This window comes from Ruditapes philippinarum, unplaced genomic scaffold (assembly GCF_026571515.1).
Source record: "Ruditapes philippinarum isolate M1 unplaced genomic scaffold, ASM2657151v2 ctg6070_1_1_1_1, whole genome shotgun sequence".
Taxonomy (NCBI): domain Eukaryota; kingdom Metazoa; phylum Mollusca; class Bivalvia; order Venerida; family Veneridae; genus Ruditapes; species Ruditapes philippinarum.
The window spans coordinates 1-55,348 of record NW_026860329.1 but is presented as its reverse complement, the minus strand read 5'-3'; the positions used below and the strand labels follow the sequence as shown (position 1 = coordinate 55,348).

Sequence of the window (55,348 nt, the reverse complement as noted above, 5' to 3'; positions counted from 1 at the left end):
CACGACACACCATACATCCATGGTTTATTCATTTATATGAAATAAAAAGAACAATCCTTTCATGAATACGAGGTTACAGAGCGGTCACTACTACCAACACCTCTATTTTTATAACATAAAAAAAGACAAAGTTTGAGCCACCACAGTGACCTTGACCTAACTCGTAGAAACCATGAGTCTTGTTTGCATACACCACATATATATGATCATTTCATATGTAAAAGAAAACCCTTTCATGCATACTGAAGTTTCAGAGCGGACACGACCACCACAATCTATATTTATATAATATAAAAATTGACAAAGTTTGAACCTCCACACTGACTAGTGGTAGAAACCCCAATCTTGTTCACGACACACCATACATCTATGGTTATTTTATATCTGAAAGAAACACTTGAACCCTTCCATGCATACTGACGTTTCAGAGCGGACACGACAACCTCATTCCATATTTATGTAACATAAAAAAGTGTGAACCTCCTCAATGACCTTGACCTGAGATGTAGAAACCTGACTCTTGTTTGCGACACACCATACGTCTATTGTTAATATATGAAAAAAATTAAAATCCTTTCATACATACTGAAGTTTCAGAGCCGAAAGTACCTCCACCTTCTTTATTTATATAACATAAAAAATGACAAAGTTTGAACCCCCACAGTGACCTTAACCTAAGTCTTAGGAACCTCAGTTTTGTTCGAGACACACCATACATTTATGGTTTATTCATATGTGAAAGAAAAAAAAACCCGAGTCCAGTTCGCGACACACCATATATCTATGCTTATTTTATATGTAAAAGAAAATTAAAATCCTTTCATGCATACTGAAGTTTCAGAGCGGACACGACCACCAACTTCTATATTTATATAACAAAAACATGACAAAGTTTGAACCCCCACAGTGACCTTGACCTTAGTCGTAGGAACCCGAGTCTTGTTCGCGACACACCATACATCTATTGTTATTTTACATATGAAAGGAAAATTAACATCCTTTCATGCATACTGAAGTTTCAGGGCGGACACGACCACCACTGTCGTTACGGAATGACGGACTGACAGACTGAGTGACAGACTGACAGACAGACAGACGGACGGTTCGATATTAATTTGCCACCCTTCGGGGCATAAAAACTTAGTTTGTCACACAGTATACTAAGATCAACACTAACACATTTTGTTTTAAAAAGAAAAATATATCATGATTTAGAATTGTTAAGAAATAGATATAAAATGGTTGTGCTATAAATTGTAAGATACTTAACTATGCCAATAATAACTGACGCAGGTATGACCGTATACCAGGTCGGATGAAACCCGGTTGCCGTGTAGATAATATACGTGCACATCGACCATGTCATTATCCACTTAGTAGATATTCTTCCCATGCTTATCGGGGCTATAAATAGGCTTGTAAGCACCATGACACTGAACAGTAATGCAAGACCTGTAGTTCCCAGACCTTCTTCTTTATTTAATGTACTTTGTAAATTTGTAAATGAATGAAATGCACTGAAGTGTAACATAAATGTAAAACTTACAATGAATAAATTCTTTATTATTATTGTTTGAGACATCTTATTTGAAACCACAATTCTATCGTCCGATGTGTTCTTTTCCACTTCACTTTTCAGGTCCAAATTTTCCACATTTATCTCCATATCGAAATTTACTTATAGGGAGACAAGGGCAAAATGTTCATTTCTTCGTTTGGAATATTTCATTCTTTATTCTTTTAATGTCCTCAAAAATACGCTACTCAGTCACAGGAACAAAACTTTTTTCCTAATAAAGAGTAAAATAAAGGTGTTTTTCTAACATGATCCACGTTGGTCAGGTAGGCGCGTTCATTTTCCCCAATAGTTGTCAACATGAACTCTGAAAACATTAAAGAATATGTCAAATGAACGGCTTAGACTTGTTTTAATCATATATCAAAATATATGTTATTGTAACTCCCAGGGTTTGTTCAAGCCACATGACTTCTTTTAAAACTACTCCGTCTAAATTTCGTTCAACATATTTAGATAAATTTACACTTAAAACCGAAAATATCTAAGATTTATACAGACATTCGTAATAAATGTCATTTTATGGTGAATTGAATAGATAAGATCATTTTAATATTCTAGTCATGTATTTCCCTGAAAAACCTTTTAACACTCCATTGCATAAATATAATCTTCTACATGTTTACACTACCATTGATTATATTTACTTGATTATACACCCAGTCAGTGCGTTGTAAACATTTAAACTAAAATATTGTTAGTTTACAAGGTGTGTGAGCGTATGTCACGTGACCTTAGTAAGTTTACATATAAGGATGTAACATACACTTAGTGAAACCGTCGGGGTTTTCCAGCGATTATCATGCGACTAATCGCATTCTGACCGTCGCATCAGTTCTTTACGGGAAATGATAAAGATTTAACAGATGTAAGAGTTGTTACCGGTTATGAAGGTGCGACCTGAAGGCTGCAATTAACACATGTATCATTTTTGATATAATACCAATAAGTCGAATGAATGGTTTTCCTTCAGCATTTGACTTATAATAATGTCATATTTTACAAACGAAAAGAATAAATTGACCAGTTTCATGCCTTTTATTATTGCTCGGATTTTAAATCGTGGCAAAGATAATTAATTGAGATGAGGCAAACGAATTCATTCTTTAGTTTTGTTTTGCAATAATGTCATGCTAGCATTGCAACGAGAAACATTCAAATCGAGCCAGAATATCGCAAAATACGATTTAAAAATACGAGGGTTTTGTTAATTGTCACTTGCATATTTATATGTTTTAGCTAGCCAAGCTGATCCAAAACCACAACGGTCTTACCCTGTAAGGTTTACCCCTGTAACGTTTACCATACATTTTAGCTCGAATTAACTTGTCTAAATGGGCACAGGACTGGTGTAAACTATTAATAATCATGTTAAAAGATAATAATTATGCAAAAGACGTAATGACACATTGCTTCTTCTTTGACAAATACATAAAGTTAAAAGTTTAGAATAAAATTATTATGCATGTATTAAAGTGAATCAAGCTATATCTGATGGAATATTTTATCAAAATTATGTTGTTTTTATACCCTTATTGTTTTTTCTTGAAAGATGTCATAGAGTCTCTATGTAATCTTATATACATACTGTACGCAAACGAAATAAAAAAGATTCCAGAACAAAATATCCCGCTGCTATTTTAATAGGTTGGGTGATGAAAACATGCATGTCCCACTCTTTTTTGTATATACTGATAAATTTCTTAAACTCTAGGTATTCAGTAATAATTTGAATCACAATTTAAACAGTACTTTAATAATCCACAAACAGCAAATATATAGCTTTATACATTTTAAAGGTACATTATTCCTCATTTATGCATTTATTAATTGTTGAGACCCGTCCATCATGTATGAATATTTTGATAACAGATTTTGAGCATGTGAGATAACAATTGACGAAAATAGAACTGAACGTGAATTAATGTGACATCTTACAATAACCCTCCTATTTTATTATTGTCAACCATCTAAATATATAACCAATTGTTCAATTTGTGACTATTCCATCACATGTTATTACATATAACGATACGCCATTGACTTTTTTAGTTTTTTCTTCTTTTAAATGAAAATAAAATACGTCTATATATGAGCCGCGTCACGAAAAACCCAACATAATGCGTTTGCGACCAGCATGGATCCATACCAGCCTGCGCATCCGCGCAGTCTGATCAGAATCCATGCTGTTCGCTTACAAACCTTATTTCAAATAGAGAAACTAATAGCAAACAGCATGGATCCTGATCAGACTGCGCAACGCATTACGTTGGTTTTTTCGTAACGCTGCTCATATAGTTCAGATCAAATAAATTACAGTTTTGATATCTTTATTTGATACATGAGATTTTGATGTAATATAGCATTATTGAAATAAAATAAAATTACTTGTTTTCATTAGGCAATAACTTATTACTGCGAATCCGGCTGTTCATTCAGTTCAGAAGCTGTGTTATAAAACATGCAATTTAACAAACAGAAGAATATAAATATAAGATATTTAGACACTCTAGAGTCTCAATGCATATGTAAGAGTCCGACTGTGGACAATATTGCAGGATCAGGACTCAATATTCAACATTTGAAGACAATTTATTCTAGAAGTGGGGAAGATGATTTGAGAGATGTATTTATTGAAAAGAACTCTGCAGGTCAACCTGGGGTTACAAATTAAAAATAAAAACTTTAGATGAAGTTGTGTCTAAACTAGGGATTTTTTTCAGTGCGGAGAAAGTGGATGGGTTAATGTCAGTTTCATAGACAGTTTGTGAATATTTAGACATAAAATACCAAATCATAATATACAAATTATTACCTAGTAAGGATATTGTATTTTTACAAGATCATATTTATGCATGAAGGCTCTACCTTTTAGCAAAATATCTGCATTGTAATGGTAATTTTACATAAATCTTAAATTTGTCATTTTTCCACATATTCCAAATGAGCCTTAAACCGTGAAAAATAATATGTTTTTGTAATAAACAGCTTATATACCATATTTATTTCTTATTTACTAATTTTGTATGTCACATTAAAAAAATATTTACTGTGAAAGGACTGTGATTTTCGACTTAATCATTTTTTTTCAATTAAAGTTATTCTTTTCATTATAGCCATAGTTTCCTGTTTTTATAGTTCAATATTTGTCTTTTTTATGAAAAAAGTGCAAACAGGTGATCATAATTATGTACTATGCTAAAAATGATTTTTGTTAATGATGATTTATAGCGATATTGAAAAATACTCATTTTTGTCGCAGGTAATTCGATATGAATGCAGAATGTTCTAATTCAACTTTCGATGCATAAGTTTATTTTGCAGGAATATTAAATTGAAAGAAACGATTTATGTAGAAATGTAACGCGTAGTCCAGTTAAAATATTGATAATCATTTTGTATTCCTAACTATATTACCAAACACGCATTTATATACAAGTATGTTGCATACGATTATCTTTGTTCTAGATCAACAAATCTTTAAATGCAAGTATATATGTTTTTTAACATGTGTTTCACGTAGTCCAGTTAAAAATATTGAATCATATTTTATTCCTAACTATATTACCAAACATGCTTTTAAATACAAGTATGTTGCATACGATTATCTTTGTTCTAGATCAAGAAATCTTTAAATGCTAGTATATATGTTTTTTAGCATGTGTTTCACATCCTATTTCGTGGATTCGTCAGTGAAGAACCGGAGTGTATGTTAAGCCCATGGTAACTCCGTCTTTCATGTAACGTTTCCTTTCTTTGAACAGCCGGTTCGATGGGTAGATACATGGTAACTGCGTCTTTCATGCAATACTCCTTTTTATGTCGATTTGTCAATGAAGTGTAGATACATACTAATGCGTCTTTCATTACTTACTTCCATCATTTATTTGGTGATGAATAGGTAAAGGTTATATACACTGAATGTTATGACCTTAATAGAGAAATATAAAATTCTTGATTCATTGATACCTCGATTATGATATTTAGGGAAAAATGGACGGTCTTCGCCTTTAACAGCATGAATAGTTCTGATAAAAGACGTATATCGCTTAAGTCAAGTCCACACAAATGTTCAACATAAAATGAGACTGCGAAATTAGCAAACAGATATTTATGCGGTGTCACTTTTCGACACGTTAAGCCTCCACCCCCGCCTCTTCTAAAAGAATGAAATATTTACAAAAAGTTGTCAGAAAGTAAAACCTGAATTAGTTCACGTAGTATGGGCAACGTGTTTAACAGAAGTAATTGAAACTGTGCTTCGCAGAGAATTAAATACATTTAAATTCTTTATCTTTACTGTATGTTTACTACAATCTACAATCTTTAAGGTTCGAACTACCGCAAGCATGACTATATAACTTCAGCACAAACTGACACAATACTATACTATGAAATTCATTGTTTTAGTATTATTATATACTACATGCAGTGAGTTAAGGAAAAAACGGAAATTGACCATAAATTCTAAACGAGGATTTTCAGAGAGTACATGTATAGACAATTTAACGTAACAAATTTGTGATAAAAGATGTAAAATGTCAAATCAATCTAAGCAATGGTGATTCCTTATGATTATGTTACGAAGGTGAGAAGATTATACAGACTAACCTGATTTTAACCCTTGAGTTTCGAAAGCTCTACAAACTGAGAAAACCGGCCGTTTACACATATTTCATTTTTCTTCTAAATACATAAACAGTCTTTGCGTTTGGGTGGGGTTATATGAAAGCATATTAACTGTTTAGAACTATTCACTTTCAAGGGTAGAAAATGAGTAAGCAGCCAAATAGGAGTGACTAATATGCAGAATGGAATTGATATCTGACTGTCTTACTGTCATTATGAAATGCTTATAGGCCTAACCCGTGTTAAGCTTATTTATAAAATCACTTATCACAAAATCCAAATTGTGTTTCAACCCACACACAACATGGTTTATAAATATGGACTATCCATGATTTGAAATAGGATTTCACAAGCGGTCTCAATATCAAAGTATCAAATGCACTTCTAGTGGCAAAGAAAAGTAATAAACGCTGCTATAATTCAATGGTTTATAACATTCAGTTTGAAATCAGATCTTCTGGAACCGTATCCTATTCCGTTATTGCGTGTTGTTCGCTTCTTCCTCTCCTCTGTCTATGTTTCACATCGAGATAAATTACTGTTGGTTGCTAAAGACGTAAGTAATACACCAATCAGTATGTACATCTTAACGTTTGAGCACAGCCAGTTACTGTATCCGAAGGATATTGCCCATCCTATTGAGTTGAGAAGACGAAAGCTAGATAGAGCAATGTCCCTGTTCTCGACAAAATAAAGGTTATGAAGAGCTGAAAAATAGAGATGCTTTGGATAGTATTTATAAAGATATTTGATATGTTATATGGCTCAGTATAAACGTCATATATAATTAGTAAATAAGAATATTTTTGATTCCGGGGATACGAAGAGAATTTTACAGTTACAGCTTCGAAAAAAGCGCAACAGGCAGACTAAACTATTGTCACCGATAGTTCTTACGGTAAAAGTTTTTACCTGGAGATAAGCTTGGCCATCCCCACATATGCCATGTTCCGGATTACATCTTTTGTCTATATGACGAATCAATAACACACCATATTTGCTTTTTTATTATAATAATTTTAATAAATAAAACTTTATAAATTGGCAGTAGCGGTGTAAATAGATAATTTAAAGATAATAAGTCTAATGTTTAGGGGGGAAAAATAACTAGAGATATTTATGTTCCAATGAGTTTCATCGAGAGTGAAATAAAGTTTGTTTACCAAACATTTGAATATTCACCCATTGTTTGTTTTTATTAACCTGTCAACTGAATACTGACTATATGGCCAATGCACAAAAAATATTACTCTTCGATAGATTTTCGGAAACTTCAATGAGATGAATGCAGTAATACGTGATTTAATTTGTGTCCTCGAAATAATGATACTGAGCGTTAAAGCGCAATAGGATTAAATACTATAATTCTAAATGTCCTACGTGTTGTAAACCTCGTAGGTGCATGTTCTTTTTGTTGTTTTTTGTTTTTGTTTTTTTTGTTTTGTTTTTGCTTTCTTATGTGTAGATGTGACGACGACTTAAACATTAAAATATATGACTTTTCAAAACATTAATTAATTCACATACACTAACTACACTGACAGATCCGAAGTGGGATCAGATATTTATATGAGTGCTTTAATGTATTCATAATTGACATGTCAACAAAATCTGACTATACAAATGATAAAGTGACAAGCAGTGCATGATAAATAGTAAACGGACACGACGTTTTCAGTAAAAGCTAAAAATATCGTCTGTCAATGCAAGTGTAATGAGTTTATGTGTTTTTGAGATTTAGCATAATACACGGCAAATACAATTTGTGGTTATAATTGTCGTTATTATTATCTTACGGTTTTTATGCATATGGCGAATGCATTCAAAAGTGCAAATGCAAATAAACGAGAATGTTTGCTACACATCTACGTAATAATATTTGGGATAAAGGGAATTCTGATGTAGGAGTATCTTCTTATTTTAATCAAAGTAAAACATCTCTCATATTGCTTTTCTTCGCATCTTTACAATTCCTGTGAAATGAGTTAGATCTGTATGCCTTGGCCACTAATTACGTTTTTGTTAACGTTGATCTATCGTACATTATTTATAAACGTGGTGTGAATCGATCAAATTATTTTGTGTATGATATATTTGAAAGGATGGAATTATGTAAAATTTTAACTGTACAATTACAAGTAATAATTTCATTGATGTATTAGTTATACTGATTAATCACTATTCGTATTTAAACTCGCATTTTACACTCATAGATAATAAAGACTGCTTAAAGTTTACTTTTTAAATAATAATAAAATGATTTTTTAAGCATAAAATAAGTCAGTGTAAAAAATATATATGGATGACAATTCATTTTTACACATAATACTTTGATTTTCTTTTTCGGTTACGCAGTTTCCCATATAAAATTGTATCGTTGTCATGATATGAGAAAAAAATTTTAAAGACAGCCCAACATGTGCAGCAGTGGTAACTGTATGCTTTTGTACTTGACTACTATCCCTAACAAATACCTGTTATAACTGGTTCAATTGCTGCTCCTGATATGCCCGCAATAGCAGCAAGCACATGTACTATAAATGACTGATTCGGCAATGGATGCCACAACAACAATGTTATATAAAATGAGGCTTGTGCCACTGAACCTGTCACAAAGAAAAAATTAAGGCATTCTTACTGTAATGCTATCCCGCCAAAAACGTAAAAAATCGGTTATTTCCGGAAGATTCTGTTTACAAATTCTTAGGCATTAGATTATTTACAATCATTCATCATTAATCGCTTGTTTCTAAATTCCGCCTATAAACTGTTTCAAAAACAGAAAAGGTCGAGTTGCATTTGTATACCAAATATCATGATGCTGTGATGTTACAAAAGATTTTTACCATTGACCATTAATATCAAAAGTTTAACTTGGTCGGTAAACAGAAAGTGGATGAGCAACAGACCTGAAATCGATAACCGCTGTATGGGACTAGCAGTTAATGATGTTTGCCAAATATCAAGAGGCTGTGATAAGCAGTTACTGAGAAAACTATTACAAATATTTCTTATCATTGACCATTAATGTCTTAAATTTAACTAAGTCGGTAAACAGGAAGTGGATGAGCAACAGACCTGAAATCGATAACCACTGTATGGGACTAGCAGTTAATGATGTTTGCCAAATATCAAGAGGCTGTGATAAGCAGTTACTGAGAAAACTGGTACAAATATTTCTTATCATTGACCATTAATGTCTAAAATTTAACTAAGTCGGTAAACAGGAAGTGGATGAGCAACAGACCTGAAATCGATAACCACTGTATGGGACTAGCAGTTAATGATGTTTGCCAAATATCAAGAGGCTGTGATAAGCAGTTACTGAGAAAAATGTTACAAATATTTCTTATCATTGACCATTAATGTCTAAAATTTAACTAAGTCGGTAAACAGGAAGTGGATGAGCTACAGACCTGAAATCAAATCCCTGGATATGGGACTACTAGTTAATAGTGTATGCAAAATACAATAGGCTGTGATAAGAAGTTGCTGAGGAAACTGTTTTTTTTTAATCACCGTCCGCCACCCGAAATTGCACCTGTGCAACCCGGCCAAAAATCATTGAATACCGATATTACGATATTGGCAGATGTTAGAATTCTTTGACGGGAAAGCATTAGAGTAAGACTACCTTAAATTGGAATAAATATATTCTAATATCAAAGAAATACCAAAATACCCTGTCAATGTGAGAATGCTTAATCAAGACAATTAATTGTACGTATCAAATGATCCTTTTACCTAAAAGTAAAACATCCTGTCAACTAAGAATTATACAAAGATCATGTATCCAAATTGTTTATGATTTTTATCATAAATATAATGCTCAAAATGAAGATTTATCAATATTGTAAGTTTAAAAAAGCATTATTTGTAAAGATATTACAGAATAGAATTTACATTTCAATGTCAATAAAGGGAGGTAATTAGAAATTAATCTTCTATAAAGTCTAAGTCAATTATTTCAATAAGAAATGAATACATATATTTTAATGATTGCATTTAATGTTGACAAATATTTGCAGTAATTATTTTACATATTCGTCGATGTTAGAAACTGTTTTAGAAGCATACATATATAAAATTTCACTTCAGTGTCGTACCAACCTTAATTACAACAAACAGGATCTCTAAAAGGATAATTAGGCAAATGAATGACAAAAATATTAAATTTATCCTATTCACTCAATTCATGCTCGGATGACATGTTTAAAAGTCCTAGTATGGCTTTCTATATAATTATATATATTTTGGGATTGAAGTGTAATTATATATGTAAACGTTGAACAAAATATATACGCCAACCGAGTAGTTTTAAAACAAGTCATGTAACTAGTAGAAAAAACACTTGGAATTACTATAATAGATATTGTTGATATATTGAATTGAAATAAGTCTTAGTTATTCAATTTACAAAAGGAGAAAAGTTGTATAGTTCTGCAAATTTCTTTTAATGGTACACTTACCAAAGGTAAATATTGCGATATGACCAATGTATTGATTTATTTTTCCATATACAACACTGAATATAGACTGGCTCACTCCTAATGTTATCATAACAAATCCTACATTTTGTATCCCATATGGACAACTAATGTATGCCTGAAATATAGGACAAGCATAACACATATAATTACATAATTTAGCTAACAAGAACATCAACAACAACAAAGTTTTAATTTAATCTTCATATACTTATTTTTATTTATTCTGGCAATAATTAGTATTGTGATCATTTCTTTTAAAGCAATTGTATCAGTTTTGAAACATATGAAGAATTAGTACTTATGAGAAATATTCACCAATATTGAGTTTGTCCATTTGATATATTCATTTCCCTAAAATGCAAGTAGGAAGTTTAATGTAACTGAGATCTTGTTTATAATTCTTATTGAAATCAGAAATACAAATGATATATTTAAACTTATACCCACTAGAACAAGTTATATAGTTGACTGCTTAACAGAAACAGATAAGAAACAACCGGAAGTTCACACAATTGAAACCATGGTATTTACGCTTGACAAAAAAAAACAAAAAAAACCTGATAAATACAGATAAAAAGTGATAAGATATATATCAAACAAATATATCACATTTGTTATTCAAATAAGCTTGGATCCTTTGCCAAAACATTGTATTGCAGTAAGAAAGTGAATAAAGAAAATTTCCACTCAAGCAAGAAATAGCTCCCCTATTTTGTATAAAAACACTAAGATTAAGCACGTTTTACATACACTTGTAAAATCTCCAATAAGGAATCCACTTGCTAGACCGCTAAATATTGAAGAACAAAATAGTAATTGTTGGTCTCTGGATCGGAACATGTGTGTTGCCACCATTCGACTTTGTCTACAAGCACTATGCGATTTTCCGCTGTCAGTGCTTATGTTGGTCAAAAAGACGATCATCAACAATATTGCAAAGGCGGTTATTCCTGAACAAAATCCTGTAAATGTGTACACCTACAATGATAAAGCATACGTTGTGATTCATAACTTTAGAGACACTAGTCACTGAAAGAGAAAGTGGGCCAAACAAAAAGCAGTCATAAAGAATCACTGGACAGTGATTTAAGGAATTGCGTGGATCAGAAAAATTCTAATAGGGCATGTGTAATGATCTAACTGAAAGAACAATAACGTAAAGACCACCAGAAACAAATAGCTATGTTTATAAAAATGTTTAGTTTGACTATAAGTAAACTTTAGTGTGGAGATACGTATAACGTTTAAACTGTTAGATAACAGTTTATTATGACACTATCATTTAATGATAAAAACGTAAATAAATTTTCCAATAAATGAGGTAAATTCTCGACCTGACAAAACAGCTTTAATGATGGGGAATTAACAGCAGTAATGCATCCTTACTAAAAGTAACATAGCATGGTGTAAGCCTATGTGAATATCATCAGACTAGGTAATACATTGTTATCGTTTCAAAGATTACATTGTAACGATGAATGTCTAAGTGTTTGAAATCAACTATATATATAACCTGCGTTTGTGAAGGCGGAACAATAGCTGAAATGTTATATTTTCTGAAAGGACAATATGAAGGTCCACAATGAATGTCTTTACTCTCCAACGTCTCGTTAGTACTGTCCTGTCTGAATACCATAGATGAAAAAAGGTTTCCCCATATGTTACCTAAAATGGCAATAAGCGATTTTATAGGTTAATTTGCTTTATTTCTTTATCAGTTTTATTTTATTGCTTGTACAATTTCACCGTAAATATTTCAGTAACATAGGAATGCAAAAATTGTACAGGAATTGTGCAATAATAAACAGACCATCATATTTTACAGTAAATTAAATTTGATGTGTATTTGTAATAATGAGACTCATTGCATATACATAATTTATTAAGTAGGACCGTCTAGAGGGAAGATAACAACTGGAAATTCGGAAGTTGCAAACTTAATGGTATTAAGGTGATATTAAGAAATAGAAGATTATGCAATATATATCACAACGATGAACACAATCTTTCAAATTTCCAAAGCAATGACAATCATTACTGTAACCCAACGAATATTCGCGACCAATTAATATTCGCTTTATTCGCGGATGGCCACGAAGCGCGAATATTTGTTTGCGCGAATATGTCCGCACGATTTCGCGAATAAATTGGAGAGACATTTTTATTTTAGACGTTGTTCATGCAAAGCTACTTGACCGGATATATTTGAATTTTACGGGCACCTGTTAGGAAGTAATGAATTGTTATGAATATTGCCATAAAGCAATAAAAACACAAACTAAGTAAACTACTACTATTTTATAAATATCAAAAGAACTCTATGTCAATATAGCAATAAAAAAAAACATCCACATTTTAATACAATTTATGAAATACTTGTAGGCCTTTTGTCAATCACGTTCCGTATAGGGTACTATACGGAGCATGTGTCAGATTTAATTTTCTTTGAATAAATCGTTTGACAAAAGTGGGGCAACTATCGAGCATCACAAAAGGCTATTTATTTTTTTTTGGATCCTATAAAATAAGTGTTTGAGTGAATTGATAAGACAAAGGTGGTATAAACCTATCGAGCATCACAAAATGGTATTGGGTGTACATAATTACAGTGAAATACAAGATGGTTTCATACTAGTATCGATTTTTACCCGTCAAACTTAACAGCCTGTATAGCTCAGTTGGTTAGATTGCGGACTCATATAACATAATTTTCTCGGCGTGGGTTCGATCCCTGATTGGAGATTTTGTGATAAAATTTTCAAATACAGCTTCGTTTGCCGGTTTAATCATTTTTTTCTTTTCTGGTGTGCTTTCCAGATCATGATCAGGCAAAAACGATGCCGAAACATCCCTGCATTCTGAGGGTTTATTTCTTATCAACCACCCTTTTAACGACATGTTTAGAAATGAAGACGAACGATGCGAACATGTACATATATAGAGAAAATGTTTTGCTGAATTGTGATCACAATTCACTTACCAATACAAAATAAGGATAGCGTATTGTTAATCCCATTTAAGACACCGATAATGACCTCAATTATTGAAGATTAATATTCGGCTAATGGATTTTACAGCCCAATCGGACTTTCCAATACGCGAATATTTTTTATTCGGAAATCAAGAAAACGCGAAAATTAATATTCGCGAATATGTCCGACCTCGACAAAACGCGAAAATTTGTATTCGCGAATAAAAATTGGGTTACAGTATTTGAAAATATCTTTTGGTTACCTATTTGATAGTGAATGGCGTCATTATCACGTTATTAGTTATATTGGAGATCCTCTTAACCAGTAGATATTTACAAATAATTATCATAGTTTAAGGCATATTTTATTTGAATGAAAATTGGAAAGGTATTGGTTCATTTCCCCAAGTTTTTATCCGATATGTTTTACAACTTGAATTAAGAGTTTTTACACGTTGCTTCGAGTACTTAGTTATTCGTCTTTTTCATAATATAATGTTGATGTACTTACTTGTATATATTGCAGCAAAAACAATACCAAAAAAGAAGGTCACTCTATCCTGATCCACAGTGCCAGTAATTTGGGCGTAACCCTTAGCAATGTCAATAACATACGCTGGCATTGCCAACCAAAAATGAGCGGCACCTACAAATAATATGCGTTTATACAAACGTTTGCTCTTTAAATAAAAAAAATGAAAAAAAGGCATTTTCATAATAGCGATTAGCATGTATAAATAATTACTTTATTTACTAGGTACTAGTGTCTGTGTTTAATATGTTAATGTCCTGGCTTATGCCATCATCGCAATGCTATAACTATACATGTGCATTATTCAAAGTTGAAATTGAAATTCATGTAATTTCATTTTCTGTATTTATTTACTTTCAATCGCTCATTTATAATCTGTTATATCTTGAACGAACACAGACTGTTTCTTTGCGATCTAATTTGTACAATAAATGAGATAATTCACACGGCGTTTCAAACAAATTTTTAAAATGACAAATGCCACCAGAAGAGTTTTAGTTATAAACCACCTATTATATGTTAAATATGGTGGTAAATATTGACGTGGTTCGAACCCCAGCAGAGACCTTTAAGTAAGACAAAGAAACCTGGGTTTTGTTCACAACACATTGTCCATCTATGGTGACTATGTTTTTAAATAAAAATTGAAACTTTCATGTATATTAAAGTTACAGAGCGGGCACATCAACCACCATTTATATGTATATAACATAAATATTGAAAAAGTTTAAACCCTAGCAGTGACATTGAACTAAGGCGTAGGAACACGGGTCTTAAGGCCAACACATTATAAATTTTTGATAATTTCATATGTTGAAAAATATATAATCCTTTCATGCATATAACTTTCAGAGCAGACACGACAGTCTCTGCCTATATGAATATTAACATCAAAGTTGACGACGTTTGAACCCCCAGATCGACCTTAACCTTAATCGTAGAAACCCCAGTCTTGTTCCCAACAAACCATATATCTATGGTTATTTCATATGTGAAAGCAAAATAAATATCCTTTCATGAATACCGAAGTTTCAGAGCGGTCATAACCACCACCATCTATATTTATATAATAAAAATTGACAAAGTTTGAACGCCAAGAGTGACCTTGACCTTAGTCGTAGAACCCCGAGCCTTGTTCGCCACACATTATACATCTGTGGTTATTTCATATATGAAAGGAAAATTACAATCCTTTCATGCATGTTCAAGTTTCAGAGCGGACATTACCACAACCTTCTAAAATTATATAACAAAAAATGACAAAGATGGAACCCCAAAAGTGACCTTGATTTTAGTCGTAGAAACCGCAGTCTTGTTCGCGACACACCATACATCTATGATTATTTCATATGTGAAAGAAAAAGTACAATACAGAATTTACAGAGCAGACACAACCACCACCTTCTATATTTTTATAACATAAAAACGACCAAGTTTGAACCACCACGGTGACCTTGGCCTAACTCGTAGAAACCCCGAGTCTTGTTTGCGACACACCATATATCTATGGTTATTTCATATATAAAAGAAAATTAAAATCCTTTCAAAAATACTGAAGTGTCAGAGCGAACACAGTCACCACCATCTATATTTATATAGTATAAAAATTGACAAAGTTTGAACCTCCACAGTTACCTTGACATTAGTGGTAGGAACCCCAGTTTTTTTCGCGACACACGATACATCTATGGTTATTTCTAATGTGAAAGAAAAATTACAATCCTTTCATGCATATTGAAGTTTCAGAGCGAACACGATCACCACCTTCTATATTTATATAACATAAAAATGACAAAGTTTAACCCCCACGTTGACATAACTCGTAGAAACCCGAGTCGTATTCGCGACACACCATATATATATATGGTTATTTCATATATGAAAGAAAGTTAAAATCCTACATGCATGTTGAAGTTCCAGAGCGACATTACCACCACCTTCTATGGTTACATTACAAAAAATGACAAAGTTTGAACCCCAACAGTGACCTTGACCTTAGTCGTAGAAACCTCAGTCTTGTTCGCGACACACCATACATCTATAGTTAATTCATATATGAAAGAAATAGTACAATCCTTTCATGAATACGAAAGTTACAGAGCGGACACAACTACCACCTTCTTTATTTTTATAACATAACAAACGACAAAGTTTGAACCACCACAGTGACCTTGACCTAACTCGTAGAAACCCCGAGTCTTGTTTGGACACACCACATATCTATGGTTATTGCATATGTGAAAGAAACACTTGAATCCTTCCATGCATTCTGAAGTTTCAGAGCGGACACGACCACAACTTCTATATTTATATAATATAAAAAATGACTAAGTTTGAACCTCCACAGTGACATTGACATTAGTGGTAGAAACCTGAATCTTGTTCACGACACACCGTACATCTATGGTTATTACATATGTGAAAGAAAAATTACAATCCTTCCATGCATACTGAAGTTTCAGAGCGGACACGACCACCAACTTCTATATTTATACAACAAAGAAATGACAAAGTTTGAACTCACAGTAACATTGACCTTAGTCGTAGGACCCCGAGTCTTGTTCGCGACACACAATACATATATTGTTATTCCATACATGAAAGAAAAATTAACATTTTTTCATGCATACTGAAGTTTCAGAGCGGACACGACCACCACTGTCTATAACGGAATGACGGACTGACAGACTGAGTGACTGACAGACAGACGGACGGTTCGATTTTAATTTTCCACCCTTCGGGGGCATAAAAAACTTAGTGTATCACAAGTATTCTAAGATCAACACTAACATATTTTGTTTTTTAAAAGAAAAATATATCATGATTTAGGAATAGATATAAAATGGTTGTGCTATAAAATTGTAAGATACTTAACTATGCCAATAATAACTGACGCAGGTATGACCGTATACCAGGTCGGATAAAACCCGGTTGCCGTGTAGATTATATACGTGCACATCGACCATGTCATTATCCACTTAGTAGATATTCTTCCCATGCTTATCGGGGCTAAAAATAGACTTGTAAGCACCATAACACCGAACAGTAATGCAAGACCTGTAGTTCCAAGACCGTCTTCTTTATTTAATGTACTTTGTAAATTTGCAAATGAATGATATGCACTGAATTGTAACATACATGCAAAACTTACAATGAATAAATTCTTTAATATTATTGCATGAGACATCTTATTTGAAACCACAATTTTATCGTCCGATGTGTTCTTTTCCTCTTCACTTTTAAGGTCCAAATTTTCCACATTTATCTCCATATCGAAATTTACTTAAAGGGAGACACAGGCAAAATTTTCATTTCCTCGTTTTGAATATTTCAGTCTTTATTCTTTAAATGTCCTCACAATAAATACACTTCTCAGTCACAGGAACAAAACTTTTCTCCTTATAAAGAATAAAAAAGTGTTTTCCAAACTTGATCCACGTTGGTCAGTTAGGAGCGTTAAAATTTCCCAATAGTTGCCAACATGAAGTCTGAAAACATTAAAGAACAAGTCAAATGAACGGCTTAGACTTGTTTAAATCATATATCAAAATATCTGTTATAACTCCCAGGGTTTGTTCAGTCACATTACTTCTTTTAAAACTACTCCGTCTAATTTTCGTTCAACATAATTATTTAGATATATTTACACTTAAAACCGAAAATATCTAAGATTTATACAGAAATTCGTAATAAATGTCATTTTAGCGTGAATTGAACAGATAAGATCATTTTAATATTCTTGTCATGAATTTCCCTGAATATACTTTTAACACTCCATTGCATAAATATAATCTTCTACATGTTTACACTACCATTGATTATATTTACTTGGCTATACACCCAGTCAGTGCGTTGTAAACATTTAAAGAAGCAAGCCTCCAGATTCACACCAATTTTCATGAAAATTTTGAAAATGTATTTGAATGTGTAATCTTGTGGAAACAATTTATACATCAGCAATGGCACGTTCAATTCACGCACATTACCAAACAGTGGTCAAAATATGCATAAATAGCCTTTACTGCATTAGTAACGCAGTAGAATTATAATTGTAAGTACTGAAAAATCAGTCATTAATCGCTTATAATATGGAAAATATTACTTGAATCTTGAAACTTTTTACTTTTCCTTATATCTTAGTACATTAGTCTTAAGTTTAATTTTATTACAATATTTTGACTCATCTTGAGGCATGTAGCTTTAAACCAAAATATTGTTACAAATGTAATATGTAAAATTAAAAGATAATGATGATGATGATGATGATGAAATAACAGTCGATGTACAGATTTTGTCGTAGACTAGGAACTTATAAAAGAAGACGCTTCGATGTTTCCATGAAGCCCTGCAAATGTGTGAACAGGCTCTGATTTAAGTTTATATTTAAAGATCCTGTATGTTATGTAAGTAATTTACAAATAAATATCAGACAGGTTTGATTTGATGGTAAATGCGATAATTTTACAAAAAATAAATTAAAATTGGTAAATACTATAAAACAAAATGATGAAATATCTCCGAAGCTGACTTGGTCTTTCTAATTATAACGCAATGGTACGTCATCAGTAACACATGATCTGTCACCTGACCCATCCTTTAAGTAGAACAAAACAAACATGGATACCAAAGACAGCAGCTCATCAAGTACAGAATGTCATTTTTATAATTGCGCATTTTGTTTTCCGCTTCAAATATTAACCTGACCTGTAGTATAAACGTGAGAGACACATGTTCTTCCTCTCCGCTATGTTAGTTTAAAAGGTGTGTGAGCGTATGTCACGTGACCTCCATTAATTTACATATAAGGATGTAACATACACTTAGTGAAACCGTCGGGGGTTTCCGACGATAATCATGCGACTAATCGCATTCTGACCGTCGTATCAGTTCTTTACGGGAAATGATAAAGATTTAACAGCTGTAAGAGTTGTTACCGGTTATGAAGGTGCGATCCAAAGGCTATAATTAACACATGTATCATTTTTAATATAACACCAATATGTCGAATAAATCGTTTTCCTTCAGTATATGACTCCTTATAATGTCATATTTTACAAAAAAAAGAATAAATTGATCAGTTTCATTTCTTTTTATTATTGCTTGGGTTTTAAATCGTAGCAAAGATAATTCATAGAGATGAGGCAAAAAAAAAATTCTTTATTTTTGTTTTGCAATAATGTCATGCTAGCATTATGACATAGTCAAGATATGACAAAATAATGGTGGAAACATATTCGTTAAGTAATAAGTATCGGATTGCTTATTATCTATAATTCGATTATTTTATTTAATCTAAAAGTTGTCCCATGATTGTCATTTTTTTTTTAAGATACAAAGATACAAAACAACAGAAGGACAAACCTAGAACAATCAAATCAGGTAAAAAGAAATGTTTTGTGTAGTACTTTCACCTGAGAACAGTACATGTATCGAACATTTTTAACATTAAAGTGACTCCACTGAGGTATTTTGACATGACGGGAATAGATTTTTTTTTTTGAGATTTTTGCTCCATTTGACGTAGGTCTATACCAATACATGTGTGCAAAATTTCAGATCAGATTGTTTGCTTACTCCGGTTTTTAAGGGAAAAAACTAATTGTAAGAAGTGACCTGTTATTGAATGCGTTGCACCGAGACAAAAATCGAGCTTGAATATCGCAAAATACGATTTAAAAAATTGATACGAGTGTTTTTGTTAATTGTCACTTTTTTGTTTTAGCTGGCCAACCTGATCCATGTGATAAATTCAAATTTTACGTATTTAGGCTTTTGGACCTCATTTGAGTTCCATTAAAATTTTACATTGTAATCATATTGCAACTTGCGCGCTGGTGGAGAAGAAACTAAGTCTAGATATTCATAACAGGGGCTGACTATACTGGTCTACTTTAATTTTTTCCTGACGTAGGCAGGCCTTGATATCTCCCTGGAGTCGGGTAGACTGAAGACTCTCCCCTGGTATCGGATGAGAGCACGTCACGATCGACCAAGCCGACCAGTCAATAATAAGAAATATTTGGTTCTCAGCAAGTAAATTTATTTAAGATGCGAATTACAGTTAATAGAATATGAGAAATACTTAACAAATATTTGACTATTTAACAGTGTCTTACCTTTCTCAGCTGTCAGACCTCGACGAAAATGACAACGTGTGAAAATTTAATTAAAGTTCATCCAAACATTTACTATTGAAAAATTTACTTAATCGGCAAATATAATGCAAGAAACCAGGTGAAATGATCAAAAATAATTATTTAATTCTAAAAGTAAACAGAATGAGGCTGCTCTCTAGGAAACCTGGATCGCAACTGAAGTTAACCGTTGAATTTGACCCGGGCATGCATAGAGGATCCTTTTGACCCGATACTGGGCAGCGCCGTGAGTAACACTGACCCTGGTGAAAAAGGGGTGCGTAGAAATTTATGATCCATACAATAAGCTATGACCTGACACGGAGCATGCGCATTTGCCAAGAAAATGGATACACGAAAACAGCTGAGCGGAGAAATCTGGAATATAACTTGAAAATAAATAATAATACAAAATGTCAGCTGTAAAGAATTTTGGAAGAATGTGACAAAGGGTAAACTTAAACAGTTTATTGATGACGCTGAAACACAACTATATGTACGATAGAAAACAACAACATAAAAAGTCACATGTCGCATTGCGTACATGTACATACATTCAAAACATGTGATATTGATGATAAAGTTTTCATGTTTTAGGTTGAACTGACATGATAATGTTACGGAAATATAATATACAAAAATTATGTAAATATAAATAATCTTCACAATTTTAACAAATGTCCTTGTAAATGACTATTCTTACATATAATCATGCCATGACCATAACTTCACATTACTGCCCCTTGTCCCTTCGTCCTGAACTTGTACATTATTTAACATCGTCTTTTTATTTCTTACTTCATTTTTATACATAAGTTTACCCTTAAAAAATAATAATAAAATAATTACGCTAAAATAATCAAATATTTTGAATTTATTCATATTGAAATGTGGTAGAAAAATTGATACAATATCTTAATCAATTTAATCATGAACATTCTCTGAATACTTGTTAAATAAAGATTACAAGTTATTTTGTAAATACAAAAATTCATCACCTATGTTACGTTACACTGAATTATCTACAATTTAATTAGAGATTATGCGACTTACTATTATCTATGTTATAGAATTTGTTATCAATGATTTTAACAACCTATAAAGTTACTAAAATTTTTAAATATACATTAATTAAGAATAAAGATAAACCGACTTACTGATATTTCCAGAATTCATAATCGATTACCTTAAAGAGATATTCAGGCAAAATAATGACAAAAATATTAAAATGATCTTATGTACTCGAAAAATAGATAAATACAAATCACGCTAAAATGACTTTTCATGAAGTTTCAGCATGAATTTCTGTTTAAATTCTTTATATTTCGGGTTTGAAGCGTATAATATATGCTGAACAAAATTTAGACGCCAATAGAATCACCAAATAAATTAAAACAAGTAAGGTGACTTGACCAAACCCTTGAAGTTACACTAACAGATATTGTGGATATTGTATGATTGAAACAAGCCCAAGTCATTCATTTGACATGTTCTTTAACGTTTCCAGAGTTCACTTTGACAACTATTGTGAAATACTAGCGCTCTAACCTGACCCACGCGGGTCAAGTTAAGAAACCACCATTTTATTATTTATATGGAGAAATTTTTTGTTCCTTTGACTGACTGTCTAATATATTCATTTTGAGGGCATTTACAGAATAATGAATGAAAAATTCAAAACTAAGAAAATGAAAATTTTCCTTGTGTCTCCCTTTAAATATGTATATACACGTAGCAACAATATTTTTTCTCAGATTAAATGTCCGTACATTTTCATGTCCAAGTTCACATAAAGTTCATTAGTTTATAGTTATTAACACTTTGTTGTAGAATGTCATGTTCCCGAATGAAGACACCAAATGAATAATGTTTTCAGGTATTCACAGGTTATACAGAATACAATTTTTTTTCTCACTGAAGTTTAAATGTAAATTATAATTACTTGTTTCGTGTATTTGATTAACGAAACTATAGAAAAACCAATTATTACAGTCCAAGAGTTCTGTTTTAAGATTAATTTACTTTCAATGATTTATATATTTATTTATTTATTTTTACACAGTCACAACGCGATTAAAATTTCTGTCTATTCCAGCTTTTCACAAATATGGATGGCATTCGCTGTGTTTACAGTTAACCGATGTTGTTTTGTCTCTTTTGCATTTGCTGCAGTTTCTAAAGAATTTGGAACTATGCAAGTCTCCTGGCAATATACATCTCCAATAGCAAAGAGCACCTTCTCCTTTAATATGACAGTCGTACCTTTAAAAGCGTAAATAACTAGCTGCATCTTCCCCCGATTGAAGAGCTCTGATGCGCTGCTCCTTGATTAGTGGTGTTGATATGGGCAGATGGAGCACACCTCAGATATATGCGGAAATCATGCATTATATACTCAAAATTACACACTGCACGAGTTTGTCAACTTCAAGAGTGATGTTCTTGATTTTGACAAGGCAATTATCTTTATATTCTATTTGCTGAAATTTTGGTAATACGGGTAAAGTTGGCACATATCTTGTAGTAGTATAAATTGAATATGACACACGTGTAAAGTTGTATTACGTGAAATAGGCGTGGATCCAGCATCACTAGTTGACATAAGCGATGAAAATTTAAAGTTAACTCTGGGGTAGACAAGAATTGTGATGGTTCTTTTTGGGCTGACTCAGGGGTTGATGTCACAGATACACTTGAACTAGGCTTAGCAGATGCAAATGGCGTAAATAGGGATGAGGAATGTTGACCAACATGCTCGTCTAAAGATAATCTAAGCTAGGTGTAGTAAACAATGGATCTGATGTTGAACAAAAAGACACCATGGTAGTGTTTAAATATGGAACTGAGGTAAGTAGTTCTACAGAAGATGAAAATTGTAGAGATGAAGTGTACCCCTGTACATTAACTTTTTCATTAGCTCCTTCAGGTTTTCGAGGATTACCAAATGGTATTAAATTGTCAGAGGACGTGTGATAATTTGGCAAATTTACATTGACCTGTTGGCTATCTACATTATCTGGGTGTTCTCCAATATCAATGCATTAGTCTGGCGGAGTATGAATACATTCATACTCGTAAGTATCGGTATTTATAACCTTGTGTCTCATTCATGTCTTCTTGAATTCCTGGAACGACACACAGGATATTCTTTTCCATAAACATATTTGCATGCCACTTTTCTTTCATGCCTGTCCTGGATATGTCTATCCCATGGCACGTTGTGTCATAACCTACACAGCACTCTCTACAAGCAAATTTCCTTGCAAGATAAGGTAACAAGGGTATTTTTGCTAACTTCGGCATACGACAAGATACAAATATTGAAAATATTGTTACAATTTAGCAGCTATTTGCTTTTTACATTCTGTTAGTGACTAGTTTAAGGCGATTGTGATGAAAATTTTGAAACGATTTTGAACCTTAAGGCCTGACAGCACTTCATTGATTTCAAAGGGCCCCCACCTATTCTCTAGTTTAGGTGTTCTACCTTTAGTTCTCATTTCTTTAGTCAGCCATACTTTATCACCGATCTCGCAGGAAATTGAATTTGTACGATGGTCAATATTATGACGCGCGATTTCGTGTATATTACTACTGATAACATGCTTTTGTTGTATGAAATAACTTGGCGAAACTACCTCGGTTTCGGGTTTATCTGCACCAAACAATAGATCTGCGGGTAAAATTGGTTCTTGACCTAACATCATTTTACTGTGGGTGTAACCTGAAGATTATTGTACAGAAAATATGTAAGCTAAAAGTGAAATCCCGATCTCTTTGGTTACAATCAACGACTTTTGCTAATAACATGTATGCCAGAGTTTTAAAATTTCTTTGACAAAATCCATTAGTTTGGATGATATGGAGAACACCTAATTTTATAACTATTTAAAATAGTTCATAACTATTGGAATACGTTTGACTCAAATTGTCTCCTTTAATCAGTTATAATCTGTCTTGGGATCCCAAATCTATTAACAAATTTGGAAATAAAAATATCAGCACAAGTTTTAGCTTCTTGGTTCGGCAATGGATATAACTCCACCCTTTTAGGGAAATTGTCAATATCACCTAATATAAATTTGCTGCCTAAATTTGACAAAGGCAAAGTCCAAAAAAGTCAAGGCTTACTTGTTCCATAGGACACCCAAGTTGGTACTGCTTCATTTTGGCTTTGGCTCTTGTAAATAACAATTTCCATGCTTGACATACTTTACAACTATATCACCAATCTTTTTGGCTGCTCACCAGATAAAATAACTTCTGCAGTTTATATTTAGTTTTAGTTATACCCTAATGAACTACCATTCCATTGTCATGTGTTAAAGTCAAAATATTATTTCTCATATTTTCTGGAACTATCAACTGCCACTGATAACAATCCTCAATAGTGTACCATTTTCTATACAATATGTTATTTTTTAATCTTATTCTATTACCATTTTCTATACAATATGTTATTAATGTAATCGTTTTCTATCACACTTGGATCAGAATCTTTTAAAAACATAACTTTATTGGCTATCCTAGTCCAAGGAGGTCTTTTATTTTCTTTCTTCGAAGATAAAATAAATTAAAGATTATCATCTTTTAAAAACTCTTTATGTATTTGTTCAGTTTCAATTAGTTATATCCATTGATCCCTACTGTCTGTGTCAACAGAAGATCTAGCCGGTTGCTGTTCTAACTCAGTGTTCTCCAATGCCCTTGGATTACACCTTCTATATTCTCTTTATTCATTGAAGCTATTTTTTCTAAAGCTTCCTTATTCTTAGGTTTTTCGAGATTAACTATTCTACATGACTCTTTTATTTCTTCTTCATTTGAAGACTTCTCTCTCTTTTCACAATAGTAACACCTTTCACATGGCCTTCTTGGTAAACCATCACAATTCCCATGTTTTGTGCCACTGCGATGAGTTATTTAAAAATAGGAAGAACCTAGGGTCTCTAGCCATCCTGCTTATGGTCCACAAATTAATTTCATTTTCATTAGCCAAGATAATGCAGAATGGTCTGTCCTATTTTTAAAATCTACCCCATAATCATTGTGAAGAAACGCCCCAATTCCTTTTATTACTGAAATATTTTTTTCCTAGAAACACAGTTATTTATCTATATAATGCCAATATCTGTTGCATTTGGATACCCTAATAAAGGTGCTGTAGTAAAGGCTTGTTTAAGTTGCATAAAGGATCTTTGAATCTTTCAAGCATTGATTTTTCTGTAATCTATTCACCTGAACACTTTCTTACAGGGACAATAGGACTACTCCATGGCCCAGCAATTGGTTCTATAAATCGGCACCTATCATTCTCTGTATTTCAGTTTCTACTCCCTCTCTTATACTTAAAGGTAATCGTCTAGGCCGTTGCTTAAAATGGATTGCCAGTCCTGTATTTACTTTAAGTTGTGTTATATCTGTTTGACCTAGATCAGTTTTTGACTTAGAAAAGACAATTTGATAATTAATACGTATTTTTTTACCTCTAAATGTTCGAATCTGTGTTAAGTTTGATTTACACCCGTCATATATTTCCTTCAAATGCTGTAGAATAGATTCTTTACATTTGGCATTTTTTGAAATTCGATGTCAGAATTATCATGGTCACTTATCTCTAGTACATCAACTGGTACTACTTGACCGGCATTGGTTTTTAGTACAATTTAAACGGCTTAGTGGTTACATTCATTATACGTAATGGAATGAAACCACTGTTCAAGGACACTGAAGATTTTCCCAGAAATACACTATTGTTTTGCCAGTAATCATTATCAGATTCTATATTTCCTATTGAAAAATTAATATCTTGGTCATGTAGTGAACCTTTCACTATGGCCTCACTGGCGGGAAGGACTTTTGCATTTTCACCTAATGCCTTGGAACTTTAAATTTTAATTCTCCACTTGGGGTTGCCAAAATCTCTCCGCATGTGTCAATCCTAGGATAGAGTGGCGATCCAGGCTTCTGGACTATAGGGTAACTCTCTGGGACATGACTCGCTTGGTCACTATGTGTGGTGTTGCCCCCTTTCTAGGTCAACTTCACGAAAAGTACTGTGGTCTTGGTTACTAGTCAGAAAATTCACTGTTCAGACAAATAAAATCACGGGAGGTAAATCATGCGCTCCTTAACAACAAAAACTTACCGACATTTATCTCCCTTTGCTAAAATGTAAGCAAACGTGACCTTGCCATTGTTTACACTTTCGATCGATGACGGTTAAACTTAGGAATTGGATGGGCATTGATGATTATACGACACAAGGCGGTGATTTAAAACACTGGTCGTACAAAATTATTTCGTAGAGATGTTTTATCCTCAATAGTTGCCACAAATAAAACGTTTGCGCGGGTTGCGTTGATTGAACGCCGCCTTTCCTTGTTGATATTGTTTATTATATTTTGTGCAAAGGCTAAGTCTACATATTCATCAAGAGGCTGACTATACTGGACTTATTTAATTATTTCTTGACGTAGTCCGGCGTTGATTTCTTCCTGGAGGCGGGTAGACTGAAGATTCGCCCCTGGTAGCGGGTGAGCACACTAATGATCGACCGAGCCGACCAGTAAATAACAAAAATCATTTAGTTCTCGACAAGTAAATTTATGTAAGATGCGAATAACAATTAATAGCATTCTAGAAATACTTAACAAATATTTATTTTTTTAACACTATCTTACCTTCCTAAGCTGTCAGACCTCGACGAAATGACAAAGTGTGAAAATTTAATAAAAGTTCTTCAAAATTTACTACTGAAAACTTTAATTAATCGGCAAATATGATGCCAGAAAGTTCTAAGTACCTAAGTTTCTAAAGAAACCGGATGAAATGATAAAGAAAAATATGAGTCAGAGTAAACAGAGCGTGGCTGCTCTTTAGGAAAACTGGATCGCAACTGAAGTTTACCCTTGAATTTGACCCGGGTCATGCTGAGAGGTCCCCTTGACCCGATACTGGGCAAGCGCCATGAGTTACACTGATCCTGGTTTAAAAGGGGTCCGTAGAAATTTATGATCCGTACAGTAAGTTATGACCCGACACGCAGCATGCGCACTTGCAAAGAAGATGGATAGACGAAAACATCTGAGCGGAGAAATTTGGAATATAACTTGAAAATAAACAATTATACAAAATGGCAGCTGTAAAGAATTTTGGAAGAATGTGACAAAGGGTAAGCTTAAACAGTATGTATCAAAAATATCTAAAAAAAAAAAAAAGGCCTGACGCTGAAATACAAGAATATGTACGACAGAAAACAACAACATGAAAAATGAATGTTGCATTGCGGACATGTACATTAATTTAATACATGTGATAATGATGACAGGTTTAACATGTTTCGGGTTGAATAAACATGATAATACTATTTTATTATAACATACATAAAAGATGTTTATAACTACTTGAACATGTCAATATTCAATTTAAATATAGTAAATTAATGCATTTTTTATTATTTATGTTAATATATACATAATCTTCACTATTTTTACAAATGATCTTGTAAATGACTATTCTTACACATAATCGTGTCATGACAATGACGTCACAATATTTATAATTATGAATAAAGGTATCGTTATCTTTTATAATGAAATCATTACAATTATATTTAGACTTCTTCTAACATGTTTCCGATCTAACAGGGTTATATAAGCTTTCTAGTACCTGACATCAGAACATTTTACTAAGAAAATAATAAAAGCTTAACTAGATCTCCATAAAATTACATAATTATACGAATCGACTTAGATTTTTAATAAATGCCTGTAACGTGTATAATACAAAAAAAATAATTCAGGTTGCCCATTTAAGAAATAATTATGTATTATATAATGACTAGCAAAAAGCCTCAAAGCAAAAATCCCATTGACATGACTTCCGGCTATGCCTGTTTCTGTTCACAGCAGAAGTTACTTGAGCAATCAAAAAAAAAATACATAAACACCACAACAGTCTAACCCCGTAAGGTTTACCCCTGTAAGGATTACCATATGTTTTAGCTCGAAATAACTTGTTGAAATGGGCACAGGACTGGGGTAAACTATTAATAATCATGTTAAAAGATAATAATTATGCAAAAGACGTAATGACACATTGCTTCTTCTTTGACAAATACATAAAGTTAAAAGTTTAGAATAAAATTATTATGCATGTATTAAAGTGTATCAAGCTATATCTGATGTAATATTTTATCAAAATTATGTTGTTTTATACCCTTATTGTCTTTTTCTTGAAAGGTGTCATAGAATATCTATGTAATCTTATAAACATAATTACTGTACGCAAACGAAATAAAATTATACCAGCGCTGCTATTTTAATATGTTGGTGTTGAATACACGCAGGTCCCACTCTTTTTGTTTTCAATATACTGATAAATTTCTAGCACTCCAGATATTCTGTAACCATGTGAATCACAAACAATATTTTGACAATAAAAAAATCAAATATATAGCTTTATACACTTTAAAGGTATATTATGCCTCGTAGATCCACATTTTATAATTCTTTAGAACTGTCCAACATGTGTTAATGTATAGATTTAGAGCATGAGAGATAGCAGCTGACGAAAATAGCAGTGAACGTGAAGTAATGTGCCGCAAAGGTAGCAAAATGTAAACAAAGTAGTATTTTGACTTCCATACAAAATACTAATTAACTATAATTATATCAAATGCTCTCAGAGCCACAGAAGCAAAGGTAATTTATCTATATGACAAATGAATATTTTTATAGAGACAAGATACCAAAAATAAAATATCATAATAATAAACAATCATTGGTATTGAGACTCAACTCTTTACCTATTATTAAAAAAGATAAATGTATAAACACTTGACAAAACACAATTAGTAAAAAAGTCAATAAAAATGAAGTAAAACCACGTGTGATTTAATCTCTATAAAATTTTGTTGTATAAGACGATTAAATTTTCCAAAACATGCCTGTTAAACAAATATATACATGCATGATACTATATAAGAGATTCTGTTCCTCTAGTCAAGATATTATCTGATATTTGTAAAAAAATATAATATACATCTTCTGCGACTATTCAATACATAAATGCATGTAAAAGAATACGTGGATTGTACAAAAACAAAAACGTGTGTATTCTCAAAAATGTACATCGAGCTACACGTTATAAGATTAGCAACAGTCCGAAGTTTTATATCATACTTATTCCGATACTTCAACTACAAAAATGTACTTTATGTAATAAAATAACTAAATTTTGAAAATAAAAATGAAAAAAAAAAGAAATAAATTAATGACTAGACAAAGTTGTACATGTAATTTACCCTTACTGTTGACACTATTTTAAACTATGCAGGGACTTCAGGGTTTGGATTTCGTCTTGGAAGAAACTTGAGCAAAAACAAAGGAGAATAAATATTATTTCATCAGTTAAGATTTCAATAAATTAATAAAGCAAATCGAAAGAAGGTCCCAAACTACTTCATATCCTCACTCTGATATACATGTATTTTAAAAGCGGTAGATTGGCAAGACTGTTTAGTTATTTTCATGTCATATTTTTGCATCAGTTATCGTTTATATGAAGCAAAATGTGGAGGTTTAGCAAATGCGTTAAAATGTAACAAATATTTGAAGAAAGTTAATCATAAACTTAAATAAACAACAAGAGATAAGTTGAATGATTCAAGAAAGATTATACAAATGTGTACAAGCAACAAATATTAAAATAAGAGATAATGCATTGCGTATTTAAAGTATAAATCTCATACGGTTTTTAACATCAATATCAAACAAATTTCAAGTAGAAATATGTGAAAATCAATTAAAGTTATTAAGTAGTATACTATAAAGTTATTGAATCAAGTTATGCATGTTGCCACTTCCCTTATATTTTACTGCTATCTGATTGATTATTTACATGTTTCTATTTTTATATATTCATGGTATCAAACTCAAAGACGCACAAGTAATTTCACTTGTTAATTAATGCTACATTCTAATGGAGTTGACATAGCACCGTGTAGTAAATCTTTATTATTAAACCCATCAAAACGTATGTAAGTTTATTATTGAATAGTTTCTGAGATGCCGCGCCAGATTCAGGTTTCATTGTGTTACCAACATGTTCTTTAATGTTCTTGCTATTTTCCGTAAAGTTGTCTTCACCGTCTGCTAATTTATCCGCTGCAGTTGAGGACATGATGGTGTATTTTCCTTTACTGGCTTTAGTTTTATTAAAAGTTCCATAAACAGTTAAAGATGTTGTTGATCCGAGGTTCGTCAAGGCTGCAATAACGTACAGAAATATGCTTTGTATGGATATGTGTTAACCTAATACTTGCTTATATATTCTCATCTCTCAGATATTTCTGTAATGTTTAACTTATCTTTTTATTTTTTCTTCAATATTTTTTCTCTTCGTATGAAAGTTATCATCGCTATATAACTTTGCTGATAAAAAATGCCATTGAATAATGATGATTAAATATATATAATTATTTCAAAAGGTTTTGTGCGTATATTTCCTTTTTACTTCTCATCATATTCTTATTCAAACACAGGGTGCAATGGTTTAAAATGCTCTATCAGGGTTAAAAAGATCATAACAGAACAATACTAGTTACCTGATTTCTGACCAAAATGTATTCTAACCGTCCAGTTTCCAACTGGAGATTCTCCCAAGAAGTGGACACTGGTCAAATCTCTAGGTGCATTGTCCTGGTCAATATTTTTGCCATCTGTATTATCTACAATAACAGACGTTGTCTTGCTTGGAGAAACGATTTCAACGCAAACACCCTCCTGATTAATGACATCGTGACCTATACGTAACACTACTTGCTCTATGGTACTTACATGAGGACGATATGGATCTGCTTCCATATTGAACTCTATTGTCGTCACCATCTTAACACTTGAATGAAATAAAAATTCTTATTAATTCAGAACAACATGCTAAATACAGACTCATGGAAAAAGCATAAAAACAGCTAAAATATATTCAATTATGATATGTTACCAATGCGACCCTGTGCCCAAACTAAGGCTTCACGATAAATTTAACCTCGATAGAGTAACATCAAAATGTTTCTCTTTCACATAGTGTTGTTCAGCATTGATTGTTCTGTAAATATCAGTACAAAAATAGAACAAGTAAATGATTTACTTAAACAATAAAAAAAAATATTCAAGTAACTACATGAACTTGAATGTTACAGATGATGTTGACTTACGATTGTCTTCGCTTTTCGAATGTCTCAGAGTGAACTCGCACGTAGTCTAGCGAATTAGTATAGAGCTTTCCAACATGACGCCACGTCTTCGCTTTTGTAACAGCTTTGTCGGCATTCAGTAAACCAAACCCCAAGACAGCATGAACTGAAAATAATATGTATCCTTATGCAATCCTTACCATGCTAAATATCTTAAACGGAATTATCCCTCTATAAATCTTGACAAAACCGTTCATAATTTTAGAGAATATTTAAAAGGCCTTTCTTTTCCTTATTTATATTAAAAACAATAGTAAAATGGTAAAAATTACAGATGGGTTTGTTCGTGAGACATAAAAAGGAGACCTCAGCAATCAATGCCAAGCAGTACATGCACTGAAATCATGCACTGGAATCATTGATTCCAAAGGACAAGACATATATAAGAACACTGAGATAAAATACGGGGAAACATTTTACAATGGCCACACAAAACTTGCTGTTGAGAGTTCAAACGATTTCCTTTCTTTTTGAAAAAAATACTGATTTCATGGAATATATAGAACGAATAAAACTTGTTCTATCATCTATGTTGCTAAAGTTATAGGCAGATAGATACATTTACAATGTTCACTAAAACACACTCAAATCACTCAAATACAAATCTATATATGCAGATGCATGAGCGTTGATTATCAATTTTCATTTCAGCAAACAAACTCCTTACCAGAAATCAGCCGTAAAAATATATACATTCATAAAAAAAACTCGGTGTAACCAATGGTAATTTTTTATAATTATTTCATCTTTGATTTTCAAAGGTATACTGTATTCAAAAAGTTTTAAGAAAATACTTCTTACAGTATTTGCCGGCTGCATTCCGATTAAATAATTTCGATTCTGCAAGACCCTCTAGGTCCGATGATTCTGCTAGTAAGAGCTGAATATCCCTGAGTGTTAAATCAGATCTAAAATAATAAGGTTAAAACATGTACGTATGTATTTAAAACGTATGGTATAAATGAAATGTTCACGCACACAATCGACAGGAGGGACATGTGCAATGCAAACTGGTCAGCCCGTGCTAACCCTTGTTACAATTATTCATAGGATATCCTCGTGGGTATACATATTATAATCGTTACGAATAAGCTATAAACACTAAGTATTTGTACACATACATAGATGTTTACGAAACAAATAAGATAACGAAATTGTCGATACCTTGCTTGTAAGACTAGAGCTATGATGGCAGACACTTCTGCAACAGCCGCCGAAACGCCCTTGAACGATCCAACACATGCATTGTTGAATGATGATGTCATCTTAAAAAACAAACATTATAATATAATTAAGATACTGTCAGCTTGAAAAAGTAAATAGGACAGGAACGTTCAATGCATAAATATTTTCTTTGCAAAATAAGTTTATGTAGTTACATTAACTTTTTGGATTTTTATCTTTACTTTTTTAATTATGCAGAAAACGAAAAGCAAATTTACTCGATTTCGTTTGACAACTTAGTTTCATACAAAATCAAATGAAACAAAACCATCATCGTTGCACTTCCTACCATATTATTTGTATTGAGTCTATTTCCATCACCGAGGCCAGATGTTATCACGCATGCGCTAACTTCGGAATTCTTTGGCAAGGAACCTCCAATATTTACGCTATTGACTGCAATGGTATATATATTGTTCGCGTACCCACTGCCTGTAATTCCATCGGATCCATCCGGAAAAACATAGATTGATCCAAGCCCATTCCTTCCCTGTTATTTAAAGCAAAGTGATTTTCAATTGAATTAGTTTTTCGACTTCTATATTTAAATTTTAAATAGATTAAACTTAATAAAGAATATAGTTTGTCTAAACGGTCAGCTCCATTTATTACACGCATTTATGTGTTATCTGATATATCATTGTATCTATTATAGTCATTCAATTTAATCTACTAACCTTTGTTGCTCCGTGAAAAATAGCTTTGGCCAACACATCGTCAATTGGCCCAAACCTTCTGGGTGGCGACCAGCTGTTTGAGTAGATATGAATATCTTCGATATGGTACGATAAAGCAGCACCCATGATATCACTGGATGTGTTTAGTATAAATATTCTGTGTTTATACAACACGGAAAATATCTTTAACGCTGAAAAAGAAATGAACATGTCTTAAGGTTAGAATTCATTTGATTACCTGTAAACATTGCGTAACAGGGCATACTTTTCATTGTCATTGTCTCTCATGAGCAGACTCAATACGAGGGATGTTCAAATTGAAATGCAACTCAGGTTATATTATGTACTTAAGCACGCTTTCCATCGCCTACAGGCATCAATTATCTATTTGTTGATACCAGTTTTGTGTAAATCTGACTTCTCTAGCATCGACTACATAACGAGAATCAGTGCATACTCGAATATACTAATGATAAAATTTCTGGTAAAAAATCTGCTTTCGCCGTGCAAATAACATAAAAAACAGCTGTTTTCTTTTTATAGGCCCAAAGTGATATTTCATTAAATATGCTCAATTATGGACCTTGCATCAGTTACTAGGTGGGGCAAGAAATTTGCAAGTGGAAAAACGGCCTTGCAAGATGAACCATGTGGCCATCGCAGAAAGACAGCAGCCAATCCCAAAATCATAGAAAATGTCAGATAAATTGTATCGATGGATGCAATATTCACTGTTACGGAAATAGCTCAATAGGTATCTCAATTGGGGTAGTTCATTTAATTCTCATCCGCGTGAAAATAGTAAAATCTTTGCTAAAAATGGACCCAAAATATAATACTCGCTCGTTTGTAAGTATCGTCACAGGCTGCATTTCTATGAGCCCAAAGGAAAACATGAAAACTAGATAATGGCTACAAAGGCCATGTATAGCTTAACGCATAATGAGCGTTAGAAACTGATTTTATTTCCTTTGATGTTTGTAATGATCAGCTAGATTTTGATTTTTATACGCCTGATATTGCTCAAGGACGGGCCTCAGAAGATAATGTATGCAATGCTCGGGGGTTTCGTATGCTTGATTTTTGTAAGTCCACATCATTGCGAAATAGTTCAATAGACGCAGACTGGCGACAGGTTTGCCTTAGTTCAGGTGGCTGCATGACAACACGTCTAGCCACAAAGCGGCTGTTGTACGCGATTTTTAAGGCAGAAAAAGGTTGAAGAGCTTCCGCAAACGCCGCAATGAAAAATGTTTAGGATAAAATGTAAAAAGTACCTAAATTATAAAATGACTGTCCCGTTTTTTTTAAAAAATGAACGCTACCGATACAATCCGAACGATATTTATAGAAGTTTCCGTGAGACACCTGGTTTATTGGTTATTTGTGCATAATAAAATAAGAAATAGAATACAATTTTTGCAAATTTTATAGTTTTTTTTACTTTTACCTCTGCTCATACCATTTACTGTTGGATGGGTATAAAGTTAATTTACATTACAAATATATCAAAAAAGGATTATTACAAAAACACCATTCGTTCTTATATCAAGAAAAATAAAGAATATACATCTTGTAACTACTTATATTTTTCACATTGCATATTGATCTAAATATCAAAGACTTTGGACCAAACATTACAATATTTTACGTACGGACAACTTTTCCAGCAAAGGCGATTCCAGCATTGCACAATCCGTTTCCTTTCTCAGCAGCTATTATACTTGCGCATCGATTACCGTGACTGAAACAAGTATAGAAAAGATTGTACAAAATAGTCTTTAAAAAGGTACAGGGAAGCATAAGAAACTGGTAAAAGGGAAGCTTAGCAAACTGGTAAATAGTAAAAAAAGTATTTCTGATTAATGCGTTATAATAAGGTCACTCAGACTCAAATTTAAATTCGGGCAATTTTCCCACATAATTATACTTGGATTCTTCCAAACAATATATATGATAATGATATTTACACTCTACTGTCTTAGATGATGAGTAAAAAGTTAAGTTTATTGTACTTGTTTTAATACTTTACGCCGACACTACTTGATGTATTCATGAATAAATCCTACACGTACAATAAATAAATCTAATTAAAATTAAGCAACGCAGATGTAAAATTATGTAACACAATTGCAAGCTATCTACACTTTTTACTCAAAAATAGACGCCAATTTATAATTTTTAAGTTTAACTATAATTTTACCAGGTAATCTACGAAATGTACTCCTTTGTAGAACCGATATGAATTAAAACCCAACAAAAATAAACAAACAAAATATGTAATGCGTCAATCAAACCGAGCAACATTTTCAATTTTGTTTAGGGATACTTATTTTCTCCATTCATCGCCACATCAGCGTTGTTTGTGCCGTGTGGAAGCTATAAAAAGTCGCCCAGTACATTCAATCAGATATGTTTTATTTCCGATCCTTAAAGATCTTTTAGCACGATATTATTGTTGTAAACTCAATGAAACCGAGCTTGCAACATTCTCAATTTTGTCGTTTTGGGCTTTCTTTAGGGATTCACATTTTCTCTATTTGTTTAAAGACTATCTTGAATTACTTACTCGATATAACGCATTGACTCTGCCTTATAGTTATTGTCGATGTCTTCTGGAGACACGTCTGTTGTTTTGTCTAGGAAATTATAAGCCAATTCCATATTCTGTTAAAAATAACGTATTTCTGTTAAATTGAAAACTTCATATACTTTATGATAGAAGGTTTTGTTGTAAAGACCAACAAAAACAACTCTGAAATTGGAACAAACTGTTGTGTTCTTTTCAGCTACAAATTTAGTCTAAAAATTTACATATCTTGCAACATTCACCTATACCTGAGTCAATCGAAAGCATCATTACTAAAAAATATTTACAAGTTTATATACCAGATTTTTTCTAAGGTCGACGATGTCAGCAGATATTCCTATGTCCGTAACAGCAATTGTAATACCACTTCCGTTGTAACCCTTTTTCCAGGCATCTTCAACATGCAAACCAAAATAGTTCAAACTTTCATCATACTGAAACAAAAATAATCGATCGAACCTAAAATCTAAATACAATATTATCGATTTCTGATATAGTTTTAAAAGTAAACATCAATATGTTTTACCAGGATAATTAACAAACAAGCTACTAAAACCTTCATAGCAATCATTAATAATACAGTATCATTTCACTTTACTCTGTTTTGCCTGCAACACCACCATATGAATCTTTGAATTAGTAACAGTGCTATATGTACATGAACATAGAAAAGATTTATCTATGACACCTTAAAGCATTGCCAGATTTGGCGCTATAAAAGGGAAGTGAAATGCCGATTATTTTACCTTTATGTTTTTTGGGGTTTTTTTTGAAAATACAATATGTAGGAAACGATTTAGAGATGATGTCACGGTAAATAGTGTTTATGCATATATTATGATCGAATGTCCGCTAGTTAAAACTTATTTCATACCTTATTGTCTGTATTTTGCCATGGATCATGTAAATCCCTTTCATTTCTTATATCAACAGGCATACCATCTGTTGTACCCATTTGAATCAACTTCGTATATGCTTTCTCTGCTTTAATATCAACTGTCTGGCAACGGGAAAGATTGTAAATTATTAACCAAGCATATTTTACTGAATAAAGAAAGCCTTCAACATATTATTTTCCCATACTTAATTTTAAGTTTAACACCTATGTCTCATTGAAACTTAATGTCGTCAAAATGTAGGGCTGGGGCTGGGGCGAGTATTCGAGTACTCAGATAATCATGAATCAGATAATCATGAATCAAAATGAAATATTCGTCAGTCAAGAGATCGAGGATCGCGATCTTACTTGATAATATACATTTACTTTTTTTACACTCTAAATGTCAAAATAGAATTACAATTTTAGTATGAATTATGCGATGTTTACCTTAATACAATTTGCCAATTAAAGACATAATTATAAAAGACAGGAAGTAAACAAACATGTGCCATGATGCTGAGCTTGGAAGTCATTAGTTTCGAATAAATGAATTACTTTATCTTTATTGAGCACTATGTTTCGACATGAATATAAAAACGTATTGTGAGTCTTTATATAAAGATTTACAATAACGTGACATTATCGAAAATGGTTTTATTTTTAACAATCCAAAATTTGCAAAAGTCAAGTTAAAAATCTCGTGTAACATCACACATTCTGTCTGCAGCAATGGCTGAAAAGGAGTCGCGCCAATAAAATTCCACCAGCAATATTTACTTCCAATGTTTGGAAATACTTTGGTATTTCGATCAATTGAAACTGAGAACTAATGTTCCTGTTTTTATGGGTGTCTTGATAACAAAAAAATCGTGGTTCGATTTGTGAATTGCTGAATCGTGGAACGGATCGGATCGTCACACTTACCCAACGATTAACAACTCTATCAAAATATCGCCGGAATATATGGGTCAAATTTCAAATTAGATCAAAATCGGACGCAAAAAGATTTTAGGCCGATATATATGTCATTTGGTCAAATCAAAGAAATGTATTGTAAACACAGCTGGATCATTCAAACTTCGTCCTGCTGCTCCTTTGACAGATATAGTTACTTTTCTGTGGTAAAACTAAAAAGCAGATGAAGTTTTTTTTTATTGTTTTTTTTTATTTTTTTTTTTTTTTTTTTTTTTTTTTTTTTTTTTAAAGAAAGTGCTAAGATAAAAACAACATTAAGATTTTGGTAATACTTCAGATATCTGAAATCTTAATATTTGTAAATGATCAATGTTGAGTTTGACTATGGATATTACAAAGTTTTGTTTTATAAAATTCTGTTCTTTGTCCGTACTGTATGATTTAGCGGGTGGCTATCTTTTTGATACATTACGGTGATAATGTTCATACAATCTGCGAAATGAATGGTCTTGGTTTTATTTTACTTTTTTATTCATTGCTAAGTAAAAGTACATGTAGTCGAAAAATTAGAAATGTAACACATTGTATATACATGTACTTATGTTAAGGGGATAACTATGGTTGCCAAATGTTATTATGACATAAGAAATATTCTCCATATCAGGTTAAGGTTTCATTTGTCACGTCATTGTTCTCTTCATTTGGGGGACTGTTTTCTTGAGTCAGAAATTTTCATGTACCATTTTGTAACAGTATCTTTGTCATTTATTAAGGTATGATAATTCCGTATTTCGTACAACACTTCCTTTCTTATGGTTTTGTCAGTGGAGAACCAGAGTGTAGACTATGTACCTGGTAACTCAGTCTTTCGTATGTGTCGATGATGGAGAAAAGAGTAGGTTATGTATATAGAATGTTATGACCTTATTAGAAGATGAAACATTTTTTTCTTGGTTCAATGGTTCATTGTTAACTCGCTTGTGATGTTCAGGGAACAATGGTCGGACTTCGGTTTTAACAGTATCAATAGGTCTGATAAATAAAGTATATCCCTTGAGTCATGTCCGTACAAATGTTCAACGTTATTCTAATCAACATTAAATAATTAACAATATTCAACCAGTAGATGTATCTATATAAGTATATTGCTTTAAATATTTGATGTTGGTTATATTTTTTCGAACATTAATGTAAAATTTGTTTAGCTATTAAGAAGTAATTGATGTCCATACGGCATTTAGCGGAGAAAATTGTCATTTACAGGATATTCAGTTACCAAAACATTTCACATGACATTTCCAAATTAATATTCAAATAAATCACTGACATCAGTTGATGGTTTTTATCATTGAAGGAATTTACTTTTTTATCTAAGTTTAGTACAATAAAGGTTTAAATACAGGTTCACTAACTATATTCACACTCTTGTAAACAGTGTACCTTATAATTCATTTAATAAAAATCGATATTGTCTTTGAATTAAACCAGGTACCGTGTATGTATAAAATTACTAATTTTGGGATAAATATTTTATTTCATTTCTAATTGTTATATTCTCCTTTTCTCATCTTTAATCTTTCGCAACAATGGAAATAATGATACATGCGTTTGTAAGATAAGTGTTATAGGTTGAAACCATGTACAGTCTGACATGGGTTCTAAACATTGGACATTCGAAATACCGCTCCACAGCTCTACCGACTGAGACCCCCGACCGTTTAGAGTTTTATAACGCGATAGATGTTCGGGTTGGGATTTACACTTATACTTAACGTCAAACATTCACATCAGTTTTAAAGAGCTAATCAAATAATTCAAATCAAATTCTGAGAAACTTACCTTGCTAATATCTGTGAAATTAAAACTGGAGAGTTTCTCTTTAGTTACATTAGTATTTCCAGCGATATTTATCACGCGCACCAACAGAATACAGTACCAAATCATAAGTATAAACTGCCTGTAAGCCATCTTTTAAGTAAAATCAGTTCGTCCGCGCTAATAATTTAAACAGAAAAGGTACAATCCTTTAAGCTTATGATTCACTTTAATAAAGTAGTTCGTTTTTTCTGGTGTTTTAACGATTTTTAAGCTATACCAAATAAAACCTCGTCATCTGTTTAAAGAAGTACGTGTAAATAATGTTGCGTCGCGATTGATTGATAAGTTTATAAATACACTCGGAATATGTAGTACAATACTAACTTTACATATTTTGTAAACTTGTAAAAAGACTTAATAAATGACGATTTTACAGTTCAGATTACCTGATTAATAGTGATTTGTTTCGATTCTTAGTTTAAAAATTAATCAAATTATTGTCAAATATATAAATTCTGAAACGATTTCTTAAATCTCATATTAATACTGTGTAGACTGCCTTCTAGGCTATTTTTAGTACTGGTGTCATATAAGGAAGCATACTGGTGAATCTGATAGGGTTCGAATCAACTATAGCTATGTTAAATGGGCGACATTTTAACAATAAGGACACTGCTGAAAGAGACTTAAGGTTAACTTTAACCCTTAATATACTAGCACAGATAGTGGTTCGTCTTTTATCAGGGCAACATGTACATTCGTGCATTCTGACTAGATTGTTTACTGTTGGTAGTAATAGTAGTAGTTGTTGTTGTAGTTGTTGTTGTTGCTGCTGGTGGTGGTGGTGGTGGTGGTGGTGGTTAGAAGTGACCTAAAATAGTAATAACAAATTAAATGATACTTCTTGAACGTCTTAGAAACGAGAACAAGATGCCTAAAATCATAAAAAGAAAATATTGAAACAGGAAACGGACACTGAGTTATGTAAGTGTTAAAAATGTGTTAATTTAAGACAGATTTAAATAATTTTAAAAGTTTATATTTTGATGTCGATTGTATCGCAAAAACAAGTCAGTTCACGTTCTAGTTAATACCTTTTTATTCATTTTTAAACTTTGAGTTATATTCACTATTCTCAAATCAAATTTTCGCTACACAATTCCAACATTATTCGAATTTGGGGCACTTCGTTTCGAAGAAAATGCCATTCCCTGTCTCCTTCTTTGTTCTGGATCATCAAAAAGGTCCATCTATAGTATTCTAATGAACCTAGATTAGTATTAGTATACGACCAATAGAAGAAGGAGCTTTAAAAATACCTTTGTTTTACTGTCACGATATATGGCATTTTCCCTTTAATTGGATATCTTTTTATTGTATACGGGGATTTCCCTGCAATTGGATAGCGTGTCGCTACAATTAATGACGAATAAATGTCTTATCAGATTTCTTCAGTACGCTCGCTTAAGGGTTATTAGGTCGGCATTTAAACGGTTATCATTTTTGCTTATATTGACGACTTTATTATCTAATTAATTTATTGTTTATCGAATAGACGAGTATCGCTGTCATCGTCTCACGCCTTTTTTTAAATCAAATAATTATGTTGATATATATGCACAAAACAACTTATAAAATTACTCTGTCTTACTTGCAGTACAGTGTGTAAGGATCAATGCTCTATCACTCAACCAAAAAACTTTGGGTTAAATCCTGACTTCTGTCACGACCATACATCATTCCTTATATAATAATACACAAGAACCGGACTTTTAAGGATGGAGATCTTAAACGTTACTTTTCATGCTAATAAAGTTATTTTCTTTACCAAAAATACACAGTTGAGTTTTGATGAACGGAAATATATATACAAAGATAAATATTTTATGTATGAACACACGGCTTTAATTACAGCCGTGACAATGACATCCAAGTTTAGATCTAAATCAAATCAAAAAAGTTTTAAAACAAATAAAATTATTATATAACTAACTAATTAAATTCTGAGCTACTTACCGTGGGTATATCTGTGGATTTAAAATCACATAATTGCTGTGCAATTTCACCAATATCTCCATCATCTTTAAAAACAAATCCATTCAAAATTCCTAATACTTGCACCAAAAAACAACAATAAAAAGTAATAATTATTGTAATAGACAGGTTTGATTTTCAGAAAAGAGCCTCCGTTAAGAGTCTAACGGCATTTTTTAGTACAAGCAGGTAGTCAATCGTTCTTACATAATTCAGTTACACTGAATCCATTTTTTGCTCTACCACGGCTGTACTTGGAGTCCTTGACCTTCTAAAGGTCAAATCAAAATGGCCGCCATTGTCCTTTACAATCTACTTAAAAAATTATTATTACTGGTACATATCGTATCGTATGTCCGTTAATCTGCATTGAATTAAGTTTCAATTACTTTTAAGAATAATTGGCTGATAATTATACATGCTTTACACATTTACTGCAATGCCGGCCATCTTTGATTTCAAAATTGACACCCTCTTTAACAAATATAAGTAATGTGCTTTTAAACAAATGGATCCTTCTGTAGGAATGTGTATCAATAATTGTATAATGATATGAGCAACATTTCATGTCGATTGTACACACTGTGTAGGTATATTGCACACTTAAATTTACATCATTATTTCAAACTATCACAGGTCATTCTTTTTGGACAATTAATCTTTTATCAGGTATCTGAGATCCCAAATGTCTTACATAAAACCTGTACATTTTAATTTACCATTAATGTTTAAGTTTTCTTTATTTTGATAGAATAGCATTTGTGTAAACCTTTATGGACACTAGATCATTTATAATTTGAATGCCAAGAGTCGAGGTCAGTATGTAAATATTTTAAAAATTGTCTGTCATCTTCATAGGTCAGCGACTATGTTTTTGAGCCCGCATGTCTTTGCAACAATATCTATTGTACGACCCGATTTAAAATAGAAAAAAAACAACAACAACATAATCTCTAAAAAACGATCTAAACGGAAAAATTAAAAACGTTGTAGGCTCGATTTGATTGAGCCTGTACATAGACGTCACTGGAAATTTCAAGGTACCGTCCAAGCACCCTAGCACCGGCCTACGCAAAATATATATCAAAGGGGGGAATTGTGAAATTTGGAAACATGCACAGATGTGTTTATACGATATGTTTTATTGTTGCATTGATATAGCTACTTTATAAAAGGTTCGTATTTATCAATCAAACTTTAAACATGCCTAGACATAGTTAAAACAGATCATCTACATGTATTTATTAATTGAAATAAACTCAAATAAATGGTAAAGCCATTTTAATCTTTTATTATCTTTCACTTTCACAAAAAAAGTCTCGCAAACATGAACCATAAACAGTTTACGAGCTTGCACTGTCTTATGGTTAATCAATAATATAGAGTAAAAACATTATAGGTCTACTGCGGGTATTTGATGATGTACATACATCATTAGAAGGTTGACAGTTTATTTGGTAACAATTCTGCAATTAATGTATTAACGATTCACTGCCGGTTTATCCCTTATTATTAACACAGAATGATTTGATACAGCATTTTGTTTTTTTGCTACTAAATCATGTAAATTACATAAAGTTCTAATGTGCCACAAATGTATGCCTAGTTACGCCAATAGCCATCCAATGAATTACAGAATTCATGACCGGACATGACCTTCAAAATATTTATATGAAATGGAATATTACCTTTAATGTCTGAAAACTTACTCTATAGACTGGTTTGATTTTGGGAAAATGTTCATCCTAACGGCATTTTTTAGTACAAGCAGGTAGTTGGACTTACTTACCTATTTCGAGTACGCTGAATTCATTTTTTGCTCTACCACGGCTGTATTTTTGGTCCTTGACCTTTAAAAATCAATTTCAAAATGGCCGCCATTGACTTTTTTAATTTTACTTTAATTCTCCCATGGGCGAGATATATGCACATTTTTTGGCATTTTAATTTAAGGCTTTGTTAATTTTAGTCTGCTAAAGTGTTGACGAGAAGAATAGATGCAAAAACAAACAAAAAATATTGCGACAGCCATCTTGGATTTTAAAATGGCTGACAATTTCCTACGTTTTATACATTGTATTATAATTAAAGTAAACAAGCACAAGAAGGCATATTACTAGGCATGTTTTCTTATATTAGAAGTGCAGTGATACTAAGTTAGACTTCCAAGCGCAGACTTTGAAAAACATCCATTAAAATTACAAACTTAATGGCGCAAAAAGGTCACAATTTATACCCTAATACAACGTAAATGAGAGTCATAATTGCGTTCACTTTGTCATTTAGATGTAATTTTTATACTTCTAAGAATACAATGTATGTTCTTTTAATTATTGCAATGTTTTTTTAAATTCGATTTGCATCGCCCTGAAGGGGGACCTGCTCAAATGTCTGTCCGTCTGTCTATCTGTCAGAGCGTCCTCTTGTGTCAGTTAAGGGTATTTGCGATCACAATTTGGCTTTAAGATTAACTCCGTATGCTCCCGGCCTATAGGATAAATCATTGGTTATGGGAGGCAAAAGGCTGCTTTTTGAGTAAGAAACAAACATGAAGATAACAGACATCTTTACAAATGTCTCAGCAAGAGCTTGTCCTTGTCCGCCCGTTTTTAATCCCGTACATATCTGTCATTTTTGATAGATTTTGAAAAAAATTGCATTAATGTGTGGCACATTGATACAATATCATAAGAAGAAAGACCCAGGTTTGAAGCTCAGCTCCTAAAGTTAGACCTGAAAGTGCTTGAAAAAGATGTGCATTTTAGTATTCTGTCATTAAGAGATGGATTTTGAAATAGTTAAGCATAAATAAACGGCCTATATAGGATTGGAAAATGATGTCCCTTATATTATTACTTATTCTTCAAACAGGGATACCATGAAAATTGTTTGGTTGTTTCTTATGTCAATGTCAATTGCGCAAGAACATGTACTGGGACGTGTAATGCTTGATAGCCAATTCAACAGTCTAAAGATCAGGGTTATGTCTATCATGAAAGACAATTTTGTAAAAGTTCATTAGTGGCATTCGAAAACTTTTTTTTTAATGAAATAGACTACTTTCCTGAATAATAGAGTTAATGTTTCTTCTTGTAGGAGAAATATTCCATATTGTGTTTATCCCATAGAAGCCCCTACATACTAGTGCCGAGCTTCGTGCATGGGATAGTATTCCATTTGCTTATATAGGTAACCCGACAAGAATATGGGGGTTGAGGCCCCTGTGTTAGAACTTTTGTCGTCTATTTTGTTATCATGTGGTATTAAATTATCTGTTTTGATTGACCTAGAGCAGGCGGTGTACAGGTAAAAATATTTAAATCTTGTTTATTGTATATGCCGCCGTCCTGGAACGACAATAACTTTGCGTAAATGTGTAATTTGAAAAGGTCGTGTCATGCAAAAGCAGGGTTATGTCTACAGGCAGGTAAACTTCTATATCATAAATCATGATATAAACATAACAAGATGGTTGTGTCCGATCTATAACTTCTCATAAATTGATGCCTTTTGAAATAATTCTGCATAAATATATGGCACATATGGACAATGAGTGACATGTAAAACCCAGCTGATGTAGTAAATCAAAGACCAATATCATACTTTGACTTCGAACAAAATATTTCCTTAAAGTATCTAAAAACTCTTGTTAACGATTTTGTCATTCATTGATGAATTAAAAATCATTTGGGATAAATATGGCTCTTCTTTGTAAGACGACATGTAGCGGACAGATGGTCAAAGGTCACACTTGTTTTTCAAAAGTCTATGAGAGTGCATTTGTGGTCATGTCCAGTCCATATATGTGTTATTCAGCGAGAGCTAAGAATAAATACGTGGTACTTTGAAACAATTTGTCTTGAGTGAGAAAAGAAATGTCGCATAGATAGACAGGTTTGATTTTCAGAAAAGAGCCTCCGTTAAGAGTCTAACGGCATTTTTTAGTACAAGCAGGTAGTCAATCGTTCTTACATAATTCAGTTACACTGAATCCATTTTTTGCTCTACCACGGCTGTACTTGGAGTCCTTGACCTTCTAAAGGTCAAATCAAAATGGCCGCCATTGTCCTTTACAATCTACTTAAAAAATTATTATTACTGGTACATATCGTATCGTATGTCCGTTAATCTGCATTGAATTAAGTTTCAATTACTTTTAAGAATAATTGGCTGATAATTATACATGCTTTACACATTTACTGCAATGCCGGCCATCTTTGATTTCAAAATTGACACCCTCTTTAAACAAATATAAGTAATGTGCTTTTAAACAAATGGATCCTTCTGTAGGAATGTGTATCAATAATTGTATAATGATATGAGCAACATTTCATGTCGATTGTACACACTGTGTAGGTATATTGCACACTTAAATTTACATCATTATTTCAAACTATCACAGGTCATTCTTTTGGACAATTAATCTTTTATCAGGTATCTGAGATCCCAAATGTCTTACATAAAACCTGTACATTTTAATTTACCATTAATGTTTAAGTTTTCTTTATTTTGATAGAATAGCATTTGTGTAAACCTTTATGGACACTAGATCATTTATAATTTGAATGCCAAGAGTCGAGGTCAGTATGTAAATATTTTAAAAATTGTCTGTCATCTTCATAGGTCAGCGACTATGTTTTTGAGCCCGCATGTCTTTGCAACAATATCTATTGTACGACCCGATTTAAAATAGAAAAAAAACAACAACAACATAATCTCTAAAAAACGATCTAAACGGAAAAATTAAAAACGTTGTAGGCTCGATTTGATTGAGCCTGTACATAGACGTCACTGGAAATTTCAAGGTACCGTCCAAGCACCCTAGCACCGGCCTACGCAAAATATATATCAAAGGGGGGAATTGTGAAATTTGGAAACATGCACAGATGTGTTTATACGATATGTTTTATTGTTGCATTGATATAGCTACTTTATAAAAGGTTCGTATTTATCAATCAAACTTTAAACATGCCTAGACATAGTTAAAACAGATCATCTACATGTATTTATTAATTGAAATAAACTCAAATAAATGGTAAAGCCATTTTAATCTTTATTATCTTTCACTTTCACAAAAAAAGTCTCGCAAACATGAACCATAAACAGTTTACGAGCTTGCACTGTCTTATGGTTAATCAATAATATAGAGTAAAACATTATAGGTCTACTGCGGGTATTTGATGATGTACATACATCATAGAAGGTTGACAGTTTATTGGTAACAATTCTGCAATTAATGTATTAACGATTCACTGCCGTTTATCCCTTATTATTAACACAGAATGATTTGATACAGCATTTTGTTTTTTTGCTACTAAATCATGTAAATTACATAAAGTTCTAATGTGCCACAAATGTATGCCTAGTTACGCCAATAGCCATCCAATGAATTACAGAATTCATGACCGGACATGACCTTCAAAATATTTATATGAAATGGAATATTACCTTTAATGTCTGAAAACTTACTCTATGCGACATTTCTTTTCTCACTCAAGACAAATTGTTTCAAAGTACCACGTATTTATTCTTAGCTCTCGCTGAATAACACATATATGGACTGGACATGACCACAAATGCACTCTCATAGACTTTTGAAAAACAAGTGTGACCTTTGACCATCTGTCCGCTACATGTCGTCTTACAAAGAAGAGCCATATTTATCCCAAATGATTTTTAATTCATCAATGAATGACAAAATCGTTAACAAGAGTTTTTAGATACTTTAAGGAAATATTTTGTTCGAAGTCAAAGTATGATATTGGTCTTTGATTTACTACATCAGCTGGGTTTTACATGTCACTCATTGTCCATATGTGCCATATATTTATGCAGAATTATTTCAAAAGGCATCAATTTATGAGAAGTTATAGATCGGACACAACCATCTTGTTATGTTTATATCATGATTTATGATATAGAAGTTTACCTGCCTGTAGACATAACCCTGCTTTTGCATGACACGACCTTTTCAAATTACACATTTACGCAAAGTTATTGTCGTTCCAGGACGGCGGCATATACAATAAACAAGATTTAAATATTTTTACCTGTACACCGCCTGCTCTAGGTCAATCAAAACAGATAATTTAATACCACATGATAACAAAATAGACGACAAAAGTTCTAACACAGGGGCCTCAACCCCCATATTCTTGTCGGGTTACCTATATAAGCAAATGGAATACTATCCCCATGCACGAAGCTCGGCACTAGTATGTAGGGGCTTCTATGGGATAAACACAATATGGAATATTTCTCCTACAAGAAGAAACATTAACTCTATTATTCAGGAAAGTAGTCTATTTCATTAAAAAAAAAGTTTTCGAATGCCACTAATGAACTTTTACAAAATTGTCTTTCATGATAGACATAACCCTGATCTTTAGACTGTTGAATTGGCTATCAAGCATTACACGTCCCAGTACATGTTCTTGCGCAATTGACATTGACATAAGAAACAACCAAACAATTTTCATGGTATCCCTGTTTGAAGAATAAGTAATAATATAAGGGACATCATTTTCCAATCCTATATAGGCCGTTTATTTATGCTTAACTATTTCAAAATCCATCTCTTAATGACAGAATACTAAAATGCACATCTTTTTCAAGCACTTTCAGGTCTAACTTTAGGAGCTGAGCTTCAAACCTGGGTCTTTCTTCTTTATATATTGTATCAATGTGCCACACATTAATGCAATTTTTTTCAAAATCTACAGATATGTACGGATTAAAAACGGGCGGACAAGGACAAGCTCTTGCTGAGACATTTGTAAAGATGTCTGTTATCTTCATGTTTGTTTCTTACTCAAAAAGCAGCCTTTTGCCTCCCATAACCAATGATTTATCCTATAGGCCGGGAGCATACGGAGTTAATCTTAAAGCCAAAATTGTGATCGCAAATACCCTTAACTGACACAAGAGGACGCTCTGACAGATAGACAGACGGACAGACATTTGAGCAGGTCCCCCTTCAGGGCGATGCAAATCGAATTTAAAAAAACATTGCCAATAATTAAAAGAACATACATTGTATTCTTAGAAGTATAAAAATTACATCTAAAATGACAAAGTGAACGCAATTATGACTCTCATTTACGTTGTATTAGGGTATAAAATTGTGACCTTTTTGCGCCATTAAGTTTTGTAATTTTAATGGATGGCTTTTTCAAAGTCTGCGCTTGGAAGTCTAACTTAGTATCACTGCACTTCTAATATAAGAAAACATGCCTAGTAATATGCCTTCTTGTGCTTGTTTACTTTAATTATAATACAATGTATAAAAACGTAGGAAATTGTCAGCCATTTTAAAATCCAAGATGGCTGTCGCCAATATTTTTTGTTTTTGCATCTATTCTTCTCGTCAACACTTTAGCAGACTAAAATTAACAAAGCCTTAAATTTAAAATGCCAAAAAATGTGCATATATCTCGCCCATGGGAGAATTAAAGTAAAATTAAAAAAGTCAATGGCGGCCATTTTGAAATTGATTTTTAAAGGTCAAGGACCAAAAATACAGCCGTGGTAGAGCAAAAAATGAATTCAGCGTACTCGAAATAGGTAAGTAAGTCCAACTACCTGCTTGTACTAAAAAATGCCGTTAGGATGAACATTTTCCCAAAATCAAACCAGTCTATGCTATCTTTTGTACTATCATATTTAAGTAGATTTAACTGATACTGCAAACGTATATTAGCAATTACTCACGTAAAATGGTAAATATAATTGTATTTGGCGAGTAGATTTACTACGTATAGTGCACAGAACAAGTTTCATGTTATAATTTATATAACCTATCCTGTATGATCATCCTAATGCATTAGCTCCGCGTTGAAGAGGATTCAAATAGGCTAGGACCTGTTCTCCGCGTTGAAGAGGATTCAAATAGGCTAGGACCTGTTCTCCGCGTTGAAGAGGATTCAAATAGGCTAGAACCTGTTCTCCGCGTTGAAGAGGATTCAAATAGGCTAGAACCTGTTAAATACGTTGAAACTAATTAATTAATTAATTAATTAATTAATATAGGTATTTAATGACTAAATAATGCTAAATCTAATAACAAATATGGTACCTTATCAGTGCAATAAAATCAAAACAAGACGTAAAAGTATATTATATTTTAAAAGATCAACCAATATACCGTTTGTGAAAATTAAGGGAAACTTTGAAAACAGGCACTCATTTAAGAAACTTTTAGAGATTTTTTAAATTAGGCTCTCTGAAAAGTAAATTGGTGAAGCGCTTCTTAAAAATGGATGGGGTAGGATAACTTTTATATACATTATATTTCATACATTTTTGGTAGAAACGATCATTTTGCTTATGTGGTGAATGTAACATTTTGTTTCTTACCAAATATAATGGGAAAACATTTTTCATAAGCATGATATTATAGATTTTTTTTGCTCCTTATTTCTGAAAAAGGGCCCTTCTAACATCCAAGATCAAATTCAGAAAGTGGCTATAACTCGATTTCCGTACGAGGAAGTTTATACAGGTGTCTAATATGTGACCTATGTTGTCATTTTTTTCTGTTCCCCATAGTGGCTGTTAAGATACAAGAAATAACTTAAGTAGGCCTTAACTTTAGTCAGATTGAAAATCAAATATATGGCATTTACAAAGTGAGAAAATTGTAGCCTAAGTATTTATGGATTTAAAAGCATATTATGTGTCAGATATCCATATTTATTAAATTTTAAAGTGTTATTTTTATAAAAGTGATGGAATTTTTAGGCAAATTGTACCTCTAACAATTTGACTACTTATTTCATGTGTAGGTAAAAACATGTGTACTATTATAGATCAGTTGTGAAACAAGTGTTTTTGCATTTATATTAGAATACACTTTCTAGTTCGCCTCCTAGACTAAATTGAACTGGTGTCACGTAATGAAACAAGGTAGCTCGGTTGCACTATCCCTGTGTTGAGAGGCTGATATTTTAACAATAGGAACAATGCTGTTACAAGCTGAAGCTCGAAGTCATAACTCCTGTAACTGCTAGCCTCCAATTTGTTCTTTTTCTCTATGTGATGGATGTAAACCTGTGTTAAAGCTAGACCACCTCAGAATGAAGATAACCCTGTAAATAAAGATCACCCTTCAACAAATGTTCATTGATTTAATAGACGAATGAATAACCTCAAAATAAAGACCAGTTGTTTGAAAAAGTCATGTTCGAAATCAACCTCGGATGGTCTTTTTCACGGATGTGACTGTGCTTTGATCGTTTATATAATAAGTGTTTCATCCGGGAAGTTTTTAAAATTAGTTTGGTGAATAGTGAGATGCACTGTAAGGAAATAATGAGAGACAATCGCCTGATTTATATTCAGTTACGAGGAGAAAACAATGCTAATCCGTGAAAGGTAATACGATGCTTCATAATAGTTTTAGTTTAAACATAATTTATTTCAAACAATGAATACAGCATGTTATTAATACATTTACAATATAGATACACACATGAAAAAGGATTAGTGCCGAAAGCTATCAAGCTTATAAAGGTCTTCTTCTATATATTTGTACTATACAGTAACATGATGGCAGTATATGTTAATATATATTGTTTGAAACCATGAATGTAATTTTTAACATATTTGGAATGAAATATAATATCAAAGAATAAGCTGGTGAGACAAAAAGATCTTATTTTTAAGAACATAAATGTTAAAGAAGGTTAAACAGATTCATTCGGATATAGTTGTTTCATAATAGACAAAAGTTACATAATTAACAATAAATATGGCAATCTTTATTAAACATGTCATTATCATGATCATTGCTGAGACAATTTATACAAAAACGTTAAAGCATAAAATTATTATGCCACTCCAACGTGGAGTTGTTTCTAAATAACGCTACTTACAAGTACATACATGTATACATGTACATATACATTAAAAAAAACTACAAATTTAGTTAAAACAATATTTATCTATAATTTTTACATTTATATAAGGAACATAAAATAAAATTTACGGATTAAGTACGAAACTTCGAGTTTATGTGATAAAACGGAACTCAAATGATATCCAAAAATTTTAAAACCTCATGATTTAATTAATGACGGAAATTCACCTTGTCAATTAAAAAGTAGTAAACTTTAAGGGGCGTTCTGGGAAATTATTTAGTTTATTACATATTTCGAACGCTAGGTATCTAGGGTTTAAAATTTCATTATCAGACAGTGTAGAAAAACTGTTATCTAAAGAATTTGCTCTAGTAAAAACATATTGGCTGGTATCTTTGTAAACAGAACAATTCAAAAAGTGTAACACAATACCACCAGTAATATAAAAAAAAAAGGGACAGGGCCCTTTGAACTTGAATCTGGGGGGGCCTCATCTTTGTTTTTTTTGCGAAACTGTATTTTAAAGGTCGGGAAATGCCCGATAGGTCATTTATCCCCAGAACTCATTAAATTTTACATAAGTTTTTTCAAAATTAGGGAAAGGGAAATATTTTTTAAGCTTTTCCAAATAAAATTTGGGTATAAAGAGAAAAATTTATACCCCGAGTTTTTAGAGAAAAGGTAAATTGGAGCATATAAATGTTACCAAAAAACCCCAAAATACAAAACTTTAAAAAAACGACATCCCTTTAAATTTTTGGGCCTTTTTAAGAAAAAAGGGGTATTTGATATTTTTTTTTTTACACATTCTTTTAAAAATACTTATACATTCACAATTTAAATCACGCACCCCTACTCGAACGGCTCCAAATTTTATTTTGAAAAATTGATAAAATTTCATTTTGAGCACCCATATTTATGATATAAAACCATTTAAAATTACAAGAGCTGTCACAAGAGACAGCGAAGCTTCGACCAATAAAATAACTGGACGCAGTAGGAGGAAAACAAAACTATGAAAAAAACTCATTATAATATTAATTTATATTCTCTTCTTTATGACAAGCAGTTATAGTTGTTATACAATTAAATTCCAAGTGCAAAGGGGGAATAATTTCTGGAAAAATAGCCACACTAGAGTTATGGACCTTTGTTCACACAACATGTGATAAGAAATAATATTATTTGAAAGTTTTTGACGCAGAATCATAACTTTAAAAGTTAAAGAAGTTATAATATTTCTTAAAGAAAATACATCTAAGGTTCAAAGGGAGGATAAATCTGAAAATATTGCTTCAAAAGTTCATTGAAGTTTGGGGTTAGATACCTTTGAAAAAACTAAAGAAGTTATGGTAAAAAAAATAGCATATTTCAAGTAAAATTATCTAAGTGAATGGGGAGATAATTATTGCAAAATTGATGCTAGAGTCATGAACCTTGTCACATAAGATGTGGTTGATGATAAGGAACATATAATTGAAGTTTGAAGTTGATACCATAAGAAATGAAAAAAATATAATGAAAAATATTTTACTGCACCAAAACTTTAATCTGAAATCTGGACGCGGACGCGGACGTCGACGTCGGGGCGAGTAGAACAGCTCTCCATCAACTTCGTATGGTTGAGTTAAAAATTTATTTACATTTTGTAAATATGAAATAAACATGTTTTGACTTCACACGAAGTAGATTTGCTACAAAAGTGGACACACTATGAATATATAGTGACAAATAAAAAAAAAACTGGCAGTTATTTTAAGAAAGGACCAGCTTTATATGTAGATATATCTATAGCATAATATTATGTTTAATGCTTACTAATATAAAATAATTTATGAAAATAAATTGCATTACTTATACCTGAAATATTTAACCAGCTATTGATTTTACCCTTAAAAAGACAAAATTTTTTCCATTTGCAATTCATCTGAATAAAAACGATACTCATTTTTGATGGGGCATTTATGGTTGGGGGAATTTCCTGGAAACTAACCATTACTGGTGTCATATGAGAATCCTTGATCTCTTTTGGAGGCGAACATTATATCCCGGGCCACCACTTCCCTTTATCAACTGAAAACCGGTGTAGTTCTTTTTGGGCCACTGTCTACTTTCTAAGTTGTTTACCTCATACATGTCTGTAACATTAAAATCAGATATATACTCTACTACTTTAGAGACATTTCCTTTAATGAATATATATCTGTCCGAAATTCCTGCAATGCGTGCAAAGAATGAAAATAACAAGTTGTCTTTAATCCAGTCTTTTCTCTGTTTTTTTAAAATGTTAAACTTTCGTTTTTAAAATTAATTGTTCACAAATGGGGGCTGACAAAACATTACTCATATTACTATTACATTGGGGATTGGGGTCACTTTAACATGGGGAGGAAAATATTTTTGGTATTTCCGAAATTTATGGACCCCCCATACTTATTCCCATTATTGTATTTCCAAAAACATTGTTTTATAACGCAGTTGTGGGGTATTTTTTTTCAACGTTTTTAGAGAACACACATTTTTACTTGGGGACCATATGCCGTTTTTCATGGAAGGGCACTTACGTTCACATGGAAGGTTTTCCATGATAACCGCTATATGAACACATCTTCGGATGTTTCAAAATTCAAAATTGTACCAGTTCATGTTAAATGTTGAATTCTGCTTAAGCCGGTGGGCGTGGACGGTAGTTTGCACTTGACAGTACCGTCCATGAACAGGCTCAATCAAACCGAGCCTGCAACATTTTCAATTTTGCGTGTTGGGTTTTCATAAGGGATTCTTATTTTCTCCATTCAGTACCTTTTTTAAGGAAACGGTAATTATGAATGATTATAACGGTTTAATTCGACACTGTTTAAGTTCAAGTTTATATCTTGATACCTGTTTGATACCTATCAAGTCAAACAGGAAGTAAATTGATTGTCTTTAGTTTTTAGTAGGTTATTTTAGTATATGTTATAATATGGTTTATTCTAGTTTTTAAAAGTACATATAGAGGGATCACTGACAAGTCTACGTTTTATTTTAAACATGAGTCAAACCATCCTCCTTCCATAAGCTTCCTGAATAGCATCGTCGTTTATTATAATCCGACTAACTTCGTTTACGTCGACGTTTTCTAATTTCTATAGAACAGTAAGGATGAACACTAATATACTTGTATATATACTTTATTAATCAAATTTGCTTTACAGAATTGTTATTCCTATATTTGTTTAGAATCTGGAGCACTTCACGGAGAAAGAATTGCCGTTTCATGACTCCTTCCACGTTCAGGGACAACAACTAGATCCGAGCATTTTCTCATTTACAGACAGTACGGACCTCAGACATACATTTGTATTTTTGTGCGAAAATACATTTAAAGCGTTGAATTGTTAATTGTATAGGTAAAAATGACATAATTCATGCAATCAGAATATATCTTGTAATACCGCTGATAATATTTAAATGCGTCAACTACGCTAGGTATGTGCTTTAAACGTTCTACAATGGTTTTATAGTTTACCGAAATTTGATACAGGATAACTGTCAACAGATGATTATCTTTTAACTTCAATACACCGCATATATATTTTCACGAAAAGAAAACAATAACAAGTTTTATAAGGTTTTTTTGCAATATGTATTTCAAATCTTAAATGAACATCAGTCAGTGCGATAATTCGCAATACGTCGGCATGTTTAATTTGTTGTAATAAAGAGTATCGATTTAAATACAGAAGATAGTTATTTTTTTGATTTAGGGGTTTAAAACCCCC

General features: G+C 32.3%; 2 protein-coding genes across 3 annotated transcripts; both read right to left on the bottom strand.

Annotated features, from left to right (window-relative positions):
- Positions 1 to 4,980: 4,980 nt before the first annotated feature.
- On the bottom strand, positions 4,981 to 17,877 carry LOC132759676 (protein unc-93 homolog A-like). 2 transcript variants are annotated; one of them, XM_060751486.1, is made up of 7 exons: positions 17,076 to 17,877; positions 14,178 to 14,315; positions 12,209 to 12,360; positions 11,446 to 11,673; positions 10,675 to 10,810; positions 8,680 to 8,811; positions 4,981 to 6,912 (listed from the first exon to the last, which is right to left on the bottom strand). In XM_060751486.1, exons 1-7 carry the CDS (start codon positions 17,467 to 17,469, stop codon positions 6,719 to 6,721), a joined length of 1,374 nt encoding a protein of 457 aa, XP_060607469.1. In that variant the 5' UTR covers positions 17,470 to 17,877; the 3' UTR covers positions 4,981 to 6,718. The 2 variants fall into 2 exon arrangements, with proteins under 2 accessions (XP_060607469.1, XP_060607470.1); XM_060751487.1 differs by having other exon boundaries at positions 4,982 to 6,912; positions 14,178 to 14,312; positions 17,074 to 17,298.
- Positions 17,878 to 27,683: 9,806 nt separating this feature from the next.
- LOC132759675 (furin-1-like) lies at positions 27,684 to 37,079 on the bottom strand. Its single transcript, XM_060751485.1, has 11 exons — positions 36,955 to 37,079; positions 36,380 to 36,514; positions 36,060 to 36,157; positions 35,146 to 35,234; positions 33,491 to 33,681; positions 33,103 to 33,303; positions 32,754 to 32,854; positions 32,391 to 32,497; positions 31,551 to 31,695; positions 30,942 to 31,231; positions 27,684 to 30,603 (listed from the first exon to the last, which is right to left on the bottom strand). The coding sequence occupies exons 1-11, from the start codon at positions 37,033 to 37,035 to the stop codon at positions 30,314 to 30,316; spliced, it is 1,728 nt and encodes a 575-aa protein (XP_060607468.1). The 5' UTR covers positions 37,036 to 37,079; the 3' UTR covers positions 27,684 to 30,313.
- Between the last annotated feature and the right edge of the window lie 18,269 nt (positions 37,080 to 55,348).

Excerpts from the sequence above, each read along its gene's own strand:
- LOC132759676 (XM_060751486.1), bottom strand. The coding sequence starts at position 17,469 with ATGGAGATAAATGTGGAAAATTTGGACCTTAAAAGTGAAGAGGAAAAG. Across the intron at positions 14,316-17,075 it reads TGCGTCAGTTATTATTGGCA|TAGGTGCCGCTCATTTTTGG; the intron begins TAGTTAAGTATC and ends GCATATTATTTG. Across the intron at positions 8,812-10,674 it reads TATCGCAATATTTACCTTTG|GTTCAGTGGCACAAGCCTCA; the intron begins GTAAGTGTACCA and ends TCTTTGTGACAG.
- LOC132759675 (XM_060751485.1), bottom strand. The coding sequence starts at position 37,035 with ATGGGTACAACAGATGGTATGCCTGTTGATATAAGAAATGAAAGGGAT. Across the intron at positions 32,855-33,102 it reads GACTCAATACAAATAATATG|ATGACATCATCATTCAACAA; the intron begins GTAGGAAGTGCA and ends TTGTTTTTTAAG. Across the intron at positions 30,604-30,941 it reads ACATTTTGGTCAGAAATCAG|CCTTGACGAACCTCGGATCA; the intron begins GTAACTAGTATT and ends ACGTTATTGCAG.